At 45.0% G+C, this 72089-nt stretch overlaps 1 protein-coding gene across 2 annotated transcripts; it reads left to right on the forward strand.

Moving 5' to 3' along the window:
* Positions 1-3676: 3676 nt before the first annotated feature.
* On the forward strand, positions 3677-42771 carry RPIA (ribose 5-phosphate isomerase A). 2 transcript variants are annotated; one of them, XM_073649173.1, is made up of 11 exons: positions 3706-3793; positions 4436-4582; positions 7641-7776; positions 10442-10502; positions 11887-11942; positions 12235-12294; positions 12689-12753; positions 13692-13760; positions 17243-17384; positions 18057-18156; positions 39686-42771. In XM_073649173.1, the coding sequence occupies exons 3-11, from the start codon at positions 7684-7686 to the stop codon at positions 39781-39783; spliced, it is 744 nt and encodes a 247-aa protein (XP_073505274.1). In that variant the 5' UTR covers positions 3706-3793; positions 4436-4582; positions 7641-7683; the 3' UTR covers positions 39784-42771. The 2 variants fall into 2 exon arrangements, with proteins under 2 accessions (XP_073505273.1, XP_073505274.1); XM_073649172.1 differs by lacking the exon at positions 4436-4582 and having other exon boundaries at positions 3677-3793.
* Positions 42772-72089: the final 29318 nt, after the last annotated feature.

Here is a 72089-nt window from a genome sequence, read left to right on the forward strand (position 1 = left end):
CCCAGAAGTCATCCTAGAAAATCCAGCAAAATGGAGATGAAAACCATAATTGCAAAAAAGGTGAGGTTCCAGTGGACTGATTGACCCGACTGTTAAAGGCGAACTGAGTAAGATGTAAAAATGAAGACCAGTCCTCCTGCTGAGCCGCAACGAAACTCCTTAAAATTTGTGATTTGCATTCTGTGCCTGCTGTTTCACCATTGTTGATATTAACAAATATTATGGATTAATAAAGCATCATTTATATAGAAGAAGTAAGTGCCGGCTTTCTGCTTGGATTTTTACTGCCATAGATATGGGAATAGTACTGGACATTCTACATAGATATTGTACTACAACCAAACTTACTGAGAAAATATAGCACCAGAACCAAGCTTACTACATAAATACAGTACCAGAATCCATCTTAGTACTTAGATACAGGAACTTAACTGCATTTACTACATAGATACAGGAAAATAACCAAGCTTAGTACATATATATGGAAGCAGAACCAAACTTACTACATATCTATGAGAACGTAACCAAACTATCTGCATATATATGGTACCAGAACAAAGCTTACTACATATGGGAATGGAACCAAACTTATTTCATAGATAAAGTTCCAGAACTGAGCTTACTATATAGATACAGGAACAGAAATGAGCTTACTACATGAATATGGAAACTGAACCAAACCTTCTACATAGATATGATACTTCATAGACACAGGAACAGAACCAATCTTGCTACATAGATGTGGGAAAACCAAAATCAAGGGCCAGCTGTACCTGTTCATATAAGTGTAATGCGTAGGTGCACATTCACACTGTGGCAATTGGCAGACAAATATAACCTGGAAAAAAACAATAAATAGATTCCTGCAATAAGCAAATAAATAGTAGTAATACATGTAAAAACATAGAATACTTTGGGCTGTGCACCTTGCCTATTTAACTTTCCACAGGCCAGTGTATAACAGTCAGTTAGTCAGGTCTAGGTCCTGCTCTGCCCATGACTATTTTGAGGCTGCTGGCACATAGTGAGGTCAGTCACTAAAATAGGGACCATCTCGTTTGGTTACACCTTGTCATGGTGGGGTGGATTTTATGCTTTCTTGCTACAAAAAAATGTTAACTAAGAAATCTATGTTTTTGCATTTTTATTTCTTACCACTACTTATTTACTTACTACAGGGTATATATTTATTGTTTTTATTTTATTTGTCCATCAATGGCCAAAGTGTGAATGTGCACCTACACATTACCCTTCTACTAACAGGTTTGCTGGGCCTTGTTTTTGTTTTTTCATTTACATATTTGAAAAATTTGGATTTCCCAGGAACCATTCATCGGATTATAAATATCAAGGTGTCAATTGTTTCAACTTTCTATGATCTACATGCCCATATAGACAGTTTAGAAGGATTCATTTTACTGACAGATGCCCTTTAATGAAAGTTAATATCTTGGCGCAGTTTTTGGCAGCCTTGAGCTTGTTCTGCATGCTGTAAAGATCATCTAGAAGGTGGGCGGTTTGGGGGGCCAAAGACCCTGCTGGATCCTCAAGTCCAAAGTGCTCATATCCAATACCCCACTCCTAAATGTGTACTGGTGGACAGGTCTGGGGGGGCAAATGCTATCCTATCCTTCGGTCCACACTGTCCTGCTCTTCAACATCCAAGACTCCAGACTGTAGAGATTTGTATTGCTGATGTATTTAGCTCACAGAGCATATTCTAAACTGGGTATCCACCACCATGTTTCACTGTAGGCACCATGCATTTAGAAAAAGAGCACTTCTACATAATGCACAGGGTGATGGCAGCATCTTATCTTTCAATATAGAGCATTACATCTGTGAATTCATGATTAAATGTTACCCCCCCCCCGACACCAGCAGCACTCATGCAGCCCCACATAAAGACACTGCCACCACCATGTTTCATTGTAGGCACCATACATTTTTCTAAACTCATTTTTATAAATTTAATTTCATCAAAAATTCGGACATGTTTGGATTTTTGTGACCAAAGATGTAATTTTAGATTACACTAATAGGTAGACAGGGACATTGTGCAATATCACAAATATCATAATGCAGATTTCTAAGACCATAAAGTGCAATAAACATAGCACTTAACCTCTTTATGACATATGATGCAGCTGTTAACCTGTTAAATTCTGCTGTCAATCATGGCTTTTAACACATGCTGGTAAGGGGGTGCGCAGTTCCGTGCTCCCATCGGAGTTCCCATGATGTCAATGGATTCTCATGACAGCCAAGTGTCTGCTGATTACCACCATGCCTGTCATTATGATCCTCCTGTGAACGCTGGCCCGTGGCTGGAGTTCATAGGAGATTGTGATTTTCTCTACACATAGCAGTTATGATACACTGCTATGTATGGCACAAGCAGTCAGATGATCGCAGCTTCAAGTTTCCCAAAGGGACTAGCAAATACAGTAAAAAAAGTTGTAAAAAATATGACCCCCCCCCCCCACAAAAGTTAAAATCACCATTCTTTTTCCCCCATTAAAAATAAAGCAATAAATAAAGAAAATATGTACATATTTTGTATCTCTATGTTTGTAAAAATCTATCAAAATATAAAGTAAATTTATCTGATCGGTAAACGTTGTAACGATAAAAAAAATAAAATGGCAAAATTTAGTTTTCTTTTGCAGAAGCAACATTGCAATAAAATGCAATAAGAAGTGTTCAAAATATCATATCTGCCTCAAATCGTCAGCTCCGGGAGCAAAAAAAATAAGCCATCACACAGCCCCAGATCCTGAAAAATGAAGACGTTACTGGTCCCGGAAAATGGCGACAACAGCAATTATTTTTCACACATTTTTGAATTATTATTTTTTTTAACCACTTAAATAAATAAAAAAAAAACTATACATGTTTGGTATCTGCATACGCGTACTGACCTGGAGAATCATATTGTCAGGTCAGTTTTACCATATAGGGAGCATGGTAAATAAAATAAAAACAAAAAACAATTGTGCAATTTGAACGCGTTTGGATTTTTTTCCCCCCCATTTTCCAGTACACTTTGTGATAAATTGAATGGTGTCATTTAAAAAAATACAATTCGTCCCACGATAAACAAGACGTCGTATGGTTATGCTGATGGAAAAATATAAAAAGTTATCGCTCTTGGAAGATGAGGAGGAAAAAAAAAAGAAAACAAAATAAAAAAAAAAATAAAAAAAAGGGAAATCGCCATATCATGAAGGGGTTAAATAAACCAAGTGCGAGCATCACTGCTGGTTTATAACAACAAGTAAATAAGTATATGGCCACAGCCCCACTATCAGTATTCGGTCAGTATTTTTTCTCAGCAGTGTGTGATAAATGCAGAATTGGTGACTTGTTTCTATTATACCTTTTCTCTGATTGTTCCTCATCTGGTTTTGTCTCCCACTCCTGAGAAAAAAATACTGACCAAATACTGATAATGGGGCTGTGGTCTATATGTAATATTTCGCATAATAATAATAGTATAATAATAAATAATAATAATAATAGACTTTCCCACTAATTGTAATAATAGTGATACAAAACTGCTGGAAAAAAAAATACCTGCTTCACAAATAACACATAGCATTTTAAATCAGCACAAAACAAGTTGCTAAAAAGTTTCTGGTTATTATAGGGTTAATTCGGTCGCAGCCCAATCTCTTTAAGTGGCTCCGCCCCTTTTAGTGACATGCAGTGCCCCAGTGCATTACTGGGAAGAGAGCATGCTGTGTGCGGTGTGAGATCAGCAGCAGCAGCCTCAGGAGCAGCACTCTCTGCAGTAAGTCTCAGCCCCTTGTTACAGGTTGATACATTGTGTCCTGGGGATTAGTAAATATTGACGGTTACTGTGGGAGCAGCTGTGTATAGACACAATGTATCAGTGAGCAGGCAGCAGGGGATACAGTGTAACGCAGCAGGGGATACAGTGTAACGCAGCGGGGGATAGAGTGTAACGCAGCAGGGGATACAGTGTAACGCAGCAGGGGATACAGTGTAACGCAGCGGGGGATACAGTGTGACGCAGCGGGGGATAGAATGTGACGCAGCGGGGGATAGAATGTGACGCAGCGGGGGATAGAATGTGACGCAGCGGGGGATAGAATGTGACGCAGCGGGGGATAGAATGTGACGCAGCGCTGCATGTAGCATGTGAGGTGTAACATCATCCGCAGCAGCCGCCTCTTCTGCGCCATGTAATGGGATCCAATTAATGAAACTTATTGTAAAATAATTACACGGTGTGCGATTTCTTTTGTATCTTGTTACAAGTTGTGTTATACCGCCACACGTTGCATATATCATGGCTGCAGCCGGGGAGGGAGGGAGGGTGCACTGGTGTATACTGGTTCTCTGTAATGTAGAAGGCGTAGTTATCTGTTTGGTGCCATGGTAAATAATCTCGAGATATAAACTTTAAAAGGGTTTGATCAGCGGGGATCCGACCTCTGGTGCGCCCACAAGATGTCAGATCGCGAGCCCTTTTATCCCCATGAAGGCTCATGAAACACGGATTGTCCTCTGGCTTCCTGACCTGAGCTCGTCAGCCTTCGGACACGTTCAGTATTTGGTCAGTATTTCACATCAGTATTTATTAGCCAAAACCAGGTATGGGTGAAAAATACAGAAGTGGTGACGTGTTTCTATTAGGGTATGTTCACACGTTTAAGTATTTGGTGCAGAAATTTTTGCATCTCTTGGCAGGAAAAACAGTACGTAAAATATGTGCGTTTCTGGTGCAGATTTCTCCCCGCTCGTTAGTATGGGTGACATCTGCAGCGAAAACCCTGAAAGAATTGACATCCTGCAGATTTAAATCTGCACGTCAAAAGTAAGCAATGTGTGCATGAGACATCAGGATTCGCATTTATTTTGCTGGTGTTCGGAAACCCTTCAGGTTTTTTGACAAGTCTACTCAGAAAAAAAATGACAAATCTGCAACATGTGCACAGGCTCTTATACTTTTCCTCTGATTGTTCCGCCCCTGATTTTGGCTTAGAAATACCGAACATGTGAGCTTGGCCTTAATGCCATTTTATGAGGCTGCCAGGTTTTGGTCAAGAGACTTGTGGAAAATCTGTGCGTTGCAGTCCGAGCTCGGACAGAGTTTTGCGGACGTCTGCATGATCGCAACTCCATGTATTCTCTATGAAGCTGCTGGAAAAGCAGAGGTTGGCGCTTGGCTGCCTCATAATGAATGAATGAGTGAGTGGAGCCGTGGTTGAGCATGCACTCTGCCATTCTAGTCTAAGGGTTGTGTACATTGTCGGTCCCAGTGCGATCCGATGTTTTGCCCAATGTGGGGCCGTGCACGCTTCAGATTTTTTTTCCATGGACCGAGCCCGTCCCAGGAAAAAATTGCTTTGTGCCTGAATTTGATCTGATATTTGAAATGCACTCAACCATGCAAGTCAATGAAAACCATCGGACTGCACTCGGATGGCATCAGAGCGCAGTTCGATTTCCATCCAAGGACTGACAGAATGGCAGAGAAGAGAATGGCAGACATTGTGTAATGTGTTTAGCATAATCGGATCGCAATCAGACTTGAAAAAAATCGCAGCATGCTGGGATTGTAATCGCAAATCGGTTCACATTCAGCAGTAAACATCAATGGATGCAATTTTTAAATTGGACGGCACTCGAGTAATCCGAATGCCATGCAATGTTATAGTAACATTCTCCACTGTCCCAGGAAATTGCATCACAATCCCATGAAAAACATATGTAAATAGTATCACATACACTGAGAGTAGGAAAAAAAAAAAATGAAGAATCGGAAACAAAATCGCAGAACTCTCCTGTGTCAAAATCGGACTGATTTTAAATTTGCTAGTGTGGCCTTACTGTGATTGTCTTATTCTGCTGGCCAGTGGGAGTAACACATGTGGATTTACCTGCTTTCAATAGAATGCAACGTTCTGGATGCAGAAAAAATTTGCATCCAAAGCGCTGATACGTCTGAATTATGGGCACAGAGCCAAAAATAAAAAAATGGTGTGGGCTCCCGTGTCATTTTTATAGCCAGCAGAGGGAAAGCTGGGGGCTGATATTAGTAATTGGGGAAGGGGCCATTAGCCAACAATGTTCCCTGGCTATTAATATCAGCCCACAGCTATTTATTTAGCCTTTACTGGCCAGATTACAGGGGGACCCCAGAAAAAAATTGACGTGGGGTCCTCCTATAAAATCTAACCAGCAAAGGCTAAACAGACAGCTGTGGGCTGATATTAATAGCCATTAAAATCGCCGCGGAAACTCATTAAAACTGCATCGTGTGCACATAGCTTATGGCGAGTAGAAACCCCTCATCCCTGGGGTGGTACAGGTCAACGCTCCAAATCAGTGACACCACTACCCCAGTAAACATCCTCCCTCCAAAAGCCCCCCATTGTCTGCATAGGCTTCCACTAGATCCCCAGATCACAAAACATAACTAAACAAGACGTACATCTCTACATTCGTAGCTCTCCTGGAACCAGATTTATTATCGGTTCGTCCTATACAGGAGCATGAAGCACCATTTCACACTCATGTTGCTGCATAACGGGGAAATTTTAGGAAAGACGACGGTAAACCCCTCCAGGGAAACAATAGAAAGTTTGAGGATTTTTCTTGTCTCTGGCAGAAACATTTGTGTCATTTTCTAGATTATTACAATGTTTCCTCATCAAACAGTTACAAATAGTTTCAAAACTTCCGCAATAATTAGTAAAGACTTCAGTGTTTTAGCTGACAAATTCTGGACTTAAAGGGCAACTCCATCCAGCAAGCATAATTCTAGAAACCTCATTTGTCCATGAGATTTCAGTATAGAACAAGCCAAGCCATTTGTCTCTTGTGATCAACGCCTATTTATAAAAGAAAATACAAAGCTCCAGTATTCTAGGTATTACTGTAAGGGTCTGTTCACAAGTGGCCGATTCGCTGAAGATTTTTCATCCGGATTTTAAAAATGGAAAACCCACATTATTTACAGTAGCAGGAAAGTGGATACAATGTGGCTAAATCCAAATCACATGTTGGTTTAAATGGAAAATTGTATCTGCTGCAGGCTTAAATCTCACCGAGCCCTGGGATAGCGAGTGCTACTCACTCCCACTTGAGAGCTAGCTATGGTGCGTGCATTTACTCCATATGACTTCTCATGGTGGGATCAGGGTAACTTTTAGGCTTTCTGTAATGCTAGCATAGAAACACCTACAGCGCTGATGCCATGCAGCCCTAATCACCAGCAAGTCCATGAACAAAACTATCATTCTCAATGAATAATACTTCAGACTTTAATACGGCTACATATGAACACCCTGAGCGAGGCAATTCTTGACCGTCAGTGTATTTCACATATTCAACATTGCCCATTTACTGACTCATGTGAAGTCTCACGCATACGTGTAGCATTAATAAACACTATTGTGGTCCAATTGTACATTGCAGCAGATATACCAGAAAATAATGTATCACACGACATTTGCATGGTGAAAGTCAAGTGTAACACATAGGAATCCGGTGCGGTATGAGTTGTTCATTGCAGACCATGTGCATTGCCTTGTGACTGGGCTGCTAATAGTCACAAGTAATGAAGGCATTTTTGCAGACCCCATGATACTGTTATGTTTCCTGGACAGGTTTGACCCCCTCTGCATCAGATCCTTGTGTTGTGGACTCTGCATGCTCCACCGCCGGCTGCTCACCACAATCTGCAGGATGACCGAAGAGGCGAAGAGACTGGCGGGATGTGCGGCTGTGGACAATCATGTCAAGGTATGGAGTGGTGGGGAAGATCTCATGTCTGTAGAGGTCATTGCTCACCATCATCTCCCTTCTCATCTGCTCTAAGTATACTGAAGCTGGTATATCCGAGGGTTCTACATCATGGAGCTTAGCTCACACTAGTATTGTGGTTTCTGTGCCTATCATTCAGATTTGTTGCCTGGAGAACTCCATTTACTTATTCCAGTTTCTGCTATATGTCTCGTTCTCCGCAGTAGTGTGCATACGTAACATTCATTCATAGATTGGGGGGGGTCAAGGTACAGAACCCGACTGCGAACATAGGGCCCGATTCATCGAGACCGGCGTGCTGCAGTCACACACTCCTGATCCATAAAGAAGTGAATGCCTCTTCATGAATCGGGAGCGTTGCACGAGTCGCGCACATCTCCGTGTGCACCTTCACCAGAAAGCCAACTGCTGCTGGAATAAGTATTGTGGTGTAGTGAATGCCGCCGCTCATCATAAACTTGCCGAGCAGCGGTCGCCGTGCCTTCCTTCCTTGTCAGAGCTGGAAAAACTGGCGTGGAAATGCCAAAGGTGGCCAAACTCCAATTTTTGCCTAAATTTTGCATCCCTCACCCAAAAAAAAGTTTTTATGCCAGAATTCAGGCGCTAAAGCTTTGCTGAATTGGGGCCCTAAATGTCACATGTCAGAACATGTTTTACATAAACCTTCCCTTTAACAATTTTCGTTTTTTATTTTGCTTATGCAACGGTAAAAAATTCCGCAGCGCTTCACAGACCTCATCGCTGTCACCATTGGGGCTCACAATCTAAATTTCCTATTAGTACATCTTTGGTGTGTGGGAGGAAATCCACACAAACACACGATGCTAACCACTGAGCCACCATGCTGCCCATAACTGATTGACCATCACTTAATCGCTATCCTCGGTGCATTCGTGGGAGAGACTTTCCCTTTAAAAACAACTTTTTGCTTTCACTTCCCTCATTAAAGGAGAACTAAGCTTTGAATATGATTTTTCATATTTGCAGACACTTTAATTGCTTGCAAAATTGTTGGGGGTCCAGGACCTGAGACCGACCCTCCCTAATTGCTTAATAGACCCCCCCGAACAGTACGCAGCTCAGCAGACATGAGCGCACATGGGGTTACGGATTGCGTAGAAAGCTTGGGCTTTCGTAGTCTATAGAAGCAGTTTCGTGTGGAGTGTACCCAGGGAGTGCCCGAGCTCTTGTAATATTCCAGTGACCTCGGCTAGCCTTCATTTTGGCAGTGATGATGATGATATAACACAAAGCCTGCAGGTTGGCAATCCTAGGTTCTGTGTGTATAAGAATTACTGCTGGGGCGATGTTCTGCTCCTGCACAAAACAGAAATTTTTCACTTTTCAAATCTGTTGCAACCTATTGATTGCTATATCCCTGTTCTCACTTTACCCCCAGCGCTCTTCATCGTGGTAGGATTTTGCGTCTGGCACTATTCAGGGTCTTATATGTCATTGTTTTATGGTCTACAAGAGTGTTCCTCAACTCCGGTCCTGAAGAGTCCCCCAACAGGTCATGTTTTTAGGATTTCCTTAGAATGGCACAAGTGCCAATTGTATCACGTACACAAGCAATAATTTCTTCCTCTGTGCAATACTAAGAAAATTCTATTCGGATCGCTGATTCCAACAGGTGGCGCTAGAGTTCAAGTCCTCTCTGAAGGTGCAATTTGCATATTTAATTTCCCAGAGGAGCATGCATGGCTTATAAGTCTCCTCACTCCAGACCTGGTTTGTCACTCTCCGCAAGGAGAAACCTTTCCCCTTAGATCTAAGAAAATCCTAAAAACATGACTTGTTGCTGGCTCTTAAGGACTGGAGTTAGGGATTACTGGTCTAGAAGGTACGGTTTCTCCTTGTGGTGTCCACCAACTGTCTTAGAGAAAGCTATAAGTTTGGCACTGATACTTGGGGGGGGGGGGGGGGAATCATGCAAATTAGCTCTTCTCCAAAAGGAAATAAAACTTGCTCTCTAGTGCCACCCATTGGAGCTAACTACACAATATAAGTCAATGAGCAAGGCTTGCACGAGACTCGGGATATGGAAATAAAGTTGATTCTCCTCCCGAGAAAAGTGACCCATGAGTAGACAGTTGTTTGGGGTTTTTCCTCCTTGTCTGGGTACTTCTTTGCTTTGTAAGAAGCCTTTGATGGAGGTCAGGTGGGGGGTTAGGGACCGGTCTCGCCTTATGGAAAGCGACAAGTTGGCATTGGGAAACTAGTAGATCAGGCAATGCTCTCTGGGGAAAAAAGTGCACAAATTACTGTAGATCTTCTCCAAGAGGAACAAAACTGTCTCAAGTTGGAGTTGGCTACCCTCTGACTGTAGTGTGCGAGAACCCCATAACTACTGTCTGAAGATGGTGGTCTCCTGCTTTTGGACAAGACTCTGGTTTGTCGAAGTTCTCTAAATCCTGTGCCAAAGCTCATTAGAGGGTCAAACTCTGATTTATAGGGATATTACTCCACAATAGAGGACACGAGAGATGTCTTTCTTCCTCTTGGAGGTGAGCTAATTTGCATATGTGACTGTCCTGTGGCATGATGGAAGATATGGACTTCTTACAGGGATGTAGCCATTTGGCATAAAATACTCTGCTCTCTGCAATGTGGATTATGATGACCCTTGTTCTTCTCTTTGCAGAATAATCAGGTGCTTGGCATTGGGAGCGGCTCAACCATTGTCCACGCTGTGAATCGGTTAGGTGCGTTGTTGCCCCCTGCGTGATACCATCTCTGAATTATTAATCTCTGCCCTGGTAGATGCACCTCACATCTGCAATAATTGTATCGTTATTTGCAGGATATATTACAACATTTATTTATTTTATTAATGAATCTTTGTACTTTATTACCCTATTTTGCTTCCTATCTTTAAAGCTAACCTGTCATTAGGGCTAACCCACCTAAGCCGTAAATATGGGCATGTAGGTCGTAGGAAGCTGAATAAAATGATACCTTCATATATGTGATCCGATGTTTTTTATTCCAGAGAAATCCATGTTTTTCTTAATAAGTTAAATGAGCTGTTAAGATCTATGGGCCGGACATAGATCTCCCTGAGAATCTACCTCCAGAGCTATAATCTCACTCAGCAGAACAGATTTTTATCTCCTTACAAACCCATCTACAGCTGCAGTACAGCTGAACTTTGTCTCATTACAAACACATCTGCAGCTGCAGTTGTCCTCTTATAATGCTTTCAGCTCTGCTGTTCCTGATTTCAACTAACTCACAGGCAGCCAGTGTGAGGGAAGGAGCAGTACAGCTGAACTTTGTCTCATTACAAACACAGCTGCAGGTGTAGTTCTCCTCTCGTGGTGCGGTCAGCACTGCTGGACTGCCCTTCTCCCTACATTGGCTGCCTTTGTGATGAAAGCTAAAGTAGTGTTAGTTGTAGTTAGTCACAGTCCTGCAGCTGAGTTGACAGCAGAAGTGCCGACGTGTTTGTAATGAGACTAAGTTCAGTTCTGCTGTACTGTCAGATTTGATGTATGGTGATAGTTGTAATCATGTGCATCTCTGCTGTGAGATCAGAAGAGTAGACTGTCCGTCATTACATGTCTCACACTGGTAACGCTCCCTTTCATTTACAATAAGCCCTGGAGGAAGATCCTCAGGGAGATCTATGCCCAGCCCTTAGATCTTAACGGCTCATTAACATGTAAGAAAAAAATGTGATCTAAGAAAAACTGATACCTTTATATCTGCTATCATTTTATTACGCTTCCTGTGACCTGCATGCCCATATAGATGGCTTAGAAGGGTAGATCATACTGACAGATGTTCTTTAAGCTTGATCCACTCAGGAATAGTGCCACTTTGGGCACATTTGCATTATCACTGGCCAGTTTAAGCTTTGTTTTATAGGAAAAATAGAGGATCCTGCTGTCAGGATTCCTCATTCAGCGCCACACATGTCTTCAGGTTGTCTATGGTATTGCACTAAGCACCATGTACTTTGATACTGGAATACCAAGCGCAACCAGTGGACTTGTTTGCGTTCTTCTTCAGGTAAAAAGCAGTCCCGCTTTACATCTTCTTAGGGACGTTTTCTAAACCTTTGCTGTATTTATTTTTGCCTCTTAGCTGAGCGGGTGAAAAATGAAAACCTCCATGTGTCCTGTGTCCCCACATCCTTCCAGGTGAGTACTTGTAGGATTTCCTCTCCATAAAGGAACACTAAACTCTCAGACAATTCACAAAAAGAATCCCAGCTGTTCCTTTCTTAACCCCTTACAGCTGTATGATGCACCATTATATCATGGTACGTGGAGCAGGCTCAGGCGCTGGGCCCACACCATACCTGGCCTGTATTATACGGCCTGCATCTGCATGAAGCAGCAGCAGTGATCAGAGCCAGCTCGGATTGCTGCGGTTAACTCCTTAGATGCTGCTGTCTGAAAACTTTTTTTTTTTTTTTTCTTTTCTTAATAGGCTCGGCAGCTAATCCTGCAGAATGGATTGACCCTAACTGACTTGGAGAGACACCCAGAGGTAAGACTAAAACTGAGCTTAAATGAAACCATTAAGAGGAGAATAGAAACATTTCCATGGCACACAAAGCTCCTCCGAAAGAAAAAAAAAAAAAAAAAAATGGTCCCAAAATTGGGAGCATCTAGGGACAAGTCTACACCCACCATGACAAGTAGCTGGCACCATGAAATTTTATATTGTCTACATGTATAAATCTGTTTGCGTATAGCTCCCCCTAGTGGTAGCTGCAGGCAGACAAAATTTAATATTTTTAAATTTAGGTGTTTTGTAAGAACCAAAGAATTTGGAGCGCTGTAATAATTCCTGAAATCCGGCTGAGCTAAAACTTCCGTAATTGTCCATATATAATTTTCTATACACTGCAGCAGTTATTGATTCTGTGTCTTCCCTACAGCTTGATGTGGCCATCGATGGCGCTGATGAAGTGGATTCTGAACTCAACCTCATCAAAGGTGGAGGGTAAAGTGTTCTCCTACTTATTACCTGAATCCAATACAAATATATTATGAACATTTTTGACCTGTGTGAATGGAGTCCTAGGCTCCCAGAGATCCTCTGCTGCAATTATATATCAGCAGGGTTTGCCCATATAAGCTAGGAATGGTGTTTCTCGTACATAAAAAAAAAAAAAAAAAAAAAAATCTGACTTCTCAATAAGGCTGTATAGATGGCAGCAACAGGAGCCTTCAGTAGGCCGCTGACTGTCATACTAACCCATCGGCTCCCCGCGATCTCTTTGCAGGGCGCCAATGGTGGACTTATGGGAAAATTAACAATTCAGCACAAGCTGACGATATGCTGTTGTCAGTGATTGAAAGCGGCATTTAAATGGCTAAACAGTGATTGATCCTGACTCCGGTTGCTGCTGTTAGAGGCAGGTGCTGTCTGTATAACACACCTGGCACCTGCCATGTTTGGAGCTGGCTCAGATATACAATTACACCTTTTTTGAGAAGGGGTTTATATAGCGATGTCACATGGTCTATTTATCTGAACTATTCAAAGAGGTGTGCAGCAGCTTCCTCTGCCAATATCCAGCCCACAGGGGAGTGATTAATATCCCAGCCCAGACCCTCTCCTCCACCCCCTGTGCAACCATATCAGTTCTGCATGATAATAAATGGCATTTTTTGCAAAATTCCAGGGACCTTTAGATAAATGATGGGAGTCGGGGGGGGGAAATATGCCGGCAGTACTTTATGTAATAATCCAGCATTACCACAAGCTTTTAGACTGTAATGTGAATGTGTGGGCCTCTGCAGGGTCCGCTACGCAGGAGTAATGGAGGGCTGATCTGGCCCGTGTTTTGGCAATAGCCGGGCTGCCTAGTATGTAGCCTACATGTATTCGGGTCAGTGCTTGTTACTTCTGAAGATCCTTTTCTCTTTGGTTTTTAGGGGCTGTTTAGCCCAGGAGAAGATCGTCGCTGGTTGTGCCAAGTCCTTTATTGTCATTGCCGACTACAGGTAAGACTATAGAGGCAGATGTTTATTCTGACCACTAGAGGGCGCCTGCTGCATAATATAACACAATATGCACATGTTAGCCCTTAACCCTTTACACCCGGTCTTGTTTTTATGCCAGCTGTTAAAGGGGCTTCTTCTGCATCCCAGAAGACTGTTGCAGCACTACCATGTCTTAATGGCCAGGAAGCTTTACGTAGCCTTGGGCAGAAGTTGTTCTTCCATTATTGAACCTCTTAGATGCTGTGATCTATACTGGACACCGTATCTAAGCGGTTTGATGGAGGGACGGAGCTCCTACTGGCAACATGACTGCAGGGGAGGGTAATATTGTAGCTGGGGACTTAATGAGGGTTTGTGATTTAAATATATATATATATATATATATATATATATATATATATATATATATATATATATATATATTTTCTTCATTGCATAGATAAGTTAAAAAGTCTGCAAAACACAATAATACAAAAAAAAATAAAAAATTTGAAACCACTGGAAGAAATAAAGCCTAAAAAACTGCTCAGGAAACAACCAAAAACAACAATAAAATGTTCTGCATTAAGTTTAGAAAATTCCAGAGAATATAGGAGAGATTCCTGTAAAGTGTGTTCTGCCTGAAGAATGGACATTTTTTGATCACCAGTAAAAGAGTGTTAACATGCCCCAAGGGAACAAGAAAAATAAGTAATAAAGTTTGAAAAATAACAAAGGATCCTATAGAAAAACAAACAACCAAAAAATCTGATCCCTATATGAGTTGCATATTCTGTACTGTGGCAATCTACCACCTGTAGAATAAAGTGGACTTTGTTTTTCAGTAAACAATGAAAAGAAAAAAAAAAAAAAAAAATCCAATTTTTGTTTCCTGCATTTCTCTTTGATTACTCTTAAATAAAATTTATTGCAACACAAAAATGGTGACAAAAATTGAAACCCAAAAAATAAAATGGCAACAGTGATGGAAAATGGCATTTATTTTACTCACTTATATAGCGCCATTAATTCCACAGCGCTTTACAGACATTATCACTGTCCCCATAGGGAATGTAAATTGTGAGCCACAATCAGTATGTCTTTGGAGTGTGGGAGGAAACCGGAGAACCTGGAGGAAACCCACACAAATATGGGGAGAACATGCACTGCTCAAAAAAACTAAAGGGAACACTGAAATAACCCATCCTAGATCTGAATGAATGAAATATTCTCATTGAATACTTTGTTCTGTACAAAGTTGAATGTGCTGACAACAAATCACACAAAAATCATCAATGGAAATCAAATTTATTAACCAATGGAGGCCTGGATTTGGAGTCACCCCCAAAATTAAAGTGGAACAACACTACAGGCTGATCCAACTGTGATGTAATGTCCTTAAAACAAGTCAAAATGAGGCTCAGTATTGTGTGTGGCCTCCACGTGCCTGTATGACCTCCCTACAACGCCTGGGCATGCTCCTGATGAGGCTGAGTATTGTGTGTGGCCTCCACGTGCCTGTATGACCTCCCTACAACGCCTGGGCATGCTCCTGATGAGGCTGAGTATTGTGTGTGGCCTCCACGTGCCTGTATGACCTCCCTACAACGCCTGGGCATGCTCCTGATGAGGCTCAGTATTGTGTGTGGCCTCCACGTGCCTGTATGACCTCCCTACAACGCCTGGGCATGCTCCTGATGAGGCTCAGTATTGTGTGTGGCCTCCACGTGCCTGTATGACCTCCCTACAACGCCTGGGCATGCTCCTAATGAGGCTGAGTATTGTGTGTGGCCTCCACGTGCCTGTATGACCTCCCTACAACGCCTGGACATGCTCCTGATGAGGTTGCAGATGGTCTCCTGTGGGATCTCCTCCCAGACCTGGACTAAAGCATCCGCCAACTCCTGGACAGTCTGTGGTGCAACGTGATGTTGGTGGATGGAGCGAGACATGATGTCCCAGATGTGCTCAATCGGATTCTGGTCTGGGGAACGGGCGGGCCAGTCCATAGCTTCAATGCCTTCATCTTGCAGGAACTGCTGACTCACTCCAGCCATATGAGGTCTGGCATTGTCCTGCATTAGGAAGAACCCAGGGCCAACCGCACCAGCATATGGTCTCTCACAAGGGGTCTGAGGATCTCATCTCGGTACCTAATGGCAGTCAGGCTACCTCTGGCGAGCACATGGAGGGCTGTGCGGCCCTCCAAAGAAATGCCACCCCACACCATTACTGACCCACTGCCAAACCGGTCATGCTGAAGGATGTTGCAGGCAGCAGATCGCTCTCACCGGCGTCTCCAGACTCTGTCACGTCTGTCACATGTGCTCAGTGTGAACCTGCTTTCATCTGTGAAGAGCACAGGGTGCCAGTGGCGACTTTGCCAATCCTGGTATTCTGTGGCAAATGCCAAGCGTCCTGCACGGTGTTGGGCTGTGAGCACAACCCCCATCTGTGGACGTCGGGCCCTCATGGAGTCGGTTTCTAACCGTTTGTGCAGACACATGCACATTTGTGGCCTGCTGGAGGTCATTTTGCAGGGCTCTGGTAGTGTTCCTCCTATACCTCCTTGCACAAAGGCGGAGGTAGCGGTCCTGCTGCTGGGTTGTTGCTCTCCTACGGCCCCCTCCACATCTCCTGGTGTACTGGCCTGTCTCCTGGTAGCGCCTCCAGCCTCTGGACACTACGCTGACAGACACAGCAAACTTTCTTGCCACAGCTCGCATTGATGTGCCATCCTCCTGGATGAGCTGCACTACCTGAGCAACTTCTGTGGGTTGTAGAGTCCGTCTCATGCTACCACGAGTGTGAAAGCACAACCAACATTCAAAAGTGACCAAAACATGAGCCAGAAAGCATTGGTACTGAGATGTGGTCTGTGGTCCCCACCTGCAGAACCACTCCTTTATTGAGGGTGTCTTCATAATTGCCAATAATTTTCATCTGTTGTCTATTCCATTTGCAGACCAACATGTGAAATTGATTGTCAATCAGTGTTGCTTCCTAAGTGGACAGTTTGATTTACTTTGAGTTATATTCTGTTGTTTAAGTGTTCCCTTTATATTTTTGAGCAGTGTACAAACTCCTTGCAGATGTTGTCCTTGGTGGGATTTGAACTCGGGACCCCTGCACTGGAAGGCTGCAGTGCTGACCATTATTTTAACACTTTAAAAAGAATATATATATTTTTAAAAAAAAAAAACACCTTGCTGCACAAAAGTCGTCTTTGGGAGGCTGCATTCATAGAGCTCTATCATTATCCTTTTCCATCATTGTTGCCTTATTTATATATAAAAAAAAAAAAAAAAATTGGAATTGTGATTTTATTCTACAAGTTGGTACAAATGAGTCAATCAAACTGCAGCAAGAATAACCAGGAAGGAATTTCAGTTTTTTTTTTTTTTTTCCCCCCCTGTTCTTCCACAGAAGGAGTGATCAATAAAGGGCTCCATAAATCATCCTATACTTGCGATAATCTTTTTATCCAATCTGTTGATATACAGGAAGGATTCCAAGAACTTCGGAGACCAATGGAAGAAGGGGATCCCTATAGAAGTTTTCCCTATGGCTTATGTCCCGGTGACCAAAACCATTCAGCAGAAGTTTGGTGGCGTGGCCGAGCTGCGGATGGCTGTCAGCAAAGCTGTAAGTTACACAGCGCTGTATGTGTGTTTGCGGTGTATATATATATATATATATATATATATAATTATTTTTTTTTTTAATTGTCCTGCAAAGTTATCTTCCAGTGAGCAGTGGTCGGCGGTGGTTTGTTTTTCTGTTACATATTCCCCATAATCATCTTATTTTAAGTCCAAAATAGTAGTTTTATTTTACATTTTTATAGGGGGGTTAGATCTGTTTTATCTGTTACAGAGCTCAGTCACTCTCCTCTTTGCTCACAGCAATTATTCTATTTGCCCGTGGCCACCACCAGGGGGAGCTCACTGCAGATGATGAACAGCTGTAGTTGTCGATGTGCAGTGAGCTCCCCCTAGTGGTGTCTGCAGGCAGCTAGAATCCTATGGAAGGGACGCTAAGTGTTTTTTAGCTGTTACTGGAAATTGTAGCTCTAATCTCTGTACAAATCTTTTATGAAAGTGGTTGATTCACAATGGTGCACCCAAGAAGAGAAAGGGGCTCAAAGTCGGAAGAACTCTTAAAAAAAAATAAAAATAAATAAAAATCAAGAACTTTGACTACTCTACCCCCAATTACTGTCAAGGACCATTCTCTGAATCTGTCAACTCCTTCATAATCTGAATAAATGCTTTTGTTTTATTCTATTGACTGGTTGATTATTTTTCCTCCTTGCAGGGCCCGGTGGTGACTGATAACGGAAATTTTTTGCTTGACTGGAAGTTTGACAAAGTTCATGACTGGGCGACTGTTAATACGACCATCAAAATGATTCCAGGTGAGTCTGACGTGTCTGCACCTGATATGATTGCACTGAGTTTATCTAGAAATAAGACCAAGATGAGTGTTGGAGTCCGGGCCGTCGGTCTGCTCCATGCGGTGGTGCGACGGCCTCTCATTATGGTGCACCGCTTTCGATGTGCGGGAGGATCTGGTGACTCTTCTCCTCTCTGCACCTTTCTACTACAGGTAAGTCCAGTCTGTCCACCCTTTATTACATGAACCCTGAAGAAGAGTCCTGCAGGTATTCATTGACTGGTAACAAAGAGGATGGGCCGATAGGGTCATGGTCCCCTGGAAAAAATGGTTCTCCTCCTGGTGAATAGCTTTAATTTTGGGTCTTCTGTTAGAGAAAATAGTTATCCAGCAGGGGGCAGCATCGGGTGACTGCAGTTTTAGGATGGGTAAGTATTTTGCATAGGACATAGGATGGAGTCTGTGACATAACTGGAGTAGGGGTGGTTAGAGGGACGCAAAATTCTTAGGGGTGCAAAAATTCAGAAGCGGGCAAAACTAAAAATTTAGCTTCCCTCAAACCACCCCTACTCCAGTTATGTCACCGACACCATCCTATGTCCTATGCAAAATACTTACCCATCCTAAAACTGAAGTCACCCGATGCTGCCCCCTGCTGGACACACAGGATCCAACTTAGGGGTGCAAAAACTCAAAAGCGGGCAAAACTAAGTTGGATCCTCTGTGTCCAGCAGGGGGCAGCATTAGTTGACTGCAGTTTAAGATGAGGGTGGTTAGATGGGCTGCCGAGATGCAAAACTTCTAAAGAGGGGAAAACAAAGTTGTGATGGATCAGGGAGCTATAGGTCGCCCCTCAACGTCCGTTCTGGTGGTCTCAGGCTGGTTTAGATCTACAAGAAGTTAATGTCCTGGTGGAGGTGGTGCAGTGACGGACAGTGTGCAGAATACAAGGGGGCTTGGTTGTTCAGGTCAGGTGATTATAAACTACTTTTTTTTTTTTTTTTTTTTTTTTGCTGTGGAATCCATGGCAAATAACTAGAAATAACAGATGCAATCTCGGTGATAGTCCACTTGTAATGGCATTACAAATATTGTTATAGTCTGTAATGCCAGAAATGGCCACAAGGTGGCAGCATCGTACTACAGAAGCAAAGATGGGAAAAGGTGCAGCGTTTGTAGGGTAGGACGGAGGGATGAGCCGAGCGCGCGATGTACAGAGCAAATGATTCTCGGCAATGTTCAACTAGTCGGGAGACTATTGTAAAGCAAGTTCTTGGGTGAGGAATAAAGGACAAGCATAGAGTATATCTATGGTCAAGTGCCGTCCGTCCGCCTGTATGTGCAGTTGTTATCTGGCATCTTAAATCCGATCTGTCACCAGATGTCCCAATAGCTGCAAACTGCATACGTTAATACATAGATCTTATGTCTGATGAGGCTGGTGTACTTACTCTGAATGTCCATGTTAGAATGGCTGAGTAATTTAGCCTTTTCTAGAGCTGAACTCCTAAAATGCTCATTGTAATATTGGGCTGGACAACTTTTCAAAAAGGATTATACGGTCATTCTGATATGGATTTTACAAGTACACCAGCCGGCGCCTGTCACGGTCAGTCCTGGTGGGGTGTCCACTCAGGTACCTATGGTTGCTGAATTCACTAAATGCAGCAATACTATACTAATGCTCTATATAGTACAAGCAAGCAACAGTCACTGATTCAAGTCCCTTTAGGGCAGTGTTCCCCAACTCCAGTCCTCAAGGCCCAACAGGTCCTGTTTTCAGGGTTTCCTTAGTATTGCACAGGTGATGTAACTATTGCCTGTGCTGATGATGGAATTATCACCTGTGCAATACTAAGGAAACCCTGAAAACATGGCCTGTTGGTGGGCCTTGAGGACTGGAGTTGGGGAACACTGCTCTAGGGGACTAAAAAATAAAGAAACCCGAGTCCCCTAATTTCTCAATATGAAAATAAAGCCATTTAAGGATCCACATCTAAAAAAAAAAAAAATCTCTATTATATTTATATTAAATTGTTTTGTTAATTGATCTAAATAAAGTATAAACATAAGAAAAGAGGGGGGGGGGGGGGGATGATGGCCGCCTTTTGCCTTCATCACTTCTAGATACTCGCACATAATTTTTGAAAGAACTTGGCAGGGAGGTTGTTCCAAACATCTTGGAGAACTGACCACAGATCTTCTGTGGATGTCACTTGTGCAAATCCTTCATGTGATCCCAGACAGACTGGATGATGTGAGATCAGGGCTCTGCGGGGGCCGGATCATCACTTCCAGGACTCCTTATTCTTAATGACATTGGCTGGATGTTCTGAATCGTTGTTCTGCTGCAGAATAAATTTGGAGGCGATCAGACTCCTCCCTGACGGCATTACATGATGGATAAGTATCATCCTGCGTTTCTCAGGATTGAGGACTCCATTAATCCTGACCAAATCTCTAACTCCATTTGCTGAAATGCAGCCCCAAACTTGCAGGACCCTCCACCGCTCTTTACTGTTCCTGCAAACACTTATTATACTGCTCTCCAGCCCTTCAGAGAACAAGCTGCCATTTGTTATATCCAAATATTAGACCTTTTGACTCATCTGTCCAGAGCACCTGCGGCAATTTTTCTGCAACCAGTTCCTATGTTTTCAGCATAATTAAGTCACTTGGCCTTGTTTCTACATCAAAGATCTGGATTTTGGCTGCAGTTCTTCCATGAAGACCACTCCTTGCCAGTAGTGGTGAGCGAGCACTAAAATGCTAGCGTACTCGTTGCTTGGGGCGAGCAAATTGGAATACTCTGGTGCTCGACCCGAGCAATGAGCCCAATGTAAGTCTATGGGAAACGCAAGCATTTTTCAGGCGGCTCCACCCGGCGGTCTGCAGAGGGCCTAAAAATTGCCCAAATCGATGGGAATAGTGCTCAAATGACATGGGAACAGCATGGGGAAGACCCCAGGAAGCATTTCTGACTCCCAGATCACTGCTGTCAGCAACGTGGTCAGAGTATTGCGCCACTTTTACGGACTCACAATAAAACCTACAAAAACGAAACCAAAATGTATTTTCCTGGGAAATATGTTAAGGAACATCCTTTCCAGGGTAATGACTTGTAAATAAAGCAAAATATATAACCAAAAACAAAAATACGCCTCCACACCTTGGGCTATGTTCACACGTTGCGTCTTTGAAGCGTTTTTGCACTTTTGCATTGCTTTCAACCAAGACAAATGCATTCACCAGGAAATGTCATTTTAACATCTTACAACCTTATCTGGCCATGTGGTGTGTGTGACACATCATCAGACACATGCATACAGTGCTGAAAAGACATGGGAACAGCATGGGGAAGACCTCTGGAAGCATCTCTGACTCCCAGGTCACTGCCTAAAAGTGTGCCCATCATAAGTGAACCTTGGCGCATGCGAAGATGCCTCCCGCCATGCACCTGTCGTTGCAGACTTGCAACAATCGACGTCCACGTCCTTGTCCCACTGCAGCGTTCAGTTGTCCCTACCCCATTCCTTGGAATGCAAGCGCAAGTATGCAGCCAGCCACCCACCCACCCACAGGCTGCAACACTATACTGCCAAATTTTTGACAGCTGCTTGCACTTGAAATGTGGCCTATTAAGCTCATGGAGGTGGAAGCTTTTCACAACCTCATGCCGGCGGCGGCCGGGTGTCCATACTCGGTCCCCAGCCGCCACTATATTTCCCTGTATCGCCTCTGCCTTCCACAAGCACGGGTCCCACAACATTACCCGTGCCCTCCCCAGTGCACTTACTGGGAAGGACCCCCTAACCACAAATACGTGGACATGTGAATGTGGCCAGGGACGGTACGGAGCCAGTCCACAACTTATTTTGCTGAGAGTTGTATTTAGCTCGGTGGAAGGACTGGCATAGAGTGAAACTGTATCTACCCTGCGTGTCATTTCTCACAGGAAGTCCTCTAATGCAGCTTGTTGCAGAAGCAATGGCTGCCCGTCCAACATCAACTCGCACTTGTCGGTGGTGCTTTGACACACGCATCTTTCTTTGCACATTTAATTTCTTGAATACAGAGTTGGACAATGGCTTGATCTGTAATGCGTTTTGAGAAAGAACATGCATAAACATGGCCGATCCACATTAAAAAAGCAGCCATAGAGTGTCCGGGAACCTTCCCCCACACTTTTCTTAGCCAGGGCTGCTTTTCGGCAGGGTTGGACGGACCCACCAGAGAACCGGAGACTCCTTCAGCGGGCCCTGGCTTCTCCTTCAGGAGAGTTCATAGTGCCGAGGTGAGGCCATGATGATGATGGAGGCCACCATCTGCATAGTTTTCGGTTACTTGGAATGCAAGTGCAAGTATGCAGCCACCCACCCACAGACTGCAACACTAAGCTACAGATTTCTGGGCAGCTTTTTGCACTTGAAATATGGCTTTTTAAGCTTGTGGAGGCGGAAGCTTTTCATAACCTCATGTCGGCGGCAGCCGGGTGTCTATACTCTGTCCCCAGCCGCCACTATATTTCCCGGTATCGCCTCCGCCTTCCACAAGCATGGGTCCCACAACATTACCCGTGCCCTCCCCAGTGCACTTACTGGGATGGACCGCCTTACCACAAACACGTGGACAGGTGAATGTGGCCAGGGACGGTACGGAGCCAGTCCACAACTTTTTTTTGCTGTCAGTTGTATTTAGCTCGTTGAAAGGACTGGCATAGAGGGAAACCGTATCTAGCCTGTATGTCATCTCTCACAGGAAGTCCTGTAAAGCTGCTTGCACTTGAAATGTGGCCTTTTAGGCTCGTGGAGGCAGAAGCTTTTCACAACCACATGCCTCATGCCTCGTGTCCATACGCAGTCCACAGCCGTCACTATTTCTCCAGGTGTTGTCTCCGTCTTCTACAAGCGTGGGTCCCTGAACATTACTGCTGGTACTTTTCTGTGGGAATCTGCTTGCCTCCTACCAGCCTGGAATATTTCCAGCAAACTATGGTACGACGCCATGGTATTAGCACTGCCCCCAGTACCAGTAGCGAAGCCATCCCCAATTACTCAGGAATTGTATTTGGTAGACTGAGTGGCTGCCCAAATATATTTTCTCACAAAGGAGCTGAAGATAGAGTGGCAGTAGGTGAAACTTTCTCCAGCCTGTTAGATATTAGAGGGTGAATGGCAGCACATTGGATCAGTGGTTAGCACTGAAGCTTTGCAGCGCTGGGAACCTGGGTTCAAATCCCAGCAAGGACAACATCTGCAAGGACTTTGTATGTTCTCCCCGTGTTTACGTGTGTTTCCTCCTCAGTAAAAAAAGCAGCCATAGAGTGTCCGGGAACCTTCCCACACACTTTTCTTAGCCAGGACTGCTTCTTGGCAGGGTTGGACGGTCCCATCAGAGAATCCTTTGGTGTGCCTTGGCTTCTACCTCAGGAGAGTTCATGATAGCGCTAACTTTGCAGCTGCTATGGGGCTTTTGAGCGGGGGAGAAAGGTTAGCCCTCAGAATCAAATCCTCTGGTGGGCTCAATGTTTTTCAATCTGAAACAGCTTCTCAGTGGGAGTTGTATTTCACCACAGCCATATTCTTTAGCTCGGTGAAAGGACTGGCATAGAGGGAAACCGTATCTACCCCTGGCTGTCATTTCTCCGTCATCAGGTTCTGCCTATTGTCACACACTACCATGCCTGGCTGTATGTTCTGCGGTGAGAGCCACAGATCAGGCTGCTGTTACAGCTTTCAACAACTCTGCTGCACTGGGCGGTTTGTCAATTAAGCATTAAGCACGTTATCTTCAGCACAGCCTGTTGCCGCTTGGCCAAGGCAGTGCTGCAGTGCTGTCAGCTTGTGACTGATCTGGTCATTTCAGAGATGGAGGAGGAGGAGGTGCATGAGCTGAACAATGTGATTACATTGTTGTTATATTGGTGACGCTGTTTTTTTATACTAAAGAAAGATCCTATATTTTTTATTTTTTTATGTAATTTTTTTAAGACAAATGCTTTCACCTGGAAATGTAATTTTAACATTTTACAACTTTATCTGGCAATGTGGTGTGTGACACATCAGACACATCCTGTGTTTTTTTTTTTTTTTTTTTTTTATGATGGAGGGACTCAAAGTCATAAAGCCTGTTTTTATAGGGACATCAGACAGCCCTTACTATTCTTAAAAGGCCAGCAGTCGGCCCTAGCTATTGTTAGAGAGCCATCAGCCGGCTATGCTTTGTTGTTCCCATTATTAACAAGTGGGTCTCCTATACTGTTATTACGTATCCAGTGACTGCAAGGGCTGCCAAAAATTTGGACGCAACCCAATAACCCCTTTGAAGAGACAAAGGAGGGTCTCAGTTAAAAAAAAAAAAAAAAAAAAAAAAAAAAGATCCCATTATAAAGGCGTGGGTCTCCTATAGTGGTAATACCCATGCTGTAACTGCAAGGGCTGGCAAAATTTGGGAAAAACCCCACTAAGAATTTAAAGACACACGTAGCATGGCCACAGTAACAAGGTACGACATGTTCCCATTAGAAAGGAGTGGGCCTCCTATACTTGTAATGCCCATGCACTTAGTGTATGGGCTGACAAACATTTATCCCTGGCGGGTATATATGAACATACAGTATCAAATTTTTTTACTGGCATCATAAACACCCTTTAAAAAATTACGTGGGTGTTGCATCACAGACCACGGTCACCCAGGTGATGTGGTGGAGGATGAGGAGAAGCTGGAGGACAAGACCAAATAGCCAAAATCAGGAAGCATATACCCATGTGTGGGTGTGAAAAGGTTCATGGGAATACACATCCCAAGAAAAGACACTGGATTTGAGTTTATGTTACGCTGCTATCATTCGGTGGTGTTGAGAAGTCTGGCCCAATCCAGCACTTGTTCATTTTTGAGTCAGCCTGTCAGCATTTTCAGTTGACAGGCGGATGCGCTTATCAGTTATAATTCCACCAGCGGCACTAAAAACCCGCCCTGATAAAACGCTGGCGGCAGGTCAGGCTAGGACCTCCAAGGCATAGAGAGCCAGTTCATTCCACGTGTCCAGCTTGGATACCCAATAATTATAAGGCACAGAGGAATCACGGAGGAAGTTGGTAACCCGTGCCTCAGGGCCTGACCAATGGGAGGGTCTGAGAAAACTCTCCCAGAGCTTTGACATTGTTCCCCTGCCTCTGCTGGATTGAAGTTCTCTCTCGCCTGTACTCCTTAGTCGTCCAACGAAGTGTGCCCTCTGCCGCCAGCGTTTTCAGATGGGAATTTCTTTAATAGTTCCGCATCAAGGGCCTTCTGGTACAGCCCCATTTTTGTAGACCTGTCCGCCTCAGGAATAAGAGATAGAAAGTTCTCCTTGTAGCGTGGGTCTAGAAGTGTCACCAACCAGTAATGGCTGTCACCCAAAATTTTGAGAACGTGAGGGTCATGGGAAAGGCAGCATAACATAAACTCAGCCATGTGTGCCAGACTACTAACAGGCAACACTTCCATGTCCTCACCAAGAGGATGACTGACCATGTTCTCCTCTTCCTGCTGAACAGACGGTATGACAGCTATGCAGGTAGTACCGTCTATAGTGCATGAAACTAGCTCTTGTCCCTCCTCCTCTTCATTGTCACCCAGTCCACGTTGGGATGAGATGAGGCTGAACTGTGTGTAATCACCCTGTATGGTTCCTTGCTCCATCTCATCGTGCTCCGCCTGCAATGCATCCTCTTTGATTGCGAGCAGAGAGCGTTTCAGTAGAGAGAGAAGCAGGATGGTGATGCTAATTATGGCGTCATCGCCGCTCACCATCTTGGTGGAGTTCTCAAAGTTTTGGAGGATGGTAGATATGTCTGACATCCATGTCCACTCCTGAAGTCTTATGTGTGGAGTCTGAACTGAATACCGATGGCCTTGTTGATGCTGGTACTCAACAACTGCCCTCTTCTGCTCACAAATCCTTCCCAACATCTGCAGTGTAGAGTTCCAACGCGTGGGGACATCAAACACTAGTCTGTGAGCCGGAAACTGCATACACTGCAAGGGCGGCGGAAGCTGTAGCTGACTTTCTAAAATGGGTGCACAGGTGGCATACTTTAACAAGCAGATCTGGCAGCTCCAGGTAGGATTTGAGAAACCACTGAACCACGAGGTTAAGCACATGGGCCAGGCATGGTACGTGTGTGAGCTCGCCTTGTCTCAGAGCCGCCACACACGACCATGCCTGGCTGTAGGTTCAGCGGTGTGAGCCACAGATCTGCCTGCTCTTTCAGAGCTGTCCCCAACTCTTCAGCACTGTGCGGTTTTTCACCTAAGCATATTAGCTTCAGCACAGCCTGTTGCCGCTTGGCCGAGGCAGTGCTTCCAGCTTGTGACTGATGTGGTCATTTCGGAGATGGAGGCTGAAGAGGGGGAGCGGGGGGGGGGGGGAGGATGAGGTTCAGGAGCTGTAGACCGTGGGGGCAACCCTGATTGACCTAGGGCCCGCAATCCTTGGCGTCGAGAGGACGTGTTCCGTCCCGAGGTCCGACTGGGTCCCGGCTTCCACTATGTTAACCCAGTGTGCCGTCGGCAAGATGTACCGTCCCTGCCCACAAGCACTTGTCCACATGTCCGTGGTTAGGTGGACTTTACCGGTAACTGCGTTGTTGAGAGCACGGCTAATGTTTTGGGACACGTGCTTGTGTAATGCGGGGACGGCACACCCGGAGAAATAGTGGCGACTGGGGACCGAGTACCGAGGGACGGCCGCCGCCATCAGGTTGCGGAATGCTTCCGTCTTCACGAGCCTAAAAGGCCACATTTCGAGCGCAAGCAGTCGTGAAATGTGAGAATTTAGTAGTGTGGCCTGCATATTTGCGCTTGCTTTCCAAGGACTAGGGTATGGACAACTGAACGCTGCGCTGGAACAAGGAAATGGACGTGCTTCCTGATGCTGCTACTTGAGAGTGCGCAACGACAAGTGCAGGGCAGGAGGCATCTTCGCATGCACCATGGACAGGGGATTGGCTTGCATCCACAACAGCGGAAGAAGCAATGGAGCCACCCTCGGACACTGTTCCTGGACCCTGGGGTTCGGCCCACAAAGTCGGGTGCTTTGCTGCCATGTGCCTGATCATGCTGGTGGTGGTCAGGTTGGTTGTTTAGCCACCACTGCTGATGCTGGCCTGGCAGGTGGTGCAAATGGCCTTCTTGGGGTTATCGGCAGAGTCTTTAAAAAACAACCAGACTCGGGAAGACCTAACAGTTGTACTGGTAACTTCCTTCGTGTTGGTGTTACGGGGAACGGTTGCCTGCCTTCTGTCTGCGGCCACCACACTGCTTCTTCCTGCCTGTTTCGGTGCTCTGCTTCCCTCCCCCTGTATGCTGCTCTCCTCGCTCTGCATGTCCTCCTGCCAGGTTGTGTCAGTTACTATATCGTCCACCACCTTGTCTTCCACTTCCGCACCCTGGTCCTCCTCCTGACTTTTTGGAAATTGTCTCATCATCGTCCACCTCTTGTGACCCTTTCCCACCGTCTCCTTTGTGTGACCGTGGCTGCTCAAATATTTGGGCATCGCTACACGCAATCTCCTTTTTCCCCGCTTCAAGTGGACCGGGCGAGAGGCCCGAATCTATAAATGGATAAGTGAACAGCTCTTCAGAGTGTCAAAGTGAGGGATCAGTTGTCTCTGGGTACTCTGCATGGTGGGAGGAAGGAGGATCAGGGTGAGGAATATGCGGTCCAGACTCACGGCTACTGAGACTTGACCATGTGGAAGACAAGGTGGTGGTGGCTAAGTGACTGGAAGCATTATCCGCTATCCAACCAACAACCTTTTGACACTGCTCTGGGTTCAATAGTGGTGTTCTGCGGTCCCCTAGAAATTGGGACAGGAAGGTCGGGCGAGAAGATGTGAGTGTTTGTTGTGGCACAATTTCAGCTTGCCCATGGCCTTGTCCTCGGCCTCTGCATGCACCATTACCATCACGTCCAGTTCCTCCGTCCCTTGCCACGTGCCTTGCCCATTTTAAATGGAGGACAGTATCTTCCACGCTCACTACAAATGACTGAGATCGGTGTGAACTTATATGTGATCTGTGTGACGGAGAAAACGGTTTTAAATACCTGGCCTGTAGGTAACTATTTTGAACATCAAACTGCTGTGAATTGCTTCACTGACACGCTGAAATTTTTTTTTTTTTTAACGGAGGCCAGAAATGGCAGTATTTTCTGAAAACATATATGTGATCCGTGTGACGGAGAAAACACCGTTTTAAATAGCTGGATTTTTAGCGCTGTAATATGGAAAGGACCTGGCTGTATTCTGTAGTGCCAACAAGCAAATGGCGCAAAACAACCTTGTTCTCTGGATTGCTTTTTAAGCAAATTATGAGGATTAAGATGCAAAAAAAATTATTCCTGGGCCTATTTCTAGAAATCTAACAGCAGCAGAAGGCAGAATTGGAATGGAGCCTCTTGTCCTATGTGCACTGCTGTCTGCTATATACCCTGCCTGCCTGCCTATATACACTGCCTGCCTGATATCTCTGCAGATGGATTAGTCCTCAGAAGGACTGTTTAAGATGGATATGTGTAATTTACGGTTTTTCTCCCTACACTACCTAATACACAAGCAAATCTCTCCCTGACGCAGCAGCAGCTCTCCCTACACTGTCTGATCCGCAGTGACTGTGACTAGCATGGCGGCGCCAGGTCTGAGATATAGACCCGATGACTCTATGCGGCCAGCCAATCACTGTAATGCCCACAACCAACATGGCTATGGCACTACAGTGCATGGCAGGCAATCCCTGCATGTTCATTGGCTCTCTAAAGAGCACCAAACATGCAGGGAGGGGACCTGAGTTCCCACCCGAGCAACACGGAAATACTCGCCGAGCTTGTCGAGCACCATGATGCTCGGGCGAGTGCATTCGCTCATCATTACTTGCCAGACTTCTCCGAACAGTAAATGGGTGTAGCTGTATCCTACTAGTTGCTGCCAGTTCTGAGCTGATGCCACTGTTGGACGCCTTATTTTGTAGGGAAGTGAGCATGAAGTATCTTTCATCTGCTGCGCTAAGTTTCCTTTGACCACTGTGTCTACTGTCCACAACCTTGCCCATTTGTTGGTGTGATCAGTACTGCGAAATACAGGAAGATCCTTATCCATCGTGCAATACCATCAGGGAGGTTTCTGCCTCCACTATTATTCTGTAGCCAATGTCGTTAGAACTTTCTTTTTAGTACTATGTGTTATCCTATGTATACAGCGAGTGAAATAAGTATTGAACACGTCACTAATTTTCTAAGTAAATCTATTTCTAAAGGTGCTATTGGCATGAAATTCTCACCAGATGTCAGTAACAACCCATCCAATCCACACAGGCAAAAATCACCATGGATGTCCATAAATTGTATAATCATGAGAAATCGCACAGGGGGGAAAAAAAGAGGAGCAAAAATCCCTGGAAAGTCCTGACACCGGCTGAGATCTATCGGTAATTAGAAAGCAATCTTGCCACCACGTAGTGAAAAATATCTGAGTTCAACTGATGGATGATAAAAAGGTGTCAGTTTATGGTCATATTATGTGGTTTCTGTCCTCTCTGGAGATGACTCCATGAGATAAATTTTCTTTTGTTAGGTCGGTTATTGAGTTACAAGTCCAGTCTAGCCTTAGAAACTGGGTCTCGGATAAGGATTACTTAGTGGCACATGGAATATGAAAATAAAGCTGGAGGAAGTGCAGGGCTTGGCTCGCTCAGGTTGTCTCAAACAATGAATGGAGCAGAGCTAGAGCATACACGCCTTCGTTCCAGCAAAGACTAGGTCTCTGCAGAACCCTTTTGAGGATACCAGAGCTCCAATCTCTGGATCACTGGGTGGCTCCACCGTCGGACCCCCAGTGATCTGCGAATTATCCCCTACAAAGTGGATGGAGAACAACTTGTGTGGGTTTTTTTTTTTTTTTTTTTCTTCTATGGTTTATTTTATTTTGTGTTTCGGGAATTAGGTTTTTAAGTGAATGTCACCATTTCAAATGCAGAAGACGTCATCAATATAGCGCTAACAAAATGTGGATTGGGGTGAATATACAAAGCTAAAAAAAAATAAAGGGAACACTTTTAAACAGAATATAACTCCAAGTAAATCAAACGTCTGTGAAATCAAACTGTTCACTTAGAAGCAACACTGATTGACAATCAATTTCACATGCTGTTGTGCAAATGGAATAGACAATAGATGGAAATTATTGGCAATTATCAAAACACCCTCAATAAAGGAGTGGTTCTGCAGGTGGGGACCACAGACCTCACCTCGGTACCAATGCTTTCTGGCTGATGTTTTGGTCACTTTTGAATGTTGGTTGCGCTTTCACACTCGTGGTAGCATGAGACGGACTCTACAACCCACAGAAGTTGCTCAGGTAGTGCAGCTCATCCAGGATGGCACATCAATGCGAGCTGTGGCAAGAAGGTTTGCTGTGTCTGTCAGCGTAGTGTCCAGAGGCTGGAGGCGCTACCAGGAGACAGGCCAGTACACCAGGAGACGTGGAGGGGGTCGTAGGAGGGTAACAACCCAGCAGCAGGACCGCTACCTCCGCCTTTTGTGCAAGGAGGAACAGGAGGAGCACTGCCAGAGCCCTGCAAAATGACCTCCAGCAGGCCACAAATGTGCATTTGTCTGCACAAAGGGTTAGAAACCGACTCCATGGGGGTGGTATGAGGGCCCAAAGTCCACAGATGCGGGTTGTGCTCACAGCCCAACACTGTGCAGGACGCTTGGCATTTGCCACAGAACACCAGGATTGGCAAAGTCGCCACTGGCGCCCTGTGCTCTTCACAGATGAAAGCAGGTTCACACTGAGCACATGTGACAGACGTGACAGTCTGGAGACGCCGTGGAGAGCGATCTGCTGCCTGCAACATCCTTCTGCATGACCGGTTTGGCAGTGGGTCAGTAATGGTGTGGGGTGGCATTTGTTTGGAGGGCCGCACACAGCTCTCCATGTGCTCGCCAGAGGTAGCCTGACTGCCATTAGATACCGAGATGAGATCCTCAGACCCCTTGTGAGACCATATGCTGGTGCGGTTGGCCCTGGGTTCCTCCTAATGCAGGACAATGCCAGACCTCATATGGCTGGAGTGTCAGCAGTTCCTGCAAGATGAAGGCATTGAAGCTATGGACTGGCCCGCCCGTTCCCCAGACCTGAATCCGATTGAGCACATCTGGGACATCATGTCTCGCTCCATCCACCACCATCACGTTGCACCACAGACTGTCCAGGAGTTGGTGGATGCTTTAGTCCAGGTCAGGGAGGAGATCCCACAGGAGACCATCCGCAACCTCATCAGGAGCATGCCCAGGCGTTGTAGGGAGGTCATACAGGCACGTGGAGGCCACACACAATACTGAGCCTCATTTTGACTTGTTTTAAGGACATTACATCAAAGTTGGATCAGCCTATAGTGTGTTTTTCCACTTTAATGTTGGGGGTGACTCCAAATCCAGGCCTCCATTGGTTAATAAATTTGATTTCCATTGATGATTTTTATGTGATTTTGTTGTCGGCACATTCAACTTTGTACAGAACAAAATATTCAATGAGAATATTTCATTCATTCAGATCTAGGATGTTATTTTTTTGAGCAGTGTAGTAATGCTCTTCAAACAATTCCATATAGTCAGTTAAGAGAAAATCTTAGGTTCCTTGGTCTCAGCTGGGATCCAGAGATCAGCTTAGCCCCTGTCCTTAGATCATGGTGGTGTTGTACAGGGACATCGATGGTCCCAAAGATGGAATAACTCAGAATTCTCTTTAGATTCATGAGGATGGAAGTACATGGCCAGTGTTCAGAAAAAAGAATCTGGTTTGTTTTCACCAAGGGTGTCAAAATTTTCTCTAGAACTTCGAGTAAGAAAATCAATTTTGTAGATGACGCAGTGCTTCTCCATGGAGTCGGGCAGAAAACAAATCCTTTCTGTAGTAAGATAAATTCAGGGTTGGATTATTTGGTAGATGTGATATTAAGAACTACTGTGAATTGTTGTATCCCTGCCCTCCTGGTCGGTCAGGGCTTGGGTTTGTATGGTGTTTCCTGTTCCCCCATGAACCATTATTCCCTCTGTGGGAGCTGCTCGCCTGGTGTTGGGGCAGCATCTTATTTGTGGCCTCCTATAACTCAATGGTGGCCATGTGCTCCTGTGGTGTAGATCTACTGGAACTTGCTCGTTTCTCCGATATTATCTAATGGATTTGTTAGGAGCACAGGACATCGATGCTGACTAATGTTTCTTATATATGGCTACTAATATTGGCAAAGGCTCTGATAGATATTTTTGAAAGGATCGTATAGAACATTATTTGTCGTCCTAGAACATTCTAGGAAATATTCAAACTTTGTTCTGTGACATGTTCTCCACCACTATTGGGCATCTCTGTGGATGCGCGAAAACTGCATAAACCCACCATCTCTGCACAGTCCACCTTCCGAAGTACAAACATGGAATTGATTTAAATGCGGTTCCTGCTGTTTTCAATGAGTCGATACAACCTGTTTCTATACTGGCGATTATACTCCTTTTTAGTGTATGTTCACGTAGAGTGTTTTGTTTTATTGGTGCAGAAAAGTGTAGGCTGGAAAAATGCTGTGTAAAATGCGCTCTCTTGTCATAATTATGTCCCATTTTTACTTGCGAATTTTTTTTTTTTTTTTGTTTTTTTTCACCACCACCATTTAGCTTGGTTGAGAAACGCTGAAAGAATTGACATGGTGCAAATTTCAAAAACTACTCAAGCTAAAAAAAAGAAAAAAAACACTTCTAAAAATTGAATGCATGAGATTTTTTTTTAATCTTTCACTTTTGTTAGTACTGTAAAACCAATTCAATTTTGTTGCAGGGGGGAAAAAAAAAAAACACAGCTGCAAAAAAGTAAAGCAATGTGTGAACATACACTTACCGTACGGACCAGTAGGTGGTGGCAAAGTGCTCTTGTACGTGAGATTTTACACATGTCACTGCAGTTTTTCTAAAATTCCACTAGTGGGCAGAGTGTTCTTACTTTATACAATGGAACATGGCTGCATCACATACCCAGAACAAGACCAGTTTTTTTTTTTTTTTTTTTTTTTAGTATAGCAAGGAAAAAAGACTGTCCTAAATTAATAGCCTATTTCCGCTCACATGTAGCCACTGGGCTATGGATAACTTGCTGATTTCACTAGGAGGCTGGCACCATACAGAGTTCGCTAAGGGAATGTTCCCATCACGTCTTTTAAAATACCGAGCTTTTCAAGTTGAAGACTCTTCACGAAAGTGGCAGCAATATTTTTCCTAAAACGTCTTCATCCATTGGGAGTGACTTGCAAACAGAAGCTGCCCCAAAGAATTGACAGGTCACCTGTTTTAGCCAATTCCCGGCTGAAGGCCACTTTCTCATTCTTGACATCTGTCCACAGAAGCTAAAGTCCTCACTGAATGGCGGCCATTGTCTTTCTCCAACCCCTCAGGGTAACTGTCCATCAGTGCTTCTACGGAGTGTCCACCATGGACAGCTATGGCTAATCCACAGTATGTCTGATGGACATTGGACCCACCTCTGCAGTCTGCTTGGCGATTAGGTCGCTACATCCAACCACAGAATGAATGGAGAGGTGGCCACCACCTCCTACAAGTGAGTGTGCATGTGTGGCCACCTCTCCAGTCCTCCTTCTGGATATGGCAGTCTTTCTTAATATACTGCTCAAAAAAATAAAGGCAACACTCAAATAACACATCCTAGATCTGAATCAATGAAATATTCTCATTCAACTTTGTAAAGAACAAAGTATTCAGTGTGCTGACAGGAAAATCACACAATCATCAATGGAAATCAAATTTATTAACCAATGGAGGCCTGGATTTGAAGTCACCCCCATAATTAAAGTGGAAAAACACACTACAGGCTGATCCAACTTTGATGTAATGTCCTTAAAACAAGTCAAAATTAGGCTCCGTATTGTGTGTGTGGCCTCCACGTGCCTGTATGACCTCCCTACAACGCCTGGGCATGCTCCTGATGAGGTTGCGGATGGTCTCCTGTGGGATCTCCTCCCAGACCTGGACTAAAGCATCCGCCAACTCCTGGAAAGTCAGTGGTGCAACGTGATGGTGGTGGATGGAGCGAGACATGATGTCCCAGATGTGCTCAATCGGATTCTGGTCTGGGGAATGGGCGGGCCAGTCCATAGCTTCAATGCCTTCATCTTGCAGGAACTGCTGACACACTTCAGCCACATGAGGTCTGGCATTGTCCTGCATTAGGAGGAACCCAGGGCCAACCGCACCAGCATATGGTCTCACAAGGGGTCTGAGGATCTCATCTCGGTACCTAATGGCAGTCAGGCTACCTCTGGCGAGCACATGGAGGGCTGTGCGGCCCTCCAAAGAAATGCCACCCTACACCATTACTGACCCACTGCCAAACCGGTCATGCTGAAGGATGTTGCAGGCAGCAGATCGCTCTCCATGGCGTCTCCAGACTCTGTTACCTCTGTCACATGTGCACAGTGTGAACCTGCTTTCATCTGTAAAGAGCACAGGGCACCAGTGGCAACTTTGCCAATCCTGGTGTTCTGTGGCAAACGCCAAGCGTCCTGCACAGTGTTGGGCTGTGAGCACAACCCCCATCTGTGGACGTCGGGCCCTCATACCACCCTCATGAAGTCGGTTTCTAACAGTTTGTGCAGACACATGCACATTTGTGGCCTGCTGGAGGTCATTTTGCAGGGCTCTGGCAGTGTTCCTCCTTGCTCAAAGGCAGAGGTAGTGGTCCTGCTGCTGGGTTATTGCCCTCCTATGGCCCCCTCCACGTCTCCTGGTGTACTGGCCTGTCTCCTGGTAGCGCCTCCAGCCTCTGGACGCTACGCTGACAGACACAGCAAACCTTCTTGCCACAGCTCGCATTGATGTGCCATCCTGGATGAGCTGCACTACCTGAGCAACTTCTGTGGGTTGTAGAGTCCGTCTCATGCTACCACGAGTGTGAAAGCACAACCAACATTCAAAAGTGACCAAAACATGAGCCAGAAAGCATTGGTACTGAGATGTGGTCTGTGGTCCCCACCTGCACAACCACTCCTTTTATTAAGGGTGTCTTGATAATTGCTAATAATTTCCATCTATTGTCTATTGCATTTGCACAACAGCATGTGAAATTGATTTTCAATCAGTGTTTCTTCCTCTGTGAAATGAAACTGTCCACTTAAGTTTGATTTACTTGGAGTTGTATTCTGTTTTAAGTATTCCTTTTATATTTTTGAGTAGTGTATTTGTGGGACCAGCATCTTTCTTATATGTATTACATACATGAAAAGAAGGCTATAGATGTCCAAGGTGGGAGTCCTGCTATCTAATTAAGGTCTACACAAGTGGCTGGGAGGACTGATGAGTTTCCTTCTGGTCGCTGCCTTCATTGTTAAACCTAAGCCCATATTATGGTTGCCGCTTGGCTGTAACTGACCCAAAATTGATTGTATCTGGAATGAGTAATTCTTGTTTTTTTATATACATTTTGGAATTTAAAGTATTAATAATTATTATTAATAAGTTTTGACTTATGGCATTCGCTGCTACTTTTTTGCAATACATTCTTGACAATGGCACACTCAGATTGAGATATTTATATTTAATTTTTTATTTTATTTTTTTGGCTAGCTGGGTGAAGTATTGGGCAGGTGATATATTCTTGTTGGGTCCTCACACTGTATAGACTTCTGTAAGGATGCTATTCTGGCAATATGATTTTGAAAGTGGCATCTGGAACGTCCAAAATCCATCTGAAGTATGAAAAAATTTAAAAAGGCATGAGCTTATAAAGTATCACATGTTAATCTTCAATTATGCAAAAATTAAAATTGACAGATTTTATACTGGAGAACTCTGGCACAAAAGGTTTTCAACATTTTCAAAAAATAAAGAATTGGGTTAAAATATCTTTATAACCAAAAGCATGCAAACCATGTTTAACCCCAAAAAAAACCCATCGCGGCAGAGGGACTCCTTTTTTGGAGCTGCACAGTCATTCAGTTTTGATGGCCGTGGAGCTCCAAGAAGGCTCCCTGCGCCGAGATGTGCTCCACTGGTGCATGATACCCTGGGGCCCGGTGAGCAGAAGCACATGAGGGGGGCCCGGACTGGATCCGAGAACCCCATCTTTACTTCTGTTCACTGGGCCCCATACAGCAGTAAGGGCAGTAATGCCCTGATGGTAGCACGTAAGCTATGGGGATTGTGAGTTGAGAGGGCAGCCCTGTCCCACACGCTAAAATTGGACTTTTGCTTTAGAGCCCAATGGTTTCTATGTACGCCCCTGACCCCAAGTTGGGCTGTCCTGCTCAGGTTGGACCTTTCATCGGTGAGACTAATACAATGTTACCGACACTGTGGCCAGTCAGTATGTTAGTTAGACAAAGTCCTATTTTAAGACCTTGGTATCACAGGGTTTTCCCATCATAAAGTATGGTGTATCCTCAGAATATCAGATTTACTGAGATGCTGTGTCAGTATTTAAGATATATTTCAGCACAATGGCGCAGACTTGTGAAACTTGTTTTTGTTTTTTATTTTTGCTCGTAGCAACCAATCCCAGCGCTGCTTTCATCTTGTCTAGTGCACTTGAAAGATGAAAGCTGTGCCATGATTGGTTGCTATGGGTGACCAGTTTATTTTCTTTTTAGACCGGTTCATAAATCTGCCCCGATTTCCGTGTTGCACCATCTTTGAATCTTGTTCCTAAATAGGAAGTGTTGTGTTTTTGTAATCTGCTCTCTATCAGCCCAGTGACCATGTGTTCAGTCCAAAAAGATGGTAGCAGCTGAATCATGATATGGTCTCTTTAACCTACATATAGACATAGAAGGCAGCCATATTTTCTGACCTTGTACAATGCTTTAACCCCTTTCAATGCGTGTTACACATTTTACATTGCGTGTCTGCCGTCAGAGCTTATCATAAACTTATCTGTGTGAGACATGTAATGACTGACAGTCTGCTCTCCTGATCTATGTGTCTCACCCTAGCAATGGAACCTTTCATTTAAACTCTGGAGGTGGATTCTCTGGAAGATCTATGTCCAGCCCATAGATCTTAACAGCTCACTAAAAAAAAAAAAAATAAATAAATAAAAAAAAAAAAAATGTGGATTTCTCTGGCATAAAACCTCAGATCGCAGATATCAAGGCATCATTTTATTCAGCTTCCTATGACCTACATGCCCTTATAGGAGCTTAGATTGATTGTACTGACAGATTCCTTTTTAAGATAAATCCACAGAATGAGTCATGAATTTTCATGCAGAAAATTTACTACATAATACTGTACCAGCAAAGTGTATGAAAATCTACGGTGGAAGTTGACCTACACTGCCCACTTAGAGGTTGTCCACTACTTTTATCGTTGATGGCCTATCCTTAGGATAGGTCATCAATGTCTGATCGGTCAGGGTCCAACACCTGAGACCCCGGCCGGTCAGCGGTTTCCAGTGTCGGCAGCGGCCGATAATAGTCAATTGCAGAGCTGCTCAATCTTCTGATAGTGGCCTGGGTAAGGTACTACACATCCGCCTCCTATTCAAATCAATATGAGGCTTATGTGCAGTACCCTGCCACTGTTTTGGCCAACACCGAGAACATCTGATAGGTCAGGGTCCAACACCCAGGACCCCAGCCAATCAGACATTGATGACCTATCCCAAGTATAGGTCATCAATGAGTAAAATAGTGGACAACCTCCTTAATTTCGGTAGCATGTCAATTTTAACCTGCAGACTTCACCCCTTTGCAATTCACAGAATAGAATCTGTAGCATTTCCACAATTTTACATGTCTCTGTAGAAGGTCCACAGCGGCTCTGTCCCACATCAACAGACCATTATCCTCCTGACATTGCGAATCATTAACATGGTAATGATCGGGGATGGTATACGTGGACCAGGTGCAGCTCTCTGCTTCTTTCACAGTCGCCCTCCCGAAACTGTCTCTAGTTTCTCTGACTAATACCCTAACTGACTTGCACGTACAGCTCATGGAAACCATAATGAAAGCTCCACGTGGAAAACACAGAAATTTGAAACACCAGTTACAATGGGAAACTTAATTTTTATTTGATATTAATCCGCATAATTTTGCTTCTGAATTGAACTTTAAGGAAGAGTTAAAGCCCTGTATAACTGCTTTTCTACTGATGTCTGAAGATGGCATTAATAGAGTTTGTGCCATTGATCACACAAATTAAAGGGATCCTGTCACCAGAAATAACGCTGTTAATCTGCAGGTTAACAGTGTTATTATGCTGCCCGGCGCCTGCACGCTGCCGAATGCAGCGGGGAGAAAATTTGTTTTATTCTCCACACCAACATTCGGGTTCAGTCATGGAGGTGGGGGCGGTGCCGGTTCTGCAAATACAGAGCGACAGCTCTAACTGCGTCCCCAACCCTGACTGACACTCGCTCTGCATTGGGACTCAACTGTCAGTCAGGATCGGGGGCGCAGTTACAGTGGCCGCTCTGTATGCTCCGAGTGGTGACTGAACCAGTGGTACCCCCTCCATGAATGAACGCTGCATGCTGGTGGGGAGAATAAAGTTAATTTTCTCCCCGTTGTGTGCAGGCGCCGGGCAGCATAACGCTGTTTAACCACATATATCTGCAGGCTATTTCCAGTGACCGGTTCCCTTTAAGTAATACAATCTGTGACTTGGAGATAGAAATGTTCTTTGAGCAGGATTTAACATCTTCTATTGAGATCTAAAATATATTTGGAGAAAATCCGTGCAAAATAAAGTAAAGCGATGACTCTACGTTCTAAATCGTGCCGCTTACAGTGGCACACATTTTCTGAGCTCTGGATAAATTCACTTTTTAATGCAGTATAAGCACTCCACAAATTGCCACTAAAAGCTCTATGCAATCGCTGTATGGCTAGAAATGCTGCAAGATTTCAGCTCTGAAGCCCACAGAGTTGTAAATGCAGCTGTCAATTAAGACAAGTAACTTTCTTTTGACGTTTTCTTTTCTCTAGGAAGCCTAGAAATTTTGTGTACAGACTGTGATATTGCAGCTAGACCTCACTCACCTTAGCAATTCCATGTAGCACAAAAGTGGCACGGTTTGTGAAAAAAAGCAGATGTCTCTATTCTTCTACAACCTCTTAATTACTTTATACTCTCCTCTGGTACAGGCGCCATTCCTGAAGTGCTGGCATGGTCTCTTCTGGGGCTAAATGATCTATTTCTGGCTACATGCAGGCACCACTAGGGGGAGCTCTTTATCCATTTATATGAATTTATATTGGACCCATAGAAATCTGTAGATGGTGAGCTCCCCCTAAATATTGGTAACCGCTAGGACAGTGATTGTGAGTGGTGCATTCATTTCTACCCCTGGCCTTATAGTCATGTGTTTTGCTCTTATAGTAGATATGAAGTTCTACACATAAAATTTTACATTGTGCGTTGCCTTCAGGGGACATTATCAAAATGTTGGGTTTGTGGTTTTTTTTTTTTTTTTTTGGAAACCTACTGACCTTTTATTACTTTTTTGCAGGTGTGGTGGACACTGGGCTCTTCATAAATATGGCTGAAAGAGTCTACTTTGGCATGGAGGATGGAACGGTTTCTATTCGTGACAAGTCTGTACATTAGCCACTAAACGTGCTTTTTGTGCCTTACTCAAAGCCAATCATTTGTGCCATTCTGTACTTTTTGCTGTTTGTTTTTTTTGTTTTAAATGTCCACATTTTTGCCTTGTTTTTCGGTGGTACATTTGTGTTTTTACATAAGGGATTCAAGTGTTATCAAACCACATTCTAATCTGTTCCATGTACATGGGAACATACCCTTGGCTGACACCCAATGATGGCAACCATGCTAAACATGCAAACTATCACTGCACCTTTGGCCAAGGACGTTACTGAGGTACTTTAACACTTATGCCATTGCTTGTGGGTTAGTTGTGGGGCTGCGACTTCATGTTCATTCCTATAGCGCCATGCAAACATATTCTCCAACTTATGACTTTGCACTCTGTTGGGTTATCAGAAAATTGGGGATGAGCACAAGTGCTCGTTACTTGAGTGTTCCTTGGTTGCTTGGGTATGCGCAGTGAATCGCGGGGGCTCGAGTGACATGTTCAAGTCCCCGCGGCTGTTAGACAACCACAAAACATGCGGGGATTGCCTGACAGCCGCAAGACCTACAACCGCGGGGACTCTAACATGTCACTCGAGCAACCGTAATACTCCTTGCATACCCGGAGCACTTGTGCTCATCACTACAACTACTTGATTTTGTCTGCTCTTTAAGGGGAACTCCACTCTTAAAATAATTTGCAGTTCAACTCTACACAGCTTGTAGAGAAATGCTGCAAATCTTTTTTTGCTTTACTGTCTTTGTAGTGCATTTTTGAGTTTACAGATATTCATTTTGCCGGTATTTTGGTGAATTTGGGCGTTTAAGTCTATTTGAACTGAATTTTTTTTTTTAACTCCTCTTTTGCCTTATTTATTCAGCAGCAGCATAACTGAGAAAATTAACTTTAATTCTATCTTACAATTAATACACATTAACTAACTAGTGCATGTCCACTGGACGTTGCCTTTGCCAGGAAAGTGTCCTGGCTTTGAATCAGTAATTTCTCCCCAACTCCTCCCCTTTTAACTTGACTGACGGGTCTATTCTTCTGCTTGCTGTTAAAAATCTTGCATCTGTGTCACGCACTCCAGAGGCGGTACATGTGCACTGACTTTTCCTACTCTGGGTTGCGACCTTGGTGATCTACTGTGCATGCGCTGCCTCTTAATTGCACGGCATAGGTGCAGTATTTCAGTGCCAATTCAGGGACGAAGGAGAATACCAGACACGTGAGTCAGACCATGGCGGTTATGATCATTGTGACAAAGGGGCCGTGTTTTTGGAAAAAAATACAACATACCAGTGCAGCATGCTTGCCTTACAGTCATGATGGAAATGGTGTTGGAACCACGAGTGATGTGTAGCACCACCGCCACGTCCTATATTCAGGACTTGCCACAAGCAAAACTGAAAACTTGTATCATTTCTCAAGCTTCACAAACCAATCAATCATACATCCTAATGGTTCCACAAACATTTCATGTATTAGCAGAACCAAGCCTAAAAGTGGGCATTGGGGGATGGTTCTGTAAATGTCTCATATTGTGTGTTCTATATGTTGGTAAGTAGTCCAACAAAACCAAGAATCTTTTATTTTCCATAGTAGTAACCTGAAATTTTAAGATTTCTACAAGGGTTAAGCTTTAGTGATGAGCGCACGTGCTCGATACTTGAATTCGCCAAGGGTGCTCTGGCATGCAGAGTATCGCCGGTACTCTAGTGACTGTTCGTGTCCCCACAGCCCCATATTACGCAGATGTGAAACGGCCACAAAACATGCAGGGATTGCCTGTCAAACAAGGGCGAACCCCTGCATGTTTTATGGCTGTCGAAGAGCCTCGAAACATGTGGCCATGGGGTCAAGAACATGTCACTCGATCACCCGTGATACTCTTCATACCCGAGCACCCTCTGCGAACTCTAGTAATGAGCGCTTGTGTCCATCACTATTTAACTCTACAACCTCAGTCATCTAAGCTGAGCATTAGGGTTATGTCCATATGAAACGGAAAAATCCACCTTGTGGGGTTTAGCCATCTTTACCGCAAGTCAGTTTCTGTGGAGATATTCTGCAATGTGCAGAGGAAGTTGTTAGTATTTCTCCACTTTCCTGCCACTGCATCCCATGGTGGATTTTTATTTTATTTTTTTTTCCTGTGAAATTCTGCACAAAAAATCCAAAACGTATCCATCTTGTGTGGACCTATCTTACTTCGTAATTGTCAAGTTTCCATAATACATGTTTCTCTAGTAACTGGAAACCACCATAATTGTTGGCTTTAGAATATGACTGGAGGAGAAAACATTCGTAACTTGAAATCTGCAGATCAGTAAAGTGAAGGATTTATGAAGTTACTGAACATTTCATAATATATTTATCACTCTTGTAAAGTCTTGCTCAGCGTGGTTCTTCAATATAAAACTAGTGCACAAACTCCATAAGGCTGAGCGTTCCTTATGATGGGTCATCAATATCAATTTCTTGGGAATCCGACCCCTGATACTCACTGATCGGCTGTTGTCAGATCCAGCAGCGGCCAAATGTAGACCTTGCACGGGGCCGGAACACAACTTGGTAGTGGCCACTGCCGGGTTCTGAAGATCAACTTTTTATTATTTTCTATTGGGGACACACCATGGACCAATGTGGGAAAATTAAAAGTAATGTTTGTTTCTCTAATCCTCTGTCCTGCCTGCTGTGTTACACAGAGGTGTTATAACTGGATTGGGATATTTTGACCTGTTTTTGGTCAGTGATGCCCTCTGTCGCCATACTATGCCCCCTCTCCCACTCCCCACATTGATGTTCTGTAAACACCTAGCCTGGCATCATCCATATGGGACCGTGTAACACTGAATATACAGTATGTTGCTGCTATAATGTAGTCTGAATATGTTGCAGTAATGAAAACCTGAGTATGAAGCACAATTCTGAATCTTTCTACCAATGCAATGATTAATGTAATGCCATATTCCAAAAATAAAAAATTCTGAAATGTTGCTCAATGTATATATTTATTTTTATAAATTTGGGATTCACCTTTTTTACATCAATGGCCTAATATGAAAAACTGCCTGTTTCATAGTGTTTTGTGTGTCTTTGTGCTCCATTTATGTAATGATAGAAAAATAGGAGAACAAGACAGACAACATGGTATTAAGTTAAAAATTCATTTTATTAGTTAACAGTATAAAAAGCGGTTAAAAAAGACAGTGCACAATTGGAAGCATATGACTGTATATGTCAATATATTACTCCGGATGGGTCTGAAAGAGGCACCCTAACAGGAATAAATGCAGTCAAAAAGTACCATTATTGCATTATGCCCTAATGACCTACAGATAATTCCCACACATTTAAGTAGTTGGTGATAAACACACCTGGGGGCACAATGGCCCATCATATGAGAGAGGTATACAGGTGCACTGGAGGGTTTAAGGCAACTGTCAAAGATAGTTAGGGAGGCACTACATGGGGCAATAAAGGTGCCAGTGTGCTTACCAGGGAAAAGTGAGAGGCAGGTAGACTGCAACAATGCGCCCAACGCGCGTTTCGCGGACCAACCATCCGCTTTCTCAAGGGCACCTCTGACCTGACAGTCTATGGTCGGGGGGAACCGCTGCCCAAGGTTGGCACAGGGACTCGCCCCCTCTGTGAGAATTGTGTGTTTTCAGCCATGTTTTGGTGTCTAATATGTAATGATAGAGTAGCAGCAATATAGCTGCTACTTTATAGCAGCTTATGACCATTCTCCCATAATATACAAGTGTTAGAATAGTAGAGAAGTTGTCCAAGAGTCTCCTACCTCACCTCAAACTGGTGTGGAGGAACAACATGGACTCTACTCAATAAGGATCATGCACTGCTGGCATTAATTAGGCAAGGACCCTTGCACAGTACTTTTGGGGTGCCATATGGTTGCTGTGCCATCCAGTGTGTAGTTCTAGTCCTCTATTCCTGATGCCAAAGGGATGTCCAGGATTAGAAAAAAACATGGCTTCTTTTTTTCTCAATTATAGCACCACACCATCTACCTGAACTGAAAAGTAACCTGCCTATCAGGGCTGTGGAGTCGGTCTGCGTCCATTTTGATGGAGTCCGTATGAAATGGACAAACTCCGACTCCAGAAATATATTTAATAAATTGGGTACAGGATGTGCTGTAAATGTTTATAAGAATTTGGGAAAGTTATGAAATGTCCTGTTCCTGATCTATGCATGTAGGCTTTTAGTTGAGATGAATCTGTGCTGCGCTTTATGTACACGCTCAGTAGTAAGGCCGGGCTGTGGAGTTGGAGTTAGAAATCATGGAAATTGAGGAGTCTGAGTCGGTGGCTTGGCTTACCGACTCCACAACCCTGATGCCTATAAAGTAGTCAGTTGGCGGATGCACACAGTCTTGGGACAACTAAAGCTCCAACTGGGATAGGCAACATAAAAAAAAAAAAAAAAAAGTCGAAAGGAGGTGATCTTTTAAAATCTATTATAGAAATTCACTTTAACACTAGACTTAGATTAAGAATCTTGCCCAAAATCATCAGAACATTGTTGGAAAGTTAAGTGGCTTCCACAAAAGTTTTGGTCCAGTTTCTTGGTTAAGAAATTGGTATTTTTTTTTTTTGGGGGGGGGGGGGGGGGATTTTTTTTTCTACAGATAATTTATATATAAAGGTGTTAAAAATATTAAAATAAAATGGATATAAAACAAGTCTTTGATATAGTGAAAATTGGTAGATTGATGCTAGGACTGATAGCATCGATGTGTAAAAGGTTTCTTTTTATTTTAATTTTTCAAGCACAAAAAAAAATTCAGTACTTTGTGTGATGCAACAAAGCGTTGACGGTGCTCATCGGACCGTCTGACACACACCTGCCTGTTTCACTTCTCTTATGCAAATCACACGTTATCCAGAAAGCCAAGTGTGAGATCCTGTAAATGGGTATAATATTTTATAGAGAACTTTATAAAAATTTTATTTCTATTAAGTGTCTATTATTGTACTGGACACTACAATGGATAACTTGCCTCTGCGTTTTGGATCTGTCTTCTTTGTATTTTTTTTTATGCTTCTTCTAGTCTATAATTAGTCTCAAACATACAATAGTAATCATTCATGGCCGGTCAGTTAAAGTTGTCATTAGAGATGAGCAAACCTGAACTATAAAGTTCTGGGTTCGAACTGGACACCTTGTGTCCGGTGCTGAACTTCGAACATAGAGTTCTCCTGGAAGTACTTTTTACAGTTTGAGAGAGATTCCAACTCCAAAGTTTGGGTTCACATTAATTTCTATGGGGTTCAAGTTTGGGTAAAGTTCTGGTACCCAAAGCGAACTTTGACCTTAACGATCAAACCTTAACTTCCATGGGTCCCACTCATCCAGAGTGGTCATTCAAAGTACCTACTGATGCAATGTCACCAACACCATAGGAAACTGAATTGGGGGTTCCTTGATCTAAACCTATTTGAAGGACACAGTGCTACTTTCACGTATAGTTATCTATTTAGCATCTCACATTAAAGAGTAAAGATATGAGACACTATATGGACACAAGTATGTGCTCCTTCCACATTCTACTTCTGACCTTTTCTAACCTCCTATGCTGCATCTATAGACATTGATATGGAGTAGGCCTCTGCCAATATGATGGCTCCTGCTCTTCGGCGATGGACTTTGGAGGCCTCTGTGGCATTTTTTGCCCCTTCATCCAGAAGAGCATTTGTGAGGTTAGACCCTGATGTTGGGGAGAGGCCGGGGTCACAATCTATTAGGTGTTTAATGGGGTTGAGGTTCGGGCTCAGTGCTGCCGGTCATGTTCTCCTCCAGCCATGTCTCTATGGATCTTTTGTTTGGACCCAGTGCCGGGGAACAGAAAAGTGTCTTTCCCAATACTGTTCCCACAAAGCTGGATGCTACAGTTGTCCACAATTTTTTTTTTTTTCCTGCTGAAGAATGAAAACTTTCCATCCATGGAACTAAGGGTCCATTTATATAGTAACATTATCGTGAAGAAGCATTCTTACAAAGGCTCGTTCACAATAATTGCGCAATCTAAACAGGCGGCCGATCCCCTGATGACCGAGCAAAATGCTGCACAAAACTTCATCGTTCTTGGCGGTTCATCATCCTGTGGAAACAATTGCAGCCGGCGGACACTGATCTATTCCACATTGCTTAGTGCGCATTATTTGTGGTCTAGCTGTCTAAACGGGCTATTAATTGACTGCCGCATCAGTAAATGTTTACAAATTAAGACCACGGCCCCACTATCAGTATTCGGTCAGTATTTTTTCTCAGGAGTGGGAGCCAAAACCAGGAGTGGGTGATAAATACAGAATTTGTGACTTTGTTTCTATTCTACCTTTTTCTCTGATTGTTCCTCATCTGGTTTTGGCTCCCACTTCTGAGAAAAAATACTGACCAAATACTAATAATGGGGCGGTGGTCGAACTCGTTTAATCCCTTAATTATTACTGGTAATTTTTTAATGACGATCATTAAGGGGCCTTAATCAACAGTGTAATAGAAAAAAAAAAAGTGGCATTAAATATTTAAAAGAATATCACCTCTCCCCCCACCCCAAAGGGCAAAAATGCCATGGGTGACATCTGTATATGGCCGCTGCCACCCTGCTAAATTAGTCCCGCTCAGTTTTAGCAGTTTGAAATTTAAGATTACAATTGTGCCAGCGGCAGCTAAATGGTTAAAGAAGAGGGCTCCCACTTTGCAGTTTTTTTTAAATGTGTGAACCTCAAATGAGGTCTTAGCGGTCTAGGCCTGGGACTTAAGTTTGCGGTCACTCTATGTGACTGCAGACTTGTGAATCCTCACAGTGCACACTGACAGGATTCACCCGGAGCGGAGGGGTCATGTGACTGCAAGTATGCGACTTGTGATCAGTATATGTGTATAGAATAGATAGAGAGATGAAGGTTTCTAAAATATCAATAAAAATAAAATACAAAAAAATACAAATGACTAAATCAAGGTTTCCGGCCACATTCTGACTAGACTTGTCCGGCGTCACTCAGTTCACTCGTATTGGTCTAGGCCATGCACTACTAGTCGGCATGTGACCGCATATATGTAAATTATAGACTTGCGATCACACCCGCTAGCTCCTGGTGCTGGCACCAGAAAATCCTGGCAGAGCACACACTGCGTGCTGTGAGGATGCACAACTCTGCAGTCATATATAGGGACTGAAGACTTGATCCTGGACAACCCCATTAATTCAATAATAAAGATGTGTGTCCCAAAGCTTTTGTCCATAATTTTTTTTTTTTTATGAGGATATATTGAGGGTATGTAATAAGATTTTATGATAATGATATCGATAAGATATGAAAGATTTTAGAAATATGAAGGATATGAAATGAGATTACCTATATAGTCAGATGTAAGATAATACGTAGTTAAAGCTATAAGAAATAGGATTTACAATATGTAATTATCCATCTAAGATGGTATGATAGAGAGGTCTCGGTGCCTGCTGAGAGTTGCAGTTTGACAACAGCAGGAGACCCCCTTGCAGCACTAACTCCTCATATCTGGAGCCCCCTATAACAGTATAATTTACTGCTCCTCGCACAGTAATACATCTGTACTTGGGTAATGACACATAACCCAGGTGTGGCTATAAAACCGTACTGCACAGCTGGCGTGGTCTTCCTGCCATCACCATGCGTCACCCCTTAGGGTTACGGGACGGTTACCTATGTGCAGTTACACGTCAGGGCATCTTTTCTCTCCACTGAACAGAAGCATGTAGGAGATGCGTGTCGGAGGGCGATGCTCATGGGTCAGCGCACAGAAGCCATAGTCATGATACAATGATCAAAATCTATAAAATCATTTTCCTATTCTATAGAAATCCCATTCCCTTTATAACTCGAGAACATCCTATATAATAATTTCTGGACCAGGTGCCAGAACAAGGCACAGGCGGGTAGGCTACTATCTAGGATGCCATATTGTAACAGACATCCGGGGGCACAATGTAATTAAAATAGTCACATTTTTCTTCATCTTTCCAGACCAATTTCCAGGTTTTCTATATCTGAATAGGAAACATGATGACCCTTTTCATATATGGTTGCTCTTTCTTGTAAGGCTATGTTCACACAGTTTTTTTTTTTAGAGCAGATCTTCTCCAAAATGCTTTTAAAAAGCTGCTTCAAAAATGTTTGGAAAACTCTCTGTTCATTTCTATGGGAAATCCACTGTGCGGTTCCCATGAGGAGTAATTTTTTTTTTTTTCAGAAGAGGTTTTGAAAAACGTTTGGTGGAAAAAGAAAGTGCATGTCATTACTTTGGAGCAGATTCCATCAGGATCCTCTTCAAAGTAGGCACTGTCACATCAAAAGGCTTCAAAGAATGCTTTAGGAAAAAAAGGTTATCTTCACGCAGTACTATGGGTTTTTCAAGAGAAAACCACTTCAAAAACTTCAGTTTTTCTTCTCCTGAAGTGTTCACAGAGGAAAGTCTTTTCCTGGCAGATTCCACCGTGAACTGGCCAGAAAAAGGCACTTAAAATTGCAAAAAAGAATGAAATCCAAGGGGTAATGTTTCTCCTTGCGGAGAGTGACCTGTCAAACCTAACATGCCAAGGTGAGGAGACTTAAGCCACAGTGCTCCTCTGGGAAATATGCAAATTATCTCAGAGATGAAGAGGTCAATATCGACACTGCACTGATGAAGGGCAGTACCCCAAAGGACAGTGTCTGCAAATTGAGATTCTGGTTTTGGCTTTTATACCAAGTCATGTGACAAGGTTTGCTAGAGAGTCAATATTGACTTTTAGGATTGCTACTTCCAATAGGTGGCACTAGAGTTCTAGTCCTCTTCCTCTCTGAAGAGACAATTTGCATATTTCCCAGAGGAGCACTGTGGCTTAAAAGTCTCCTCACCTTGGCATATTAGGCTTGACACGTCACTCTCCGCAAGGAAACCCGTGACCCATTGGATCCCGGTCAGATGCCTCTCACCCAACCCAACCAGATCTCACACTTTGCACTGACGAAGGGCAGTACCCCAAAACACAAATTGTGAGATCTGGTTGGGTTGGGTTGAGTGAGAGGCATCTTGCTGGGATCCAATGGGTCACTTTTCTCCTTGCGGAGAATGACATTTCAAGCCCGACATGCCAAGGTGAGAAGACTTTTTAAGACGCTTTTATCCTAACTCATGTGTCAAGGCTCATTAGAGAGTCTATACTGATTTTTAGGATTGCTGCACTAGAGTTCTAGTCCTCTTCCTCTCTGAAGAAACAATTTGCAAAAAAGAATGAACGAATGCACTGTAATTTCAAAACGACTTGCTGTGCATATGTTCTTTTAAAACTTTTATTTAATCGCTCCAGACTTCGAAAGCCATGAAACTGCTTAAAGAAGTGACCTGTCCATTCTTCAGGCAGCTTCCTCCAACAAAACAAAAGAAAGGCAGCAAAGCAGCTGCAAAAGGCAGCCCCAGTGACCTCAAAAAAGTCTTTCTCCTTCAAAAACAATGTGGGTATGCCTAAATGTGTAAAAGATATTGTGTGCACATAACTTTAGAGAGGAGTTTTTTTTTAAAGCTTTATTGCAGTCTTTTCACTTGCCCAATTTGGAGCAGATTCCATCAAGATTTGTTTCAAACAAGGAGCCTGCGTTTAATTTTTCAATCAGATGTTTTTAAAAATCTCTTCAGGGAAAAAAAAAAAATTCTCATATGAATGAGAGTAATTTCCATAGAAACGAGTAAGATGAATTTTTCAAGTGTTTTTCTGTGGACTATTTTGGAGTGAATCTGCTAAAAAATAAAAAATCTCCATAAACTTCCCAAAACTAAAAACTTCTCAACAACTCTCCAAAAAAGGAGCATTTCAAAAATAATTTCTGATTGAAAAACTAATTATTTTTCAATCCCTCATAAAACTCTGTGTGAGCATAGCCTTACACCACCCGTAGATTTCTGACTTTGAATGATGCTACGGAATTAAGTTGACAATAGACCTGTTTAAAATACCAGTTGTCTATGATTCTAACAATCATTTTACAAGCAATTAACCGATTGGTTCCAAATAGTAGTAATTTACTGTGTATGGGGCTGCGATGGCCATCATACTGTGTATGGAGGCTGTGGGAGACATACTGTCTATTGGTGGCTATGGTGATCATCTTACTGTGTGGGGAGCTCTGTGGGCATCATACTATGTATGGGAGGCTGTGAGGCCATCATACTGTGTTTGGGGCCTGTGGGAGACATCATACTGTGTATTGGTGGCTATGGGGATCATCTTACTGTGGGGGGGCTGTAAGGCATTTTTAACAAGGCACACTGTGAGACGATTATCATTATAGGGAAGCACAGGGGTATTAATATTATATGAAATAATGGAAGTTATAGCCCATAAAGGCTGATGGTCTAGAGGTTATAGATCATAAAAGGTGATGGTGTCTTATAGTTCATAAAAACGGATGGTGTGGACACTATTTTATAGTAAAGGACGTTGTGGAGACCATGTACCATAAAAGGAACTCTGTGGTAATCATATTGTGTGCAGGGAGCACAGTGCGGGACAATTATTCAGGGGACAGCATAGAGCAGATATTTTTATTCAGGTGCATTATAATGACACCGTTACTATAAAGGGCACAGTGTCAGGATGTGCAGCAGAAAACCAGAGAAGACGGAAGCCTACAGAGATGAGCTGTTGATGTCCAAAGTCATTATGGAGATGAAAGGGATAAGAATGACTCCAATCAGAGAAGACATCACCTATATGGTACCTGGATGTAAATGTTTATTTGTGATACTGTCTGTGTCTAATCAATACTGTGGTTCATGTATGGTCGGCAGTCTGATGATGGCTGGTAACAACAACTCCTAGTTAGTGATGACAGAATAAATTTGAGTGGAGTTGAATTATACTTGAATTATACAAACATTCGCCAAAATGTGTGGGGCGCCCCTGAGGGTTCGACCGCCACAGGGATGCTGCACTTCTGTAATGGAGTGTAGTGTTCCTCCTCTGAGGTAAGAACAGTGTGATGGTCAGGACTCCACCTCCACATTCAACACCACATTTCTCCATCAGAGGGGGCTAGAATGCACTAGGTGCTGCCCTCCTGGTTACAGGGAGACTGGGGAACCAAGAGTTAGGAGAACCATTTAGTGGATGAGGGTGGAGGACTCACATTTTAGTGACACTTAATAATTCATATTTAATAAACAGCCATCTTGGTCTTTGGTCTTTTGTCCCTTGGTCCTTTTGATGTCTTGTGATGGATCTTTGACTGAACTACTGTGATCTCCTACCCTGGACGCGGATCCTGTGTGGGCCTGCATCGGATGGAGACACAGCCCTCGTACCTTGGCCTTGCGTCGAGGTGCAGGCTGCAGATAATGTGTGTCTCAGCCCGGTCAAGGACCATGACCAAGAAGGCCTGGAGCTTTAGAGTGTAGCTCCACCGCAAATGGATCCGAGGGAGGATGCAGACGGAGCGGTGTACGCCACCTGTCCTCGCCAACCTGATATATTCAGAGGGAGTCCGGCTGCAAGAGGGGTACCGGCCCCCGACACCCGACCTTGCTACTCCACGTCCTGGTCGGGAAAGCCCGGTAGGCCCTGAGGATCCCACCGGGTAACGGAAGGAGCAGAGCTGCTACCCGTGTCCTTTTTCTGAGAGGAGTTCAGAGGGAGACCCGGCCTATCCACACACATACAGACAGGAAAGGACTCTGTCTGTAGTTTAGGAACACTCTGGTGTGGGGTCCTGATCGAATACTGGACTTACTCGGAAGTTGTCAGACCCCCGTCCCTGGTGACCGCAGAAATCTGCGAGGAGCAGGGAGTTGCCTTCCTACTGCCATCTCTTATGTGAGTAAAGCCTTGGATGTTCAGCCCTATCGCCTCTGGACCTTTATTCTGCGCCACACCACACTATGCAGACTTTCCAGACTACTACCCCCATCTTCCTGCCTCTCTGCCCTGAGGCCTTGCTCCGCCTGTGGGGAGTAGTAACAACGATGGCCGCCATACCACCATGCCTCAGCGGACTGCAGCGGCGCTGGTGGCCTTCACCAGGTGCCACAGGTGGCGTAGTCGTAATCAGCCACTCAACCCGGATAAGCCCGTACCATCCTTTTTAATGTGACGTCCCTGGGCACGGAGCGGGTCCGGGCCATGGCTGCATCCCATCTCTCCATCACAGGACCCGACTCCGAGTCCCCCATCTCCCAGGGTAAAGGGGCTTACAGGAGGCTTTGAGGCGTCACATGTGGATATAGCAAAACTGTGGCTGCTGGCTGCAATTTTTCTGAACCATAAAGTGCTATCAAATGTTTATTTTGTGTTTTTTTTAAAAAATTAAAAATCCTTGCTTACGATAGAATCCACGAGATGAGTTCGGTGCAAGCTTGCTCCAGGGTCCCATGAATGCCGGAAGTCCCAACTCTGCGTGTGAGGCCCAGGAACACCAACACCAGCTATGCGGGATTAGAAGATTCTGTGGACCAGATAGATGGCGATATGTAGCTGAGGAACCAAAGAGGTGAGGGGTGAGGTAGGTATAAATTTTTATTTTTCACATATTATATTTATTATGCTCTGGAGAGTGACTTGACATTACAGTTCATCTCTATACTAACCTTGGTGGTGTATTCATGCACTTTTGTTTTTTTGTCTTTGGTCTATTTATTTAATAAAATTGTCTCATTTATTTATTTTTTATCTGATTAATAAACATTTTATAGCCTACATAAATGATTCAGTGTGTACATTTTTCCTATATATGCCTTGATATCTTTCTAATCCAGAACATCTGTATATTTTACTAACATATTACTAGGTGGTAAATTTTATTAACTCTACATATTTTGGTTAATGTAGATACATTAAGTCAGGGTACATAATGCAAATGGTAACTATAGATCTTTTATGTTGGAGCTGGTGATGTATTCATGCACTGATGGTGGTTCTGGTACTGGATTCCTGTACTGATGGTGGTTCTGGTGCCATGTTCATGTACTGATGGTTGATTTGGTGTTGTATTCCTGTACTGATGATGGTTCTGGCAATACATCATGTATTGATGATGGTTCTGGTGAAGTTTTCACGTACTGATGATGCATTAATATACAGATGGGGATTCTGGTGATGTTTTCATGTGCTGATGGTTGTTCTGGCGATGCATTCATTCATAAAAAGATGGTTGTACTGGTGATGTTTTCCTGTACTGATGGTGGTTCTGGTGCTATATTCATGTACTGATGGTGGTTCTGTTGATGTATTTTATCACAAAAGACAGTGATTTGTTCTATATACGGCAAAACTTCGGTATTAACGTGTATAGTATAAGCGATCAGAAGAGTGCAGGTTCAACTCCCCTAAGGAGACTAAATAGTAATGAGTGAATATAAAAAAAATGACAGAATTGCGTTTGTTCATTGCAGAGTTAAAGGGAAGAATGCTTTCTGCAGCAGAAAGGCTAGAATTGTCCCTGGAATCCTGTATGAGTGTTTTTTTTTTCTTATATCCTTTTAAAAGGTCATTTATAAAATGACCGTAATATGTAATTTGGAATTTATTATGACTTTTTTTTGCATCATTTTTTACACACATACACCCATAAACTTATGTATATATAAATGTAAAATGACAAAGCAAGAAATGTCAGGAAGTAAATTACAATTCAAATAAAAATAAATAAATGTAAAATAATGATATAAAAAAATGTCATAGAAAATTCCAAATTACATTAATTTTATGCATTTAGTATATGTTAGATTTGTTGTATGAATTAAAACTCTTACTCTACTAGTTTTAAAAATGTGATTCTTACTTGGTAGAAAGCTGCTATCAATGTCCTGGGGAAAACCCAGAAAAGCTATTGAATAATTACTGAATCTTGGTCGGTTAAGACACGTGTGGCAGTTACTGGATGAAGAGGCAAAAAAAAAAAAGAATATGAAACATGTGCTCTGAAATTTCACAGAATTAGTGACCATTTTTTAAAAAAAAATCTGTTTTATTTTTTAATGCACTGGATTGATCTGGGTGCACTGGGCTTCATTTATCTAAACTGTTTCAAACCTGTCTTATCTGTACAATCAATCAGAGCTTTGGTTTACTTTTTGAACCCCTTCCCAACACAGCTTCCGCCATATATGTATGGAGCATGTCAGGTTCCGGTGTATAGAACAGAGTCGAAGAGCTGAGCTTACGCCATACCTGGCGGGTGGTAGCTGTGTTATACAGCTGCCATCTGCCTCTAACAGCTAGCTCCAATCGCTGCTGTTTAACCACTGAAATGCCACTATGAATCTTCCTATTCATTACTGCTGCTCAACGTAGAATTCACAGGAACCTTCATGATCACTATCTCCAGAGCTGGCAAAGTGTACTCCCTCCCTAATAACCTCTATTTAGGATAATGTTGAAGGGATCAGAGTTTTAGCTTATCTGACCGTTGTCTCTAGACCAGTGTTTCCCAAACTCCAGTCCTCACGGCCCCCCACAGGTCATGTTTTCAGGATTTCCTTAGTGTTACACAGGTGATGGACGTATCATCAAGGCATCAGGAATTCTCTCATCTGTGCAACACTATGGAAATCCTGAGGGTCCGTGAGGACTGGAGTTTGGGAAACACTGCTCTAGACGATGGATGTCAATCACAGATGCCCTTCAATGGCTGGTGATTACAAAGGCACAACCACTGTACTTAATATTACTGACACTTTAGTATCTATATGAGGGGTCTCAAACACATGGCTCATAGGCCTCATGTTGCCCCCGGCCCATAAGATGATCGCGGCCTGGTCCAGGGGCCGCCAATGCCGGTGCTTTTCTTCAGCTGAATGTGCATCCTTGGAAGTACATTCAATTGAAATGTAATGTGTCGCAGAGACCGACTTTCTGCACCACAATACCAGTACCAGCCACCAGCAAATGAGAGGCCGGCAGCTAATGTCAGCATTTCCGTCGCATCTTTGCCATGCGCTATCCCTTCTGTAGAGGAGGAAGAGGTCGCTGTTCGTTAAGGAAGCAAGGTCAGGTGAGAAGGATTTTTTTTGTGTGTATGTAAAGAGCGATAGAATGTGGAACAGTGTTACAAGTACAAGATGGGGACATTAATACAAGAAGAGGACAAGGATAGGGACATTACTACAGGACAAGGATAGGGACATTACTACAGGACAAGGATAGGGACATTAATATATGATGGCGACCAGGATTAGACATTACTGTATATTGGCAACCAGGATGGGGACATTACTATAAGATGAGGGCCAGGATGGGGACATTACTATAAGACGGCGACCAGGATGGGGGTATTGCTATATGATGATGACCAGGATTGGGACATTACTATATAATGGCAACCACGCTGAGAACATTACTATATAATGGCAACCAGGATCGGGACATTACTGTAAGATGAGGACAAGGATGGGGACATTACTGTAAGATGAGGAGGAGCAAAATGGGGACATTACTACAAGATGTGGCCCAGGATGGTGACATTACTACAAGATGGAACCAGAATGGGGACATTACTGCAAGATGGCAACCCAGATGGGGACCTTACTATAAGATGAGGACCATGATGGGGACATTACTACAAGATGGAGACATTACTATATGATGGCAACCAGGATGGGGACAAGAAAGGGGTGTAAAGCGGCGGTGTTCACATCGTGCAGTAACTGAGGCAGTGACACAAGCAAGTTCAACATAAACAGGTTTAATTCAGCAACTCACGGGTAAACAGAAAGTCCTCCGGTTCGCAGCCGGGTTAACATGAGTCCATAAACAACGGTTGCCAGGGGCAACGGCCGCGCCGGGCCACTCAGAGCCTGACAGGTGCAGAGGCTTCCCAGGCGTGGGTTCAGCCACCCTCAATCCTGCTGAGCTTCCCTGCTGTGCTCCTAGCAGGTTCCAACATAGAACAACACTAATCCTTACTGCAGGGGTTTTAAAGGACCTGTGGCACTGGAAAACCCGGGTTGGAGGGAGGAGGCCACCCCACTGCCTCCTGTGACCTCCTCCAAGAAATGAAAGCCCTGCCGGGTTTTACTTAATCTGCCTTAGCCAGGTAGTCTGACCAGGTCAATGCTCACCTTCATTCCTGCATTGTAGCCGCTGGTGTGCCTGTGACTGCAATGCACTCCAATGGTTTTAATAGGTCTCTGTACACATTCTGGGGGAGATATAACGTCCCTCGTATACGATCCCGGTCACTGCCTCACATATCCCCCCCCTCTGTTCAAACTTGTGGGGTTGAACATTTGCCATCAGACAGGGTGCCCGGGACAGGGCATCCGCGTTTCCCTATGACTTCCCAGGGCGATGTTCTACAGAGAAACTGAAATTTTGCAGTGATAGGAACCACCTGGTGACTCGCGCATTCCTCTCCTTGTCATTTCTCATCCATACCAAGGGTGAGTGGTCCGTCACCAAGCGGAACTGATGCCCAAGTAAATAATAACGTAGCGATTCCAAGGCCCACTTAATAGCCAAACACTCCTTCTCTACCACGCTATAGTTTTTCTCTGCTGGGACAAGTTTTCTACTTAAGTAGGTGACCGGGTGCTCTTCACCATTCACTTTTTGTGACAATACCGCCCCTAGGCCCACCTCCGAGGCATCTGTCTGTACAATGAAGGTTTCCTTAAAGTTGGGGCTGATGAGGACCGGCTGTCCACACAGGGCCAACTTCATGGACTGAAAAGCTTTTTCTGCCTGAGGATTCCACCGAACCATTACTGATTTTTTTCCCTTTCAAGAGATTGGACAGGGCCGCCATTCGCCCAGCAAAATTAGGTATAAACCGGCGGTAATACCCACGGATGCCAATGAATGCCCTCACCTGCTTTGTACTTGACGGTTTAGACCAGTTTTTTATGGCCTCAACTTTATTGATTTGGGGCTTGATAGCTCCTCTGCCTATCACATACCCCATATATCGGGCTTCCTCTAGCCCTATCACACATTTTTTTGGGTTTGCCGTTAACCCCGCGACTCTGAGAGAATCCACCACCTCTTGTACCTGTGATAGGTGCGTATGCCAGTCAGTGCTAAAGATGATAATATCATCTAGATACGCGGACGCATACTCCTGATGAGGCTTGAGCACTATGTCCATCAACCTCTAGAATGTAGCCGGGGCCTCATGTAACCCAAAAGGTAAGACCACATAGTGATATAGACTCTCCGGAGTTACGAAAGTGGTCTTTTCCTTCGCCGATTTTGTGAGAGGTACCTGCCAGTAACCGTTGGTGAGACCGAGCGTGGTAAAGTACTGGGCCTGCCCCAGTCTCTCAATCAGCTCATCCACCCTGGGCATTGGATAAAGGTCAAACTCTGACACTTCATTTAATTTCCGGAAATCGTTACAGAAACGGAACGATCCATCTGGTTTCGGAATCAGTACGATGGGGCTAGCCCACTCACTCTGTGATTCCTCTATGACACCTAACTGAAGCATTTGTTTTACCTCAGCCATGATGGCTTGCCTCCGGGCTTCGGGTACCCAGTACGGTCTCATTCGCACCCTTACCCCAGTTTTGGTGACAATGTCATGTTGGATAACCGTAGTCCTACCCGGTAGCTCTGAGAACACTTCGGTATTGTGCTGCACCAGTGAGCGAGCCTTCCGTCGCTGCTGTTTAGTGAGGGCATCACTTATCCTGACTTCCCCCTCGGACGCTTCCCTGGCTGAAGGTAGAGAACTCTCTGGCGATATGCCCGGGGTGACGTCTGTAACTAAACACTCTCGATCTTTTCAAGGCTTTAGCAGGTTTACATTGTAAAGCTGCTCAGGTTTCCTCCTTCCGGGCTGATACACCCGGTAATTTACCTCCCCCACTTTTTCTTGAACCTTATATGGCCCTTGCCACTTGGCCACTGTGGGTACCAGTACTAACACCCGATCGCCCTTGTTAAAAGACCTGACTCTGGCTCTTTCATTATATGTGCGCCTCTGGGCTGCTTGGGCATCTAACAGACGTTCTTTCACAATGGGCATGACCGCTGCGATCCGGTCCTGCATACTAGCCACGTGTTCAATTATACTCCTATGTGGAGTCGGCTCTTGTTCCCATGTGTCTTTGGCTACGTCCAACAGACCCCTAAGGTGTCTGCTGTACAATAACTCAAAGGGAGAGAACCCTGTGGAAGCCTGGGGTACCTCACGGATGGCGAACATCAAATAGGGTAGCAACATGTCCCAATCCCTTCTGTCCTTAGAAACCACCTTTTTTAACATGGACTTGAGGGTTTTATTGAACCGTTCTACTAGCCCGTCGGTTTGAGGGTGGTACACCGAGGTGTGCAATTGTTTAATTTTTAGCAATTTGCAGAGTTCCCTTGTCACTTTGGACATAAAAGGGGTCCCCTGATCCATCAGGATCTCCTTAGGTAGTCCAAGGCGACAGAACATGGCAAACAGCTCCCGTGCAATCAGTTTTGCCGAGGTGTGGCGTAGCGGTATAGCCTCCGGGTACCGGGTGACATAGTCGACGACCACCAGTATATGTTGGTGGCAATGGGTGGATTTAACAATGGGCCCTACCAAGTCCATTGCAATCCGTTCAAAAGGTACCTCTATCACTGGCAGGGGTACCAATGGGCTACGGAAAATTGCGACGGGTGTGGTCAACTGACATTCGGGGCAGGATTCGCAGTACCTTTTGACCTCCGCGTAAACGCCAGGCCAAAAGAACCGCTGCAAGATACGTTCTTGCGTTTTTTTTTACCCCTAAGTGTCCACCCAGCAGGTGTGTGTGTGCCAAATCTAGAACCACCCGCCGGTACGACTGAGGTACCACCAACTGTTCCACGGCCTCGTCCCTGATCTTATCTATCCTATATAGCAACTCACCGTTGACTACCATGCATGGAAATTCAGCATCTGCACCGGGCTGTTGGGCTACGCCATTTACCTCTAACACCCTTTCCCGCGCCCGAGTCAGGGAGGGATCCTGTAGCTGGGCCGTCCCAAACGTGTCCCGGGACACTTCCAGCTCGGGGATCGATGGGGTTTCCTCGACCTCTCCTGCCAGCACCTCTAAGGGAAACCTATCGGGGTCACACTCTGTCCCTAGGTTGGACACCCCTATGGCAGGTTCCCCTGACTCAGGTTCGTCGGGTACAGCGCCTGCAATACATTTTACCGGGGGAGAGTGGATTTTGTTTTTCCACAGAGTCCAGAACAGGGGCAAGTCTCTTCCCAACACAGTCCCATAGGGAAGAGTTTTTACCACCTCCACCACATGTTTTATATCTCCACATGGCGTGGACAAAACTACCTCCGCAGTTGGGTACTCTCGGAGGTCCCCATGGATACACACAACCCCGACTGGCTGTCCACTGGGGTTGTCTCCTGCCACCAGCGACCCATGTACCAAAGTCACGAGGCTCCCTGAGTCCAGGAGGGCCTCCGTGGGGTACCCATTAACCAGTACCTGGCATACTTGGAGTTCACTGTCCCGGGGGTCGGCGCTCGCCGTGCAGACGATCTGTGCATACATTGAGACCCGGCGGCTATATCCACAGTCCATGGGTTCTGTAGTCAGGGGACAATTAGCAACCACATGTCCCAGCCCCTGACACCGCCTGCACCTAAGGGTGGAGGTACTGTTAGGCCTTATGACAGTTTGGGAGGGAATCGGTCTCCTGCCACTCTCACTCCTTGGTACCCCTTCAGTACAGGCACGGTGCTGACTGTCCTCAGCAGAGGGACGCGACCCCTTTCCTGATTCCTGGGTTGGCAGGGATCGGCGTGACAGCCGAGAGGAGGCGGAGTCTCGAATGAAGTCCTGAGTGGCCGAGTAGCGCTCGATCAAACTGACCATCTGGTCGAGGGTGCCGGGGTCCCCTTGCCCCACCCAACATTTGATAGCGGCCGGCAGAGTCCTAACCAGCCTGTCAACCACCACCTCTCCACCATCTGGGCTGGAGACAAAGTCTCAGGCTGAAGCCACCCCTTTACTAGCTGCAGGAGGTCATAAGCCTGAGACCGGGCGGGTCGGGTCTCCACAAAGGCCCACGAAAACACACGCTGAGCCCTCACGTATGTATTAACCCCCAGCTGGGCCAGGATCTCACCTTTGAGCCTCTGGTAGTCCTGGGCATCCTCCCAACTGAGGTCGAAGTAGGCCTTTTGGGCATCGCCGACCAGAAACGGAGCCACCACTTCTGCTCACTGGCCGGCCGGTAGGTTTTCCCGCTCCGCTGTGCGCTCATAAATGGTCAGGAAGACTTCCACGTCGTCCTCTGGTCCCATCTTCCTCAACGCTGAGCGAACCTTGTCCCGGGCCTCTTGACGTTCCAGGACTGGTGCCGTTGACATCTCCCCCAAGGCAGCAATCTGTTGCAGCAAAAATTCATTTGTTTTTGCTGCTGCTGCTGGGTGAGTATCAGCTGCTTATACAGTTCCATTTTGTCCATGGGGTGGAACTGAAAGGTGGCAGGCCGGATTGTGGTCATGCAGCTGCCGGTGGGGTTATGCCTCAGTCACTATGCCCGCATTCTCCACCAAGCTGTAAGGCGGCGGTGTTCACACCGTGCAGTAACTGAGGTAGTGACCCAAGCAAGTTCAACATAAACAGCTTTAATTCAGCAACTCACGAGTAAACAGAAAGTCCTCCGGTTCGCAGCCGGGTTAACATGAGTCCATAAACAACGGTTGCCGGGGGCAACGGCTGCGCTGGGCCGCTCAGAGCCTGACAGGTGCAGAGGCTTCCCAGGCGTGGGTTCAGCCACCCTCAATCCTGCTGAGCTTTCCTGCTATGCTCCTTGCAGGTTCCAACATAGAACAACACTAATCCTTAGGGATTTTAAAGGACCTGTGGCAAGAGCCACTGGAAAACCCGGGTTGGAGGGAGGAGGTGGCCCCACTGCCTCCTGTGACCTCCTCCAAGAAATGAAGGCCCTGCCGGGTTTTACTTAATCTGCCTTAGCCAGGTAGTCTGACCAGGTCAATGCTCACCTTCATTCCTGCATTGCAGCCGCTGGTGTGCCTGTGACTGCAATGCACTCCAATGGTTTTAATAGGTCTCTGAATTAGTGTTGAGCTACCCCCGTAGTGTTCGAGTTCGGTTCGGTTCGTCGAACACCCTTGTGTTCGCCGAACTGTTCGTCGAACACCTTCGAACACCGTTAAAACCAATGGCAGGCAAGCAAAAACACATAGAAACACATAGAAAACACCTTCAAAGGTGTCCAAAAGCTGACAAACTGCTCAGAAGACATAACTAACACATGGAAAAGTGACATGTACATATAGTCATGCGAAAAGAAAAGAGGTGGAGGAGTAAAAGGAGGGGGAGACACAGATATAGGCATGTCATGCCCTTCTAAAATCCAAAAAGTGCGAAGCTGACACGGCCAGTCCGTTCCTGCCCGTGCCACCTCCGTTTGTGCCAGAGCCGCGGTGGACCCTGACGGCCAGCCCCCCTCTCCCAATACTGGTGCCTGTCCGCTGGTGGGTCGAGCGAGCCCCCCTGTGGTGGAGGCAGCTCTAAGCTTTTTAATTTAAATTGTCTCTCTAATTTGAATGAATACACTTTAAATCCTTTTACAAGGATCTATTGAAGGGCAAGTCTCATGCCAGCAGCCGCGTAATTCCAGCTCCAGTAGCGTCCACTAAAGCTGCTGCAGTTAAAAAGCTTTTATAAGGATCGAGCTCGGCTGTCCACCGCAAGGCGTCCTACCGCCAGTCCCAGCCCCTATGCCTTGGGGTGCCTCCGGATGCTCTTCACTGAGTATCCCGTGGTCCCGAAGCATTTCCTTTGAAAAAATTAAGTGTCCGAACTACAAGTGGTGTAGCTTGCTTAACAGCCGGGATAATCCGCTGACTAGCAGACACTGCTACTAGGCACAAAGTATTTCCTGGGCTAGATGCAGTTAAAAATTTGTAATTAGATACTCTTGTTGGATGCTGAGAAAGCATTCCATAGAGTCTCCTGGCACGCCATATATTATTCTCTTAAAAAGCTTGGGGTAGGGGTCTAGGGGACCCTTTTATAGCCAAAATCACAGCCCTGTATCGCAATGCGTCACCTAGGCTGAAGATAAATGGAACTGTAGCACCCCGAGGGCTCGGTTGCTGCAGAAGTATTGCACCTCACCCAGAGGTGTGATATCTCACTCTCAGGTAAGGATGGAGTGTGGATCAGGACTCCGACACCTGCATGCATTACACCACATTGCCGTGGGGCAGGGCGACCAATATGCCCCTGAGATGGGCACGACAGTCCCTGTCCCTGGCTGGAGTGGGGGGAGGGAACACTGAGGGAGGGGAACCCTGTAGTGCAGGAGCAGGGAGGAAGCAGTTCCTGGGTGCATTGAGAAGGGAGTATAAAAGGTGGGCACCATCTTAGTTCAGTGCAGAGAAGTCTGAGCAGAAGTGACAGGGAGCAGGGGCTCTGCATGAGCTCTGCTCCAGAGACGGGCCTAGTAACAGAGGCCCAGGCCTGGAAGAGGGAGAAGGAAGGAAGAGGAGCGGAGAAGGCTCCAGGAACGAGGAACGAAGGGATCCCAGGGGTGTGGACGGGCGAGTCGCCACCGCACGCCCGAATCCACCTGCGTGGAGGGGTCAGGCCAAAGGGGGAGACCGGTCCCCGAAACTAGTGGAGGCGGGAAACGACCCTCAGCTAGAAACCGGAGGCTGTGACATTTTATGTGGCGCAGCCCCTCGCTACACCCGCTAGGAGGGCAGCACATAGGGTCAGGGAAACTGGCGCCAAGTTTACCAAGAGGAGGCCCGAGGCAGCCGGACAGAAGGGTTGGTAGGAAAGGCCAGACAAAGGACACACAAAGGGGGTCCTGTAAAGCACTCCAAAGTTATCTGGGAGTTGTCTGAGCCCCTCACCTGGTGAGCACAGTACGACGTGGGCAGCCGTTACCTGCAGAAGTGGTCTGGATAATAAGAACTGTGAGTAAAGGCCCTGGACTGCATCACTGACTCCGTGTCGTTACTGCTGCTGCCCTGCACCATCACCCCCATCCTCCGCATACACTGCCCTGAGTCTATACTCCTCCCGTGGGGAGTTATGCTACGCTCTGCTGCACGCACAACACCAGCCTCAGTGGTCTGCCCTGCAGCGGCGGTTCACTCTGACCGCAATCCACGGGTGGCGTAGTCGGACATTTAAACATCAAAACCACATAAATAGTTCCGCCACTGGTTTGACCGCCCTGAGCCACGGAACCGGGTCGCCGCCACGGAGACTACAACCACCAGCATCCACCAAAAAGGGTCCGGCTCCGGATGTCCCAAGGCCCAGGGGGCGCGTCAGAACATTTTCATCACCTTTCATAATCACCAATGGGACAAGGCAGGGATGTCCTCTGTCCCCTCTCTTATACATCCTAGTGACGGAGCACCTGCTCTCATCAATTCGCCATAACCCCAATATTAGGTGGATTGAGGTGGGAGGCACCGAGTTCAAGTGCTCTCTATTTGCTGATGATGTCCTAGTATATATCACTCAATCACATATATCCATCCCTGCTGTTATGGCTGAAATAGATCACTTTGTTACATGGTCAAATTTTAAAATCAATACAGCGAAGTCTGAGGCCCTCGATGTCTCCCTCCCCAAATCCATACAGGATTCCATCCAGTCCAACTTTCCCTTTGCCTGGCCCTCACAGGGTATCAAATTCTTAGGAATTCCTATTCATAGAGACCTCTCCCGTCTATGTTATCTTAATTTTGGGCCCTTTATTGAACAACTCCATACAGACCACGGTTGGCAAGTTAGAACTGTAAGATTCACTACGTGAACCACTGGTGTTTTGTGGAAAAGCACATGTATACTGTGTTGATAAGGGAAGAATTTGTTTGTTTGTCAGTTAAACTCATTGATGGTGATTTGTGTCAGGGCTCTTTATATCACTGTAAGCAATTGCAGACACCTGTGCTAATTAGTTTGGCAGGTGTGTCCAATGAACGGCAAGACTACTTAAGAAGGCTGTCCCACATTATTAAGCAGCCTACATTTTCTGTCAAAGTGGGAAAGAAAAAGGATGTGTCGGCTGCTGAGAAGCAACAAATTGTGGAGTGTTTAGGTCAAGGCATGACTACAATCAACATTGTGCGATGATCAGGATGAAGTGTCTTGGCAATCAAGAAGTATGTAGCTGATTCACAGTACACACGTGTGCGTGCTGATAAGGGCAAATTGAGGACTCTTTCAAACAGGCAATTACGTCAGGTTAAAAGAGCAGCGGCAAAAAAGCCTTGTCATAGCAGCAGACAAGTTTTTGAAGCTGCTGGTGCCTTCAACGTCCCCCGAACAACAAGATGCAGGGTCCTTCAGAGGTTTGCAGCTGTGCGTACGCCATCCTGTCGACCTCCTCTATCCACTGCACACAAGCAGAAATGGCTCCAGTGGGCCAAACATTACATGAAGACTGATTTCAAAACTGTTTTGTTCACGGATGAGTGCTGTGCAACGCTCGATGGTCCAGATGGATGGAGTGGAGGATGGCTGGTTGATGGACACCCCACGCAAACACGGCTACAGCGCCAACAAGGAGGAGGTGGAGTAATGTTTTGGGCTGGAATCATGGGGAGAGAGATTGTCAGCCCCTTTTGGATCCCTGAAGGGGTAAAGATGAACGCCATAATGTATGTGGAGTTTCTCAAACAGCACTTCCTGCCATGGTTCATGAAGAAGAACCGTGTATTCCGCAGCAAGATCATTTTCATGCATGAAAATGCACCGTCTCATGCTGCACATAACACATCTGCATCTCTGGCTGATATGGGCATAAAAGGGGACAAACTTATGGTGTGACCCCCATGCTCCCCTGACCTCTACCCCATTCAGAACCTCTGGACCATCATCAAAAGGAGTGTCTATGATGGCGGGAGGCAGTTCACATCAAAGCAACAGCTCTGGGAGGGTATTCTGTCCTCATGCAAAACAATTGAAGCAGAAACCATCCAAAACCTGACAAATTCAATGGACGAGAGAGTTCAGAATCTCCTTTCGAACAAGGGGTCCTATGTGCAAATGTAACATCACCTAGAATAAAGTTTTGAGTTGAAAACTGTTTGATTTCAGTTTCTAATAACCTGCTATTGCTTATAATTTCAAAAATGACCATTTTTTTGGTCTATATTAAAATGAAAAGGTTGATCGAAGAGTGTGGGGGATCTAAGAGTGTGGCAACCCAGTAGTCAGGATTACTTCGAATTCTGACAATCTGAGGGTCATGTTGCAGGTAGTGCAGCAAGAAGGCACTTATGTGTCTTGTGCATCTCGGAGCCCCAAAATTATTTTCCGGGCTAGATGCAGCTAAAAATTATTATTAATTTTAAATCTGGTGGAGCTTAGTATAGATGGCCTAATAGGATCAGTACTGCACACTGCTACAAAGCCCAAATTATTTTCCAGCCAAGATACAGATAAACATGATTAGTAATTTGAAAGCTTAAAATGGTTGGTGAGGTGATTTTAACCAATCATCAAGCTTTAACTCTCCCCAGGATGACACAGAGGTAGAAAAGTCGTTTCGGATCCATGATTTGTTCATCTTTATGAACGTGAGTCTGTCTACATTATCAGTGGAGAGCCGCGTGCGCTTATCTGTCAGCACACCACCAGCAGCGCTGAACACATGTTCAGACAGAATGCTGGCTGCGGGGCATGACCAGATCTCCAAGGCGTAACTGGCTAGCTCCGGCCATTTATCCAGATTGGAAGCCCAAAAAGAGCAAGGGTCCAGTGACACAGTCATGGCTTCAATGTTTACTTGTAGATACTCCTGCACCATCGTCTCTAGGCGTTGACTATGTGTCAGACTTTTTGTCTCCTGTGGCCTTGCAAAGGATGAGCTAAAAAAGTGGTGAAATGATTCCGCAAAATTGATGTTACCAGCAGATACTGTGTTTCTGTTACGGTTTGAGTGCTGAACACTCGACGGTCCCACGGTTGGCAAGTTGGAACTGTGAGATTCACTACGTGCACCACTGGTGTTTTGTGGAAAAGCACATGTAAGATTCTGCAACAGTCTCTGCTGATACTCCTGCATGCGTGCATCTCTTTCTATGGCAGGAATTATTTCTGCAAATTTACTTTTGTACCGGGGATCTAACAGTGTGGCAACCCAGTGGTCAGGATTATTTCTAATTCTCCCAATTCGAGGGTCATGTTGCAGGTAGTGCAGCAAGAAGGCACTCATGTGTCCTGCGCATCCAGGAGCACCAAGTCCCTGTTGTGTTGGTGGCGAGGTAACAATCATGCTTCCTTCCTCTGTCCTCTCCCCCCAACCTCGCACAACAGAAATGTGATCAAGGTCTCCCTCATCTGATGAGTCTTCCATCAGTTCGTCCTCCACTTCTTCCTGGGCTCCTGCACCTTCCTCACTAGTTTGGCTGCTACCATGCGCCCTGGTAAAACCATCTCCCCCACCCTCACATGCCTGCCGCCTTGGTGCTGCCGACCGTCTGGACCTTGCAGATGTTAGCCCTTCCGCATACAACTCCTCCTCCTCTACTTCCTCCACCTCCTCTTGTGCCACCACCTGACTCCGAATTCTGTTTAACATGTGCTCCAGCATGTAAATCACCGGAATAGTCATGCTGATAATGGCATCGTTAGCACTAAACATCTTCGTCGCCATTTCAAAACTGTGCAGAAGGGTGCATAGGTCCCTGATCTGAGACCACTCCTCCAGCGTGATTTGCCCCACCTCTGGATCTCGTTGGCCCAGGCTATACATCAGAACGTATTGCACCAGGGCTTGTCGGTGCTGCCACAGTCGCTGCAACATGTGCAGAGTTGAATTCCACCAGGTAGGCACATCGCATTTTAGCCGGTGAAGTGGCAGGCCCAACGATTTCTGTAGAGATGTAAGTCGTTGAGCTGCGGGATGCGAACGGCGGAAGTGAGCACACAGCGACCGTGCCCTCTGCAGAAGGCCATCTAGTCCGGGATAGTGGGCTAAAAATTGCTGGACAACCAGGTTCAACACGTGAGCCATACAAGGCACGTGTGTGACATTGCCCCGGCGAAGGGCCGCACCCAGGTTTGCAGCATTGTCGCACACGGCCTTCCCTGGTTTCAGGTCCAGTGGAGACAACCATTCATGAAATTGGTTCTCCAGAGCTGACCACAACTCCTCAGCTGTGTGACTCACATTTCCCAGACATTTCAAAGTAAAAACCGCCTGATGACGTTGAGCCCTACTGCCAGCATAGTAAGGAGGTGTGCAGGATCCCATCTGCGCAGTTAGAAAGCTTGTGGCATGACCAGACAGGCTTTGGGTGCAGGTGGAGGACCGAGAGGAGGTTGAGGAGGCAGAAGCTGTGGAGGAACTTTGAGATAAAGAGGATTGAGGCACAACTCGTGGGGACGGCAAGACTTGGACAGCAGCCCCTTGTCCTGCTGTCACCATAGTTACCCAGTGCCCAGTCAGCGACATGTAACGCCCCTGTCCATGCCTACTCGTCCAAGTGTCTGTGGTGAAATGCACCCTGTCACACACAGAGTTTCTCAAAGAAGCGGTGATGTTGTGTGCGACATGCTGGTGGAGCGCAGGCACACCTTTCTTTGAGAAGTAGTGCCGACTGGGCATCTGGTACTGGGGCACTGCGATGGACATAAGGTCTCGAAAATCCTCTGTGTCCACCAGGCGGAAAGGCAGCATTTCTGTAGCCAAGAGCTTGCAGATGGTGAAATTCAACCTCTTAGCTTTCTCATGGCTAGGAGGAAATGGTCTTTTACTTGTCCACATCTGAGGGACTGAGGGCTGGCTGTTGTGCTTAGACGGGGTTGATAAGGGTGTCCCCGGCAAACTGCCGGTCTGTGAGGAAGATGCAGGCGGACATGTTAGGTTGCCTTGATCCAAAGGTGGTGCTATCGATGTCGGACAGCGCTCAACACCAGCTGGTGTTACCACCTCCAAAGAAAATGATGACCTGCCAATCACGCTGGCTGTTGCGGGTAAAGAGGTGGCAGGTCTGCATCCCAAAACAGGTGTGACTGCTGTCCCCCCAGTCACAGAGGATTAAGAGGCCGCAGATGCACAAGATGGGGCAGACGGTGGTTGGCCCGGCCGGCTAGGCCGCATTGTAGCACAGTGAGCTTCCCACTGCAACTTATGCTTCATGTCCATGTGCCGCTTCATGCATGAAGTACTCAAACTATGTATTTTTTGGCCTCTACTTAGCTTTTGTTGACAAATGTTACAGATAACACGAGTTGGGTCATCTTTATCGATCTGAAAAAATGCCCAGGCTATGCAATGCTTAGCACCCATGCGACCTGAAGAGCCACCACGACTTGTGGTCAGAGGCAGAGTTGTGTTTGAGGATGCAGTTGTTGACGTGCTTCCAGTACTACGTCTCTGTCCAGGAAGGCGCAACCTGACCTCGTCGTCACTAGCATCCTCCTCCACCTCCTCTGCTGACCTCATCTCTTGGCTGACTGTGGGTTGACAGTAAGTGGGATCTCCAACCTCATCATCATCACCCTGTGTGTTATCACACCCGTCGTCCTCAGAGCCAACCTGTTCCTGCCCTGACAAAAAATACCTGACAGGTATTTGAGTCTCATCATCGTCTTCCACATTGTCTCCTCCAACAGGAGTTACAGTTTGGGAATGAGGGTCTACATTATGGTCAGAACCTTCTGCGTCTGGTCCTGGATCCGACTCATAAAGATTCTGGGCATCAGTGCAGATCATTTCCTCGTCTGGATTCACAGAAGCGCTGGAGCCGACCTCTGATTCCCAGGCTATAGTATGAGTAAACAGCTCTGCAGACTCAACCATCTGTTCTACCTCATACTCAGTTGGGCAGCTGGAGATTTGGGAGCTGTGAGGAAGCAAGTGCGATTGGGTTGACTCCTCTGAGGATTGGAGTATTTGTGATGTTGAAGTTGATGTGGAGGAGAGCCCACTTAAAGGAGCACTTGATATCCGTTGAAGCACCTGCTGTTTTTGTGCGTCATCTGGAATTTGTAGCGATTGGCGTGGCCGTAAGAAAGGGATCTTATCACATTGTCCGCTTAAAGAAGTAGACATTTTAGTTTTGCTGGAAGATGGTCTTTCTTCTGCAGATGTTACTGTTGCTTTAACACCTACTCCACGGACACAACCTTTTATCCCCTTCCCAACACGCCTATTCCCCTTTTCACCAGCAGCAGGCCTTTTTCCACTCATTTTGGTGGTTAACTAATTCACAACTCTGGAGTTGTTTGCACAAAAAAACAATGGATGGGAACCGAGCAGAGCTGAGTGGCCAAACTGTGGTATTAGGCCAAAACTATTGGCTGGGTTAGATGCAGAAAAAAATTATATTCAGTTTGCAACCTGATGGAGGTCAGTATAGATGGACTAATAGAACAAGTCCCACACACTGCTAGAAGGCCAAATATTTTTTCAGAGCTAGATGCAGAAAAAAATTATATTCAATTTGCAACCTGATGGAGGTCTGTATAGATGGACTAATAGAACAAGTCCCACACACTGCTAGAAGGCCAAATATTTTTTCAGAGCTAGATGCAGAAAAAAATTATATTCAATTTGCAACCTGATGGAGGTCAGTATAGATGGACTAATAGAACAAGTCCCACACACAGCTAGAAGCCCAAATATTTTTTCAGAGGTAGATGCATAAAAAAATTATATTCAGTTTGCAACCTGATGGAGGTCAGTATAGATGGACTAATAGAACAAGTCCCACACACAGCTAGAAGCCCAAATATTTTTTCAGAGGTAGATGCAGAAAAAAATTATATTCAATTTGCAACTTGATGGAGGTCAGTATAGATGGACTAATAGAACAAGTCCCACACACAGGTAAAAGCCCAAATATTTTTTCAGAGGTAGATGCAGAAAAAAATTATATTCAATTTGCAACCTGATGGAGGTCAGTATAGATGGACTAATAGAACAAGTCCCACACACTGCTAGAAGGCCAAATATTTTTTCAGAGCTAGATGCAGAAAAATATTATATTCAATTTGCAACCTGATGGAGGTCAGTATAGATGGACTAATAGAACAAGTCCCACACACTGCTAGAAGGCCAAATATTTTTTCAGAGCTAGATGCAGAAAAATATTATATTCAATTTGCAACCTGATGGAGGTAAGTATAGATGGACTAATAGAACAAGTCCCACACACTGCTAGAAGGCCAAATATTTTTTCAGAGGTAGATGCAGAAAAAAATTATATTCAATTTGCAACCTGATGGAGGTCAGTATAGATGGACTAATAGAACAAGTCCCACACACTGCTAGATGCCCAAATATTTTTTCAGAGGTAGATGCAGAAAAAAATTATATTCAATTTGCAACCTGATAGAGGTCAGTATAGATGGACTTATAGACCAAGTCCCACACACTGCTAGAAGGTCAAATATTTTTTCAGAGCTAGATGCAGAAAAATATTATATTCAATTTGCAACCTGATGGAGGTCAGTATAGATGGACTAATAGAACAAGTCCCACACACAGCTAGAAGCCCAAATATTTTTTCAGAGGTAGATGCAGAAAAAAATTATATTCAATTTGCAACCTGATGGAGGTCAGTATAGATGAACTAATAGAACAAGTCCCACACACTGCTAGAAGGCCAAATATTTTTTCAGAGCTAGATGCAGAAAAATATTATATTCAATTTGCAACCTGATGGAGGTCAGTATAGATGGACTAATAGAACAAGTCCCACACACAGCTAGAAGCCCAAATATTTTTTCAGAGGTAGATGCAGAAAAAAATTATATTCAATTCGCAACCTTATGGAGGTCAGTATAGATGGACTAATAGAATGATGCTATGCCCAAAAGGTTTTACTTCACTAGGTGCAGTAAAAAAATTGGTATTCTATACACAGGTGGTGTAGCTTGCAACACAGATAGGCTACTCCACTGACTAACACACTCTGCAATAGGCCAAAAAGGATTAGCTTTGCTAGATTTAGCCAAATGCTGTGAAAAAACTTGCACAGCAGTGGCACAGACCTGCCTGGCAAAAACTGATAGGAACTGATGTAACTTAGTCCTGAAAAGGACTGCAATTACAATTAGTCTTTACTCCCACAACCTATCTATTTAAGAGCACAGACCTGCCTGATAAAAGTCGTAGGAAATGCTGTAACCTAGTCCTTAAAAGGACTGCAATCACAACTATTCCCTACTCCCAAGCTATCTGTAGATTTGTGCGAAAATTGGCTTGAAATTAACAAGGTATAGCGCACACAGCAACAGCGGTGCCGTCTAACACGCAGCTGCAGCAGTGAGAAAATGGTGGCGACGGGGAAAATGGCTGGGTCTTATAGGGCAAGGACATGTGACATACACTGCCAATGACACATGCCCTTGCTTGTGTGAAAAAAAGCACTTCGCTCCGTGTGTGCGCTGCTGATAGGCTGACAGATTGCACCTCCCCACTGTAAATGCGGGAAAGAGAAAAAAAAATGGAGATCTTCATTATTCCTGCAGAGATCCATCCCCTGCCCCTCCCCCCGCCCCACTGTACACTCAAACTGCGTATTAACATTAATTTTCAGCATTACTGAGAAAAAATCCAGTTATGATTTTGGTGCACGAACAGTTATCGAACATAACCTCGAACAGCCGAATTTTTTTCAAATCGTTCGTGTTCGCCGAACGGCTCGAACACCGCCCAAAACAGCTCGAATTTGAGATTGGCGAACAGTTCAAGTCGAACAACGCTCATCTCTACTCTGAACACATTCTGGGGGAGATATAACGTCCCTCGTATATGATCCCGGTCACTGCCTCACATGGGACATTACTACAATATGGGAACAAGGATAATTACTTTATTGAAAGATGAGGACCAGGATGGGGGACATTATTACAAGATGGGACCAGGATGAGGGCATTACTACAAGATTAGACCAGGATGGTGACATTACTACAAGATGGAGACATTACTACAAGATGGGACCCGGATGGGGATATTAATGTGGCACCCCAGGGGTCTGGTTGCCACAGTAATAGAAATATTATGTCTGAGAGCAAGTGGGAGGTTTCTCTGGTCAGGAGCCCTAAGCATGCAACACGACCCACCCAGACCTGGGAGGGGAGGAATCTGCCCTTATAAACTGGTCTGGGGCGGGATTAGGACAGACAGAGCCTGCAGAACAAGCAGAGCAGTCAGAGTCAGAGTGAAGTCCCAGACAGAGACACAGTCAGGTCTGGAAGACAGCAGACACAGGGAAAGTGACAACAGGAGCTCTGTAGGAGCAGGAGCGAGTGCCAGAGGCTGGAAGCTAGAAAGCTCGCCTTGGCTGAAGACACTAAACCCGGACACGGAGTCCGAGGCTGTGGGGACATCCAGGTCCAG

The sequence above is a fragment of the Phyllobates terribilis genome, unplaced genomic scaffold (genome assembly GCF_046119375.1).
Source record: "Phyllobates terribilis strain yellow unplaced genomic scaffold, ASM4611937v1 Scaffold_1__5_contigs__length_1240528914, whole genome shotgun sequence".
In the NCBI taxonomy this organism is placed as follows: domain Eukaryota; kingdom Metazoa; phylum Chordata; class Amphibia; order Anura; family Dendrobatidae; genus Phyllobates; species Phyllobates terribilis.

What these genes read in the sequence shown, in the direction of transcription:
- RPIA (XM_073649172.1), top strand. Translation starts at nt 7,684, where the DNA reads ATGCTCCACCGCCGGCTGCTCACCACAATCTGCAGGATGACCGAAGAG. An exon ending in GTGTCCCCACATCCTTCCAG is followed by an intron (nt 11,943 to 12,234) that starts GTGAGTACTTGT and finishes TTTTCTTAATAG; the next exon opens with GCTCGGCAGCTAATCCTGCA. An exon ending in GGATGGCTGTCAGCAAAGCT is followed by an intron (nt 17,385 to 18,056) that starts GTAAGTTACACA and finishes TCCTCCTTGCAG; the next exon opens with GGCCCGGTGGTGACTGATAA.